This window comes from Emys orbicularis, chromosome 13 (genome assembly GCF_028017835.1).
Source record: "Emys orbicularis isolate rEmyOrb1 chromosome 13, rEmyOrb1.hap1, whole genome shotgun sequence".
In the NCBI taxonomy this organism is placed as follows: domain Eukaryota; kingdom Metazoa; phylum Chordata; order Testudines; family Emydidae; genus Emys; species Emys orbicularis.
In genome coordinates this window covers 40,574,011-40,646,099 of record NC_088695.1, presented here as the reverse complement: position 1 = coordinate 40,646,099, position 72,089 = coordinate 40,574,011, and the positions used below count along the sequence as shown (strand labels likewise).

The following is a 72,089-nucleotide window of genomic DNA, read 5'->3' as shown; positions in this document are numbered from 1 at the left end:
AGCATTCACAGGGGAATAATAGGAGTGTTGAGGGCAAGAACTGAGGAGCCTTGGCAGGGTGGTGGGGAGAACTGCACAGTGCCTCCCTACAGTATGTCTGGCCTCATGAAGCCAATGCTATTAGTTTTTCCTAGTTGCTGGAACTTGCCACACGCAAAAAAAGCCTTTCATTGATGAACTCTGCAAGATCTCTCCACTCTTTTGAGCTTGTACAGTCTCCTGGTACATTGCACATATCTGCACTGGGGGTTTTTTCCACATCAGGCCTAGATTGTAAGCTTCTTAGGGCAGGGACTGGTTCTTGTATGTTTATGGACCACTGAGTAGACCGGTCCTTACCGTCAGCAACTAACAGGTGCCAAAATTCAGAGCTGCTGTATAAAATACAGACACCAAACTCTTCTCATGCAGCCCAGCTGCTTGCTCTCATTTTGATGCTGTTGTGTTACTCAGTAGAGATTCAGGGCCAGCTCTTAGTCCCCTTGAAATCAATGGAAAAACTCCTGTGGGCTTCAGTGGGAGCAGGAGGCGGCCCCCTGTGTACACATCCATACTCGAGTCGCTCCTGCATGACAGCTCAAGGGTTTGGGTCAGTGGTTATAAAAGCAGAAGTGTTGGTAGGAAGTCTCCAGTTGCTCGACCTGCTGTAATAAATCCATATGCTGCAGGCAACAGACCAAATCACAATATCAATCACACACCCATAGGCCTTGAGCATAGCCAGGGCACACTAGCTCCATTAATGCAGTCCTCTACCACAGGAGCTAAAGGAAATCTCCCTTTAGCTTAAGGAGCAGCGGCTAGATTGCAAGTTCACGGTCACTCAGACAACACCATTGTGCTACTCCACCACTGAGAGGAAAAAAATATGCTCAAGGGCCAGGGGGCCAGCTCCGCGGGAGAGCCAGTTACATTCATGGGCAGGATCCTTAACTCCCCTCTGTGACATCGTACCAGTTACAGCGCTCGAGGAGGGACCCAACAGCGGGAGCAAGTGGGGAAATCTGCCCATGCCAAACTCCTATTCACACACACCGCCACCTGAGGGCCAGACTGCCATATGCCTCAAGGCCTAGTCCACCCCGTCACAGGGCTGAGACAATGAGACACTGGAGCCGCTTCCATAATTTGTCTTTCACAATGAGAATAGTTTGCAATAACTAAAAGGAACCAGACAGACTTGGATCAGTTCCCAAAGCTAGAGCTGTTCTGAGAAATATTTGCACCAAGTTTTAAGCCTCCTCAGACTCCGCCTTGGGTTGGCAGTTTGCTATGGCCATGAACCGCGGCACTTGTTTCTGGAAAGGTTGGAAATTCTCTGCACAGCCTGAAAGCTGGTCAACCTCCTTTTCCAGGCCCACCCTCACTTGCGTCCAACCCTAGCAGACATCTCATCTCCACCGGCAAGAGCCAGGCTGTCCTTAAAAATAACAACTAGGGTAAGAAATTTTTGCCTGGGTATTGTTTAGGTGGGGCACTAAAGGGTCAGTTCTAGGGGAGTTCCCTTTAGTGTCCTGAATTCGTCAAACATGAACCTCCAAAAGAAAGAACTTGCAGGGTTGGTTTCCTTGTAGACCCTGTGACCCTGGCTCAGGCTGTGATCAAACTCATGCAGGGTTCCTGCTGCCCCCAACAGTTACATACCCTTGTCTTTTATGGGATGCTTTTGTTTCCATGGTAGTAATTATATCTTCATAGTCCGTAGTCAGGCAAACCAGAGTAAGACCAAGCTGCTTTATCTGTCAGTCAGTCATGCTGTGTTGTCATAGCCACAAAACTAGGAGGCAAAGGTCAGAGCCAAAGGCCACTTGGCTTTGATATTAAGCTTGCGGAATCATTCACTGGGTGAACTGAAGAAAAAAATGACTACAGAAGGATTTACTTTCTAATCCTGTCTATTTGCAAGAGCCTTTTGAACAAACATCAAAGCAAGATGGGCAGGTAAACAAATAATTGGGAAATGCATGGAACATGGTGACATTATTGCAGGCTAGAGCCGTGTGAAAGGTTCAGATAAGAGATCCCCGGTGAGGGAGGGCAAGGCTATGATTCCCATTTTACAGGTGAGGAACTGAGGCTCTGTGACTAAATGACTTGCCCAAGGTCACACAGGAAGTCTGTAGTGGAGCAGGGAATTGAACCCAGGCCTCCTGACTCCCAGGCTAGTGCCCTAATTGTTGGATAGCTACAGAACTTTTTAGCTGCATAATTTTGCACCCTGTTAAACTACATGACAAGTTCCATAATAGTAGTTGGTGTTCTAGCAACAGTTCTGGATCCCTGAAATTCACCCTGTAGTATCAGGTGCTTCCTGGCTTGTGGGGGTGATATCCATTGAGTAACTAAGTTCCTTTAAAAGGGGCACCCCTCTGTCTGTGGAACAGATGGAATTCCAAGCTCCAAGACTATAGCACTAACAGATACAGCTCACAAAGTTTAAGAATCACCAGAAATGAATTAAACACTCCTATCAGCCATGCCTGTTCAATTTGCCGGAAAGAAGAACAAAGTGATGCTAAAGAAAATAAGACAGGGTGAGCAAAGAGCATCTTGCTGCTGTGTGCAGAGGGAACCCCCTGAGTGAGCGGTGAGGAGAGACAAAGAGCTCTGACGCATGGTACAAATAATAAAATCACTTTGATGCCAGGAGCCAGTATCGTGGGTGATGCATTTGCAGTAATAAAAGCCCTGACACTCACCTCAGGGGGAGAGGGTAAGCTGTAGCTGTAGCTGAAAGAGTCCTGTAATCTGATTCATACACAAAAGTCAGAAAGATCATTTCAGTGAGATGAGGAGAGATGTCACCATGTAAATCCACAATGAAACCCTGACTGAGGTTAATGAAATCACATATGGTAGAGGAGAAAGGCAGAGAGACATAAAAAACTGAGTTGCATAATGCAACAACATCTGATTCTACTGCTGTTGATGATGTTCTAAGATGGACCGAACAAAAATAAAATCTCCAGTAATGGCTGGAAAAAAGCCAGGGGAAAAAAAGGATCGTTTCAATGAGAAGTCACTAGGCTAAATTGCTCAGTTATTGTTTGGCCTTTGACACCAGCTAATTTCCATCCGATGAGGATCTTGCCCAGTAACTTAAAGAGAAATGGGATGGAGAGGGGGATGGAGTGGTATACGAAAGGGGACGAGCTTTTCATCCAGGAAACCTGGGGTTCGGTTTCAAACCCGTTGGAAGCTGGAGGTAGATGGAGTTCCATACACTTCCATTGTTTGAATTTGGAAGTCAAATTCAGACATCTGTTTATAAGTTCTTCAGGATAGGAACAACTTCTTCTTGTGTATCCTGGACAATGTTGAACACATTTTCAGCCCCCTCACAAATATACTGATAGTTCCACTCTTTGGAGGAGGGATAAAGCAGGTAGAAACAATGTATTATAAATGTCCTGTGAGTGAAAAACTCTGGATTTTGTCAAGACATACCTGCATACCTCAAATCAGAGAGCTGTCAAAACTGATATTCACTTTGTTTTGAAAAAGTATTTATATAGAAGGATCAGTACAAAGAATGGGATGAAATTGCCACGTCTGGAATAGTTTAGGATCTATGAGACAGATCCTCAGCTGCTAGATTTCTGTAGCTCCATTGAGGCAACAGAGCGAAGCTGGTTTACAGCAGTTGACGTCGGTTTCCCCAACTTCCTTCCCCTGTACACATTGTAATGTTACAAAGATTTAAATACTGCAAATCAGACAGGCAAATTGTAAGAGTACATGATGAGATGTGAAATCTCTCTTAAGGGATGTTTTGTTCTCTGCTTTCTGTAACTAAGAAACCCATAATCACTGTCATAATCTCTTTAATGCTAAACTCCGATGGAGGAAACGGCAGGCACTGCATAATTCAGAAAAAGCCTTCCCTGCAGGAAGTGATTGCCCCGCCCCCACAAACTTATCACCAGGTAAAGAATTTCTGACACTCGGCATCATATTTAGTTTGTAGTGATGCAATAATAATAACTTACAATTATATAGTAATGCCCGATCTGAATGCAAAGTACTTCACAGACCATTGACAGAGAGCACCCACCCACTATAACAATGCAGTCATATCTGGAGGAAAAAATGAGAGCAATTCTGTACCAGATGCAAAATACAATAGTATTTAGAAGGTGAAACAAAGAATAACTTCTCCAGCTGAAATGTAGGGGGAAATTCAGGCAGGAAACGTTTAATGATTAGAGATGGTCAGAAAACAAGCTTTCCATTTTATGAAAAAAATTCAGGGTTTGAAATTTGTTTTCATCCTGCATTGGAATGAAAATGAGACCTTTCGAAACATGTTATGAAAAGCTCAGAGAGGGACCTCTAACCCAGAACAGCTAATAGCCTGATTTGGGGCACACGCACAGGATGTGGGAGACCCAGGTTTGAGTCCCAACTCTGAATCAGAAAGAGCAGGGACTTGAATCTGCATGTCCCACATCCCAGTTGAGTGCCCTGACCACTGGACTATGGAGTCAGTTCCTCTCTGTCATATTCCTGGACCTGAGAAAAATTTTCATTAAAACAATATGTTTCTGCAAAAAGTTTTGGTTTTGACAAATGGACATTTCCAATAAACATGTAATTGAAAAATTGCCGACTGGCTCTAGTAGTTACCCAAGATACCACAGTTAACATACACCACTATTATTGCTTATCCAAAGGCTGCTCTCTCCAATGGTATAGAACCACTAACACACAGGTAGGCACTGATTCAGGGAAGAGTGCCCTTTATAGCACCATGACCACCAATTTCAGGAGGGGCTTTGCTTGAAGGTCTTCTAGCCAGCTACTAACCAGGTCTGGTTCTACTCTTGAAAGACAATGGGCCAAGGTAAGATGGCAAAGACATCAAGAACTCGGCTGTAAAATGAGTCATTTCTAGTTTTAGTGAAGAGTAATGTATCTACATTGTTTAAAATAGCTCCGTGTTGAACATTTTTCATTTAAACCTTTTCCCCCCCAGTTAAAAAGGTAGGAAATAGCCTTTTACATGCCCATTGTCCTGTGATATAGCAGAGGAAGGGTACAGTCCAAATGAAAGCATCCATTCTTTGAGAATGTGATTACCTCCCCCGCACTACCTCACAAAAGGCCTTATCCACAGCTGGAGGAAATCGGTGTCGCTCCATTAACTTCAGTGGAGCTATGCTGGTTTATGCCAGCTAAAGGTCTGGCCCACAAAGTTCAAGGTTCTTTCTTTTAAATCATCTTTCCTATTCAAAAACTATCAAGATGATGTTTTAGAATTTCATTGCTGAACAATCCTTCAATTTCATGGCTCTCGGCATCTGTTATAGTATAAAGCATTGGAGTCCAGATATTTTAATGGAAACAGCAAGAAATGGAAGGTCAGAAGAGTTCAGAATCCATCTATCTCAGTTCTTAGATTGTGCTACATGCCATTGAAAAGAGATAAAAATGGGCAATACCAAGGCTAACGCAATGGTAAATGGGCTTTGTACCGATAATTAATTGGTTGGGGTAAAAGGATGGAAGAAATTCTACCCTCAACCTAAGGGCAGGTCATGGAACTGCTGTATAGTTGCTCTGTGGTAACTGCACGTGCCCTCCTGCATGCCCCCTTCATAGCGTTAAAGGACGACCAGTATAGGTGCATGCCATGAAGGGGTGGGAGTTTTCTGTAATATTTTTATGAGTCCTATGTGTGCCTCAGTTTGCCTCTGAACTTGGCATTGCTACCCAGAGGGTGCAAAAGGGTTAAGTCTGCTCATGGGGGGCAGTCCAGGATATGAAGCATGTTGCTTTGCCGTCTAGGCACAACCAGTAGGGTTGTTATGGAACTGGTTGAAACTGACCCAGATCAACAAGGGGTCCAGAGGGAAAACGGAAGCCCCCCAACAACTCCACAAATTGACACTCAGCCGTGAGAAGCTCGGGCAGGTGGGTTGTGAACTCAGCATGGGCCTGCGTGGAGACAAAGGACTGGGAGGTGATCAGCAGGAAATAAAGTATGGGCTTCTGGAAGAGACTGGCTGCTTTCTTCTGGGACTGACTAAAGAGTCAGAGAGAGACAGAGCCGGAGATGGAATCCATTGCAGCTTGGCCAATGGATCATTCTGGCTTGGCTGATGGATTGTTCTGACTTGGCCAGATGGACTAGATTTTAACCTTCATTTCTCTGTGCTAAGCTAACTTCCAATGCTCTGTTCCAAATCTGACTAATAAATCCTGCTCTGTTTTGAAAACACAGCTCTGTGTCACTGCAAATACTTGTGTAATGACAGACCCTGGTCGCCAGCAGGCGGGATTGAACTGGGAACCTCTGGAGCTTAGTGCATGAGCCTCTACCGCGTGAGCTAAAAGCCAACTGGCTGTTAGCTAAGGCTGTAGAGAAGACTCATTTAACTCTCTCTCTAAGTGGTCTCGGTGCCACTAGGTAGGACAGAACACCACACCCGGGAGGTGTGTGGGTTACACTTGCTGGTGTGCATTAGTCCTGAAGAGTGTCCAAGTCCCTCACCAGGAGGGTATCTCAGCTGGATTGGCTGGGCAGAGCTCATGGCATGAAGCAGGAGTGCTGGAGCCCAGAGGCTCCATCTCAGAGGTATTGTGGCTGCATGGCCGGCTCTAACACACAAACGGGGTTCCCCCAAGGAAGTGTTTAAAAGCGGGGGCATAGTGGGTCTGTGACACGTCATTGGCCATTGTCCCACATCACCACTGAGTTAGGAGTGTGACAGGGATGCAATGTTCTCCAAGATCTCATTCCTTCTAGTAAATGGAAAACAGCATTCTGATCTTCCATGTGTGACCTGCATACTGAAAACACCTTGCCTCCTGCCTCTTCATTAACCCTTCTAGTAGCCTCCTATACATGTTGAATAGTAGTGGGGTTGGGGGGTGTATGTATGACAAAACAGAACCCTGAGGCACCCTGCACTTGAGTAAGTGGATCAATTGCCCACAATTACCTGTTGCAATCTCTCAGAAAGAAGAGACTTCTGCAAAAGGTCCACAGGAGAGTCAACAACATCTCACCAACAATGGAAGGCAGCTCATAGATCTAATAATATTAGCACCGACTCCTGAGTCTCCGACCCAAAATTCCCATGGCACCGCTCCAATATCACTACCCACAAACATTTCATTTTGTACCCAGGTTTTGGATGCAGTACAAATGGCTGTATTGCTCACGTGTCAGTCCTAAAGACGCCTAGGATTTCACATGCAGAGAGAAAGAGTCTTACATCTGTGTGGATTTAATAACTGATTTCTAGCATCCTTCTCTGTGAATGAAAGCATTAACACAATGAAGTAAACAATTACATTAAACCAAAAGAGTCGATATTCTCCATGGAATCACTTGACAAGAAGCATAATAGGTAATAAAGCCCCGCAGAATGCAAACTCCTACTTTAATCATATCTGATATGCTAAAACTATTACTATCATTCAGTGCAGCAGAACCAATCTGCTATACAAATTGGGAGCAAATCCGAGTAGGAAAACACTAATTAATATAAATCAAATGCTGTGAGAAGCCAGTTGTATGTGCAGCATACAAACAAATTGCAATCAATTTCCCATGCAAAACAGCCTTCCTAGCAGATACAACCATACAGTAAATATTTCACGTCTACAGAAGTAACTTTCTAATTTGAGAGAAATACACATTAAACCATACGGCTTGATGCCAGAAACACGAAGGACTCGCTTTAAAGCATAATATTTATTCTGGGTAGCATATAGGAGCAGAGCATTTTCATCCATTTACAATAATTTTCTGTTTGGTGAATTTACTTACAGCAATGGTGAGTTTATCTTCTCTGGTGCTGGATTTTTGTCAACAAAACACTGTTGGGCTTCACTCATCCAGAACATCTGAAACACATAACAAGAAAGAGATGGAATTTTTCAAGGGAAAAGGAAAATAATAAACGCCCATCAGAAAACCTAATTCTGCCTACAAAATTAGTCTGACATCTCAACCGGGAGAATCTTGACCCCAGGGATTCCCTGGTTGCCTTTTTAGTAGCTTTGCCCATACTTCCAGTCCCTTGTGATTAGAGCAAACTTTCCCATGCTGTTAGTAATTCCCATCTACTACTCACATATAAATGTGATGGAAGGACATGCAATCATCAGAACACAACACATTTTTGCAGGCTCAGAGAGGAACACATGTGCATCATGTTTAATCAGTAGAATTTACTAGAGACAGAAGCATTAACTATGATTCTCCTGGCTGCTGTCTCACATTTTAGACCTGCTGTTTCCCATCTTAGACCAGCAGTGTCATTTTTGTAGCTAAGATCCTTACTGAGTTGTCTTGTCAAACTTATTCCATTTATGCAGGTGTGTTGCTTGAAATCTGCAGATCTTCTTAACCTGCTTAATGTACCCTTTGGAGATTGGGAATCACACCATAAGAGAGAAACGTTGGTCTTTGTACCAAAGGAAACAAAAATCCCATGGTACAGTATCTGAGCGTTGAAGTCATCTCTCTTCCAGGCTTGAGGACCTGATCTCCACTATGCCACTGGAGCAGATAAAACTGCCTTCCCTTTCATCTTGCAACCTGACTTGCCCTCTCAAATCTTTTCCCTGGATGCTGAATTTTCAGCAAATCCGATTGGTGAGGAGGGCTGCTCCCTACATACTTGCAGCAGCTTTTCTCATTGTATCACGCCTATCATTACGCTTGCCGAACAAAAACAGTTCCAGATCTATCATTAACAGCTCCCGGTGTTGTTACTTCTGTTACTCTGCTTCCTTTTCTATTGCCTTGGTGACAACAATGGGAGATTGACAAATCAATATTCCTTTCAAGGTGAACAATGCACATCAAGCCTGTTTTGATCATAAAGTAAGGAAAGGAAATAAAGTCTCCCTTCAGTGAGCAATAACTATATTTACCATTGTTTGGGGTTCTATTCATTGCTAATGGGCAGGTTTTCTGGAGGCTTTCTTCCTTCCTTGGTAGCTTATGGGTGAATTTATTGTTCGTGAAATCAAAGGATTTACAATACAGATTTGAACTAGCAGGAACGTGGGCAAGTGCTGTGCAAGACTCCCCTCACAGCTGCTCTACCAATGCAGTGCCTCATTCCTAGCCTGCAGCATGCCCTGCATTTCAATTCTGACCCATCGTGAGCAGGGTCAGATGCTAGAAGGTGTTGATCCTATGAGGAGCTGAAGACCAGCTTTGAGGTGCTGAGAACTCTCAAGGTCAACAGCACTCGAGGGTGCTCAGTACCTTGTAAGATTGGTCCCGGTTTTGTGATGAAGACAAAAAGAGAGCTGGACTCATACAAGCAATAAATATTAGATAAGGAGGGCCTGCCCCCAAACCCTACATCTGAACACCCTCAGACTTTAGAAGACCAAAAATTATAGGCCTTTGATTCAGATGAATCACAAATAGGTATATTACAGAACTTGCTATACACATTATTGCTCTGTCATGTGCTGATGGGATGGAGGATTGATAAGCCCATGGAATGAGGAGGGTGGGCAGAGTGCATGGTAAAACCAGAACATTAGCTGCTGGACAGGAAGAGGACTACAAAACCTCATGAACTGAGGAAAATACATCCTTACCAAAAGCTACCAGTTTGAGCTGGATTCTCCACAGGCTCACATCCTGGACAGTCAGTTGCACCAGTGCAAAAGCGCACGTGTAATACTATTCTGGTTTAATAGCGGTGTACACCCACTGTGCACTGACCTGTAGGGTTATGTAAGTGCAGGACAATGGGAACAAGGCACTTCATCTAGACTTTGCTTTTTATAGTACAAAGGTGCTAATTACAGATCTCACAAGCATACCTTCTACCTTTACGGAAAAATCCAAGCAAAGCTAAAAACTTGGCTTGGACCTTGCTGCTTGCAGCGTTCCAGCCAATATAAGCTATAATTTGACTTATGTGTTTTGATAGCTGCTGTTGTAGGATTACTGTATATTGCAAGGTAGAAAGCAGCTAGAAATAGGATAGGATTGTCCCTATACCACCAAGATTGCTTGATGACAGGAGACATCCCAAATTGCTCTCCTAGAAATTACTGTGAGGAATTAATCTTACTCCATTTGTAGGCAATAGCAATGCCATTTTATTAACTAGCATGGGATGACTTTGTAATGGGCTTTCACCACACAAGCTTAGAAAAAAACATGAAGAACTTTAGAGCTGATGAGCTAAATTGTGTAAAAAAGGATTATTCTCATAGGCAGGCCTAAACCTCTAATGAAGAACATGACTAACTGCACCAGGCAACATCCAAACAATGAAAGGCCTGCATTTTAGAGCGCTTGTCAGCAGCTGGACTGGGATTTCATCCTTTGGCTCTGCAGAACAGCAATTGTAATGGCATGTTTGTTTGATGCAATTTATAATTTATTAAGTCATTTAGTCTCAGTGGAACAAACCCTGAAGTTACTGTGCAGTAGTTTCAGTAAAAGGGAGCATGTAAGGACTTCAGGATTTGGTCCAATATTAGGGTTGAAGACAGTATGGCATTCGCTGTATTTTTACCTTGACCTGTGGTAAATTAATTTGAGACAAAAGAATCTTTGGGGTCTTTGAAACTCTAGGTGTCATTTCAGCCTTATATTTTTGCCGTTAGGGCCCAATTAAATGGCTCCTGGAAGGCTTCTATTAACTTCATCAGGCATTAAGTCAAACTCATAGCTATCACTTATGTCCAGTTTATCACCATGCTGTGGAAATATATTAAATGGAGGAACAGTATCAGGAGGCACTTTTGCCTTCCCTGCCAGAATTAGTGAATCATTTCTCATGACCTCTGCAATTTCTGAAGAGTATCTAAATGCACAGGAACAGTAATAGGAGTGTTACCTGAATGAGGTGTGCAGCATAGGCCCCAACCAGACTTTCTGTAAAGACTAACTGTCTGTAGCTCTGAGCACTACATGATTCACGCCAGATACAATGCATGTTTGGAGCTCTGTTTGCATATTTAAGGCCTGACCCAAAACCTGTGGAAGTCGACTGAAGACTCGCATAGACGTCATTGGGCTTTGGATCGGGCTCTTGGGAGGTTTCTACACTAGCGTTTTTCCTTCAGATTTTGGTAATAATGGTGGAAGAGCTAGTGTAGACAGGCACAGATATTTTAAACCCTATGTCATTTAACAATGCTCAGGACAGGTCTACATGACATAGGGGTTAAAATATGGTTGGTCTTATACTAGTGCTCCCAACACTGCTCCCACCCATTGTAAATACACAGCATCCCAGTGACCTAGGAACATCCACAAAATTTTTTGTAAAATATTCTTCCCTTGTTTTGGTCAAAATTCTAAATTTTGTGCAAGAAAATTTGACAAAGTTTTGAATTTTGACAAATTCCTACCATCGCTCTCCAAAGGAGTCATGAGCCAACACACAGCTGAGTCAAATCAACATAAAGAGGGGATAAGCTTGATGAGAAATCATCTGCAGACCAACTGAAAGTTGTTTCTTACTTAATGTTGCTATAGGCCTTGGCCTATCCAACCCACAGGTTAATGGATCACTGGATTGCCTGGTCATCACTGTCCTACAAGCTAATAGTATTCATTCGGGACTCTGTCTATGCGGTCTCAGCCTTTTGCTGGCTTCCTTCTGATCTTGTCTCAGATCTTTTCCCTCATGATATCTGAGTTCAGTATACTCTGAAAACATGAACAGAGAGAGGACTGATTCACTGGAGCAGACCAAATATCAAAATGTTGCTCAGATGTATCCTCAGTTTTATAGATCAGCTGGTAGGACAGGTAACCCTTTTGTCCTAGTGCTGAGAAGTCCCACACTTTCTTTCAGTTGCATGACAAGAGTTGAAAGACTGTTGTGCAACACTAGATGGCAGTCACATTACATTTTCCAATGAACTCATCCGATTTTTGCGTGTCATTAGTCATCTGTGTTGGGAACCATAAACTAAGTGCAAAATAGAAACAGATTTTTTTTAAAGTTTGTTTTGGTCTATGGTATGAAGTTGATTTAAGCTAAACCACAAAAAGCCATTTCTCATGCTACATGCAGCATACCGCACTGCAAGGGAAAGCTGATCAGGTTCTTTGTGCCTTTGCCAAGAAAACTGGATACTGTTATCTTAGGCAATGGCAAAAATTAAACAGGGATTTATACACTTCACATCTAGCCAAACCTGTCATCATCCAGTTATAATTTACATTAATTGGTAAATGAATGTAAAACCTGTACACAACAGCAGGTCACTGAGACACATCCTCAGCTGGTGTAAATTGATGTCGCTCCATTGAGAGACAGTATTCTTGCTGTCCTAAGCAGTTGGCTGGCATTGCTGTGAGCTGTTAAACACCTACCATTGCGTGGCTGGAGAGGTGCATCGTGGAATGTGCAAATTTTCAGTTGATATTTGTATTACTCAAGGAATAGCCAGACCCCCAACATATATATAGCTTCCTCTCGCCTACACCAAAACACCCCACCTTCTACGTTAAGTCTTCTGTGATGCGCCAAGGAACCCGTCTTAACTCCTAGCCTCAGGCTAAGAGAGGAGAATTTGCTTCCTCTGATGGTTCAAGATTAGGGGAACAGCCACCTAGAGCCATTGAAGAGAAGATGAGGCGCTCACCTCGGTTTGAGACAAAGAGCTGAGAGGGAGAGGGACTTAGGGTCCCACTGGTGGCGGTGTGTAGGGTATATGTGAAAAGCAGACTGTGTCCACACTGCAGTGTGTAGCTACACATGGCAGTGAAGGGCAGTGCGGGGAGGCTGCTGGAGGCTTTCCCTGGTGATGGAGCCTTTACTTGCAATGGGGACACTATACTGTGGGACTTGCGGAGCGGGACACTACACTGTGTAGATTCGTACCTACATGCCTCCAGCTTCCATCTAGGACACACCACACGATCCATTGTCTACAGCCAAGCTCTAAGATACAACCGCATTTGCTCCAATCCCTCGGACAGAGACAAGCACCTACAAGATCTCTATCGAGCATTCTTAAAACTACAATACCCACCTGCTGAAGTGAAAAAACAGATTGACAGAGCCAGAAGAGTACCCAGAAGTCACCTACTACAAGACAGGCCCAACAAAGAAAATAACAGAACCCCACTAGCCGTCACCTTCAGCCCCCAACTAAAACCTCTCCAGTGCATCATCAAAGATCTACAACCTATCCTGAAAGATGATCCCTCACTCTCACAGATCTTGGGAGGCAGGCCAGTCCTCGCTTACAGACAGCCCCCCAATCTGAAGCAAATACTCACCAGCAACCACACACCACACAACAAAAACACTAACCCAGGAACCTATCCTTGCAACAAAGCCCTATGCCAACTCTGTCCACATATCTTTTCAAGTGACACCATCATAGGACCTAATCACATCAGCCACGCCATCTGGGGCTCGTTCACCTGCACATCTACCAATGTGATATATGCCATCGTGTGCCAGCAATGTCCCTCTGCCATGTACATTGGCCAAACCGGAAAGTCTCTACACAAAAGAATAAATGGATACAAATCTGACATCAAGAATCATAACATTCAAAAACCAGTAGGAGAACACTTCAACCTCTCTGGCCACTCAGTAACAGACCTAAAGGTGGCAATTTTGCAACAGAAAAGCTTCAAAAACAGACTCAGAGAAACTGCTGAACTTGAATTAATATGCAAATTAGACACTATCAATTTAGGCTTGAATAGAGACTGGGAATGGTTGAGCCATTACACGCATTGAATCTATTTCCCCATGTTAAGTATTCTCACACCTTTTGTCAAACTGTCTGTAATGGGCTATCTTGATTATCACTACAAAAGTTTTTTCTCTTAATTAATTAGCCTCTTAGAGTTGGTAGGACAACTCCCACCTTTTCATCTGTATGTGTATATATATCTCCTCCCTATATGTTCCATTCTATGCATCCGATGAAGTGGGCTGTAGCCCACGAAAGCTTATGCTCAAATAAATTTGTTAGTCTCTAAGGTGCCACAAGTACTCCTGTTCTTTTTGCGGATACAGACTAACACAGCTGCTACTCTGAAACCTATGTAGATGGGAGAGGCATTGCTTGGGCGTGTCAAGAGCCATGTAGGGTACATACCCTACAGATTCAGAGGTGTTTTTACTCTACTCTTCTAAAAACTGTACCTCACCCACTTCACTATTTATACTCATGCTAGGGGGGCTTATGCGGTATGTACTCTACATACATACATACACAGTAAGGACTGTGCAGTGTAGATGTATGCTTATAGGTCACAGGACAACTTCAAATGAAGATGGGGGTTTGTGATGGGACCCGCCCCCATGCCGCTGACAGCAAGTCTAATGAGCAGCCCTGCACTCGGGCAGTGCCAAGTAGACACATCTGTAGAGCATGCTGTGCTTGGAGAAGGGCAGCTTTAAAAAGATGAAGCTGGCTACAGATCTAAAGGGGATGGTTGCCCAAGAAGAGAGGATGCTGGAGACTGCTAGGGAGTCTAGCAGAAAGGGGAGTGACTAGCCTTCCCTTTCCCGCGACTTGGTTTAGGGCAGACAGACACGGCACCCCTGAGCAGGGATCTGGATGTCTGCTCTCCATCACTGCCCTGTTGCTGGACCTGAAGAGCAGTACCAGGGACTAGAGATAGTTAGACTCAGAAAGGAACCTGGGAGAGAGCTCAACTGCCACAAGGAACAATGAGCTTGCCCAGGAGTGGGGGTTCCAGAGAAGACCCATGGGCAAGAGACTTAGGGGATCTCTACACACCTGCGGCTGGCCCGTGCCATCCAACTCGGGCTCAGGCTGCAGGGCTGTTTCATTGCTGGGTAGATGTTCGGGCTCGGGCTGGACCCTGTGAGGTGGAAGGTCCCAGAGCTCAGGCTCCAGCCTGGGCCCAGAAGTCTACACAGGAATGAAACAGCCCCGTAGCCCGAGCCCAAGTCAGCTGGCACGTGCCAGCTGTGGGTGTCTAGTTGCTATGTAGACACAACCTTGAAGAGATGGCAGCCAAGCCCAGGCTAAGAGCTGGTGGGCTACAGGATTCTGAGGGCAGTATGAGGTGGGGAGAGGGGGACAGGGTGTTGGTCTCCATGGGAAGGGGAGGAGTATGGGGACAAGGATGGGAAACTGAATTTTCTGACCTAAATATTTTCATGATTATTGTGTGCAAACAATTATTTCTGAGTGGGGGGCCGATATTCACTAGAGCTACTCAATATTTTGCAAGCAATTTTTTTTTCCTTTTTCCAAACAAGAATTTTTTCAGGAAAAAAAATATTGACATTGTCAATGTTTTTCACCATAACAAAGATGACAAAAAACTATTTTTGGAGGGAAATATGTATGAAAAAAATAAAAATAAAAAAGGATACTTTTTTTATTCACCAGAAACCTGGGTTTCAGTAAACATTTTTCCATAACAATTTCTATAATATTGTTCATAAAAACTTTGGGGGGAGGAATTGAAAAAACCCACCCACCCAAATCCTTTGAAAGGAAAATTTCTTTGAAATGTAAACTTTCCCCCCACAACAATAGTTTTTTAATGTTTGACCAGCTCTTATATTGGGAGATTGTTTTATTCAGTTCACTCCTCCCCACTCCTGCCTTGGGAGGACGAATGTTTGGGTATTTTTAGCCAAAACTCTGGAGGCAGCATGGCCTAGCTGTTCTAGCACTGGACTGGAATCCAGGAGACTAGATTCTATTCCTTGCTTTGCTGGTGACCTTTGGCAGATCATTTCATTTGGGGCCTCATTTTCCCCATCTTTATAAAAGATAATGATACTGACCTACTTTGGAGAGCACTTTTAGATATACTGATAAAGAACTCTCTCTAAGAGCTAGCTTTTGTTATTTACTATTATTAAAAGACAGGTCATCTCATTCTGTGTTGACCAGACTGAGGTTTCCATCCCACCCTTTGGGCTCATGCCTCACTCTATAATCCTTTAATCAGCACCCAGTGCAAAATCAACATGTTCTTCGAAAACAGTTTTAGTGACTGCAAGGTGTTTGCCGAACACAACCGCTCAGTGACTTTGCATTCACACCATGGCTTCCTGCCCGACCCTTGTATCTGCTTTTTCTATTTAGATTGGAAGCTCTTTGGGGCAGGGTCCTTCTCCCCGCAACATGAATCCAGCAGGGTTGGAGATTAGATAGATAGATAGATAATATAGACCCGTCCATCATCATCATTCCTCCTTAGAACCACAAAGTTTGTTGTCAGACTCTTATTCTGGAGCCAACAATATACTGATTGCCATCAATCTCCAGTTTCCTAGAATTCAGTGGTATCCTATTATTTCAGCCTCACTACTCTAATAAACTGCAGGGAACTTCCTTAAAATCCTCCTTGTGTTGCATTAACAGGGACTAGATTTTTCTTTAATGTAACAGAACTCACAAGGGCAGATTCTGATGCCCTTGCTCATTGCTGACTGGCACTTTTCTCCATGAGAAGTTCCATCAACTTTGGTGCAACTCTTCATGGAGCAAGGTATCATTCATCAGCACTAAAAGGATCAGAGTCTAGCCCAAAGTGATTGAGAATAAATAATAAATAATAATGTCTAGCTCTTATGTAGTGCTTCTCATCCATCAATCTCAAAGCACTTGATAAAGAGGATCAGGATCACCATCCTCATTTTACAGATAGGGAAACTGAGGCACAAAGAGGTGAACTGACTTGCCCAAGGTCATCCAGCAGGCAGAGCCAGAAACAGAACCTAGATCTCCTGAACTGTATCCACGAGATCAGTGGTTCTCAAAGCTGGTCCGACGCTTGTTCAGGGAAAGCCCCTGGCGGGCCGGGCCGGTTTGTTTAGCTGCCGCGTCCGCAGGTTCGGCCAATCCCGGCTCCCACTGGCTGCGGTTCATTGCTCCAGGCCAATGGGGGCTGCGAGAAGGGCGGCCAGCACATCCCTCAGCCCGCGTCGCTTCCTGTAGCCCCCATTGGCCCGGAGAGGCGAACCGCAGCCACTGGGAGCCACAATCAGCTGAACCTGCGGACGCAGCAGGTAAACAAACCAGCCTGGCCCGCCAGGGGCTTTCCCTGAACAAGCGGCGGACCAGCTTTGAGAACCACTGCACTAGATCACACTGCCTCCCATTAAAGAGCCCATCTCTGCTCCCACTGAAGACTGTGTCAAGCTTTCCATTGGCTCTAATAGTGCAGTATCAGTCCCTAATACAGTAGTGCAGGGGGGCAAATGAATATTCATGAACAGATCCCCTCTGCCCCAGTGCCATATATCAGTTTGATTTAAAGGAGAAAGCAGATAAATTGTGCCATCTTCTTGGTTCAAAAGGAACTTTTGCGGAAAGGGTAGATTAGAGGATATGAGATAGTCTGATGGGGGAAGAAGGTATTATTTAAGATGGGCTGGTTAAAAAGATGATTTATAGTTGGAGAAGCAAACCTGGTTTTGCACAGAATTGACATTGTTCCACATTGCAGATTTTTAGTGATACCTCCTAGGTTCAGATAATATGTAAAAGCATTTAGGATCTGATCCAAAGCTGACTGAAGTCAATGGAAGGGCTCCCCAAATCCACTGATGTCAAGGGATCAGGGCCCTAAAGGCTTGGATAAGTGCTTTTTATTTAGCATCTAAATAAATAAATAACCTAAAAATGTGCCACTACCTGCACACTCTTTATTTTGCCTAACACAGCAGTAATTTAAACATTTTCCCTTTATCCCCTCCCCCAAATTGTCAATTGGCTTTTACAAATCTAATGGGGCTCACTAGCACCATAACAACCCAAATGTCAAACAAATCAAATTCAGTTTCTTGGAATTTCCAGCATATTGTGCTCTTTGGGAATTGCCTTCAGCAGCTGGCAAAAACCTCACTTTTCTTATGAAGGCAAAATAGCACAGTGCCTTTACTGCACTGCTTTGCTGATTGCCATCTGTGATCAGCACCAATGACAGGTTACAGGTGTTGCTGATATGTTAATCCTGGCTACAGAGCTGCTGAAATGTGGCAGTTAGCATCTATCAATCCCCAGGAGGTAGGAAACAACTTTCTAATCTCCCTTTCCCTTGCTGTGATGAACATATTATTAATGCATTTAGTGAGATACCAGGAGACAAAAGATAATACTTTGACTTTTGATAGTGCAGTATCACCTTTGCCGATTGAGGTTAGAACTGGAGATGGAATGTAATCACTGTGCAATATGACAAAAAAGAAAAGAAGAGAAAGAAAACCCACCTGAGGCCACTTGTGGTCATTTACTTTAAGGAGCAGAAATGGTTAAATGGTCTCAATCTCCTGCTAAATTTGTCTTTACTTGCCCTTTTATCACTTACCTTTTTAGTAGTACATGACTGGAGAAATAATTTCTTTCAGTGGATCACATAATATTCTCAGCCAGGAATGAAGCAAACATCACAAAGCTTAGAAATCCCTCTTCCATGATCAGTCTTTGCACATCTATAACATGTTCCATCCAAAATGCTTTGCAAACGTCAATCTCCTGTGTGATCATCAGCCTTTATTTGACAGATAAAGTGGAGGCACACAACTAAAAGTGACTTTCCTAAGGTGACATAGCAAGTCAGTGGCAGAGCTGGGAAAATAACCCCATAGTCTTGATTCCTAGCCTCATGAGCAGAGTCAGGATTACATCCACAGCTGGTGCAACTCCTTAGCTAATGGCAGGGGAGCTATGCAGATTTACATCAGCTGAGGATCTGACACTAAACACTCCCCTTCCCGGCTATAGGCATATTAGGCTGATTTTTTAAAATAGCTCCATATTTTTGAGACCACAATCAACTATGTACCCAGATGGTAACCTGCAGCTGCAATTAATTGTGGCAGCAGGCACTTGGGGGTGCAGTGTTGGAGGCTGGATTTTAAACTCAGGCTCTTGTTCTGCAGAAATGAAAGGAATTTCTTTGTCATTTAGCTCTGTATTTATGATCTGAATCTGCAGGATGGTCATTCACACAGTACAGCATGAGGTTCCCACATACAGTGTTCTTTAGGGAGAGCAAAGATTTCTGATGTTGCCCTTTGTACTGTTATGGTAACCCGGCTGACAAATGAGCTGCCAGGTAACTGAGACAGTTTGTTGTGAAAGAGAATAAACGTCTATAGACTGGAGAAAGTTAAACGGTGAGTTCTACGGACCAGGAATCATGGCCAAGGTTTTTAAAGGTGCCTAGTGATTTTGGGTGTCCAGCTTGAAATACTTGAAAAGGGAGCCTGATTTCCAGAGGGTAGATGTGCTGTTGCCAACCCCAAGTAGTCAAAAATCATGTGGCAGGTCCCAAAAAATTTTGAGCAGATTTAAAAATCATGACGATTTTTTTTTTTAAATCAATTGTTGGGTTTGTTTGTTGGTTTTGAACTATAGGGTTACATTCAGGTCATATTTTCAAGCTATTTTCCATAGCCTCAGGGGTAGAACCTTTTTATTTTTTTTAAATGAAAAACACTGAAATTCTCACATATTTGCATTACTTTAGGAGCTAGAGCTTTTAGGATGTCACCAAGTATGATCAGACTCATGCTAAAAGTCACAGGACTTCAAACACTGGGGCTGCGCTGCTGTTTCTGAAAAGCTGACCCCTTTACACTGTGCCTGTTTGGATAGTTAAAAAAAAATACCACTAGTGGTTTTTGAAAATCTTGGTCCTGGGCTTTTGTAATTCACCAAAATACTCTCACAGTGCTCTATAAATAGCCATCAATGAGTGAGATGACTATGTTCCCCAGCGCTGGATGATGAAGTACCAGGAAGTCTAAGGATATGTCTATACTTCAAGCTGAGGGTGTAATTCCCAGCTCAAGGAGACATACTGGTGCTAGTTTCCCTTGAGCTAGCGTGAGCATCATTAAGGCAGCACAAGCTGTGAGAGGGGCTAGTTGCCCTGAGTACATTCCTATTCAAGACCCCAGGGGGCAGGGAGGGCTTCAGCGCCTGAGCTTGAACGTCTACATAGCTATTTTCAGCACCACATCACGAGCCCGAGTCTGTTGACCCACTGACACAGGCTGTGTAGATGTACCCTTAAAACCTCCCCGCTGCTGGAATCATGTTATTACATAAGAATCTCAGCTGTGCTTGTTTGTTTGTAAAGTAAGTTTCTAGCCCTCATGGCTGCAGAGAAAAGCTTGAAAATGTGAATCCCAAAGTCTCCAATGCCAGAAAACAAATAAAACTAACCCTGCATTATTATTTTTTAAGTTGCGTGGGTTTGGGCATCTGACTGGTGATTTTTGAATGATTAGGGTTGGCACTAATGCAGGGGCACGTGCCCCGGAGGCATCTGCAATAGAATTTACAATCATGTTAGTTAAGAGGTGTTAAAATTCATGTGCGCCCCCCCCCCCCAAAGAAGAGATCCCTTTCTGGTACCTGACATGCTCCTCTCAGAAGTTGCCATGGGCACTTAACGAACCAGGGCTCATCCCCTGGATTTCATGGCTACCTCAAGTTTCCTCTCACCAAGAGAGGTATAATTTTGCCTCCCCACGGGATGAATTAGCAAAACCCCCATCATGTTCATTTTTTTTTTAAGCCAAATCATTTCCCACCTCCATCTTTTCTGGTTTTCTTCCCATCACTGGCGAAACATCAAGAAAATGTCAGGAAAAGGAAACCAAGTGCTGATGTGACTTCTCAGATAGAAGAACCCCACTGTGTCTGTGTTGCTTCTATTTCCAAGCCCCGGCTGACGTTAGAAGTGGCAGAGCGCCGGGTGCAGTCCGTGCCCTGTGGTGCCCTGGTTTGTTTATTCTACCTGAAGCCCTTTCCTCATGCTTTGATCCTCCTTCCTGGCCTACAGTGTTCTGGTACCCAGCTTCCTGGAGCCTTTCCTCACTGGTCAGCTCTATTTTGGTGTTCTTTTCCCTGGCTCACTGCACATACATGCCTTTCTGTGCACGGGTATGTCTGTTTTCCTTCACCCTCCACATTTCAGACTCCAAAAATTCCATCCTTGTGCCCTCTGCCAGTTTCCTCACCAGCGTGAGCACGCCGGGTCATTCTAGAATGCGGCTTCCAAATGAGACTGCTGAGTTAGAACTACCGTCCAGCCGGTTAGTAAGCATGATTTTTGTTTCTGGGCTGTCTCAGGGTAACACGCTGGCAGATGAAGCCCTCGAGTCCACTGATCAATGAAGATCTCTTCTCCCATGCAGAGACGATGGATTCTGCACAGAGCTTTACCGAAGCAAACGTCACATTTAGGACTAATGTATTCATTATCAGGCTGCAAAGCCCCTTTGTTTTCTTGAGCTTTGGGGGATGGTTTTGATCCCCATTTCTTGAAGCAGCACATGGGATTGGTTTGTTTTATTTGGAGACAGCTTTGGGAATGGGGAAGAGGAGGAAGACATTGGCTGGGATTTTTATTGGGCATTACCACGCAGAGACTAAAAAAAAATGTGTTGCACTAAAATCGATGTTGAGCATCAAAAGCTCACTTAGGACTTTTAAGTTGTGGCTATGCCACCTTGTGCTGGGATTCTCCTCAGTTCTATCAGCTAAGCAGAATCACACTGGCTCACAAGGTGAATCGGAGTCTTCAAGGAACAGCAAGACAGCGCAGTGATGTTGGTCAATAGGCAGAGGGTACCAGGATCAATACTAAATCCATATCCCAGTATGGTTTTGGGGATACTGCATTGCTGGAGAGCTGCAACAGTTTGTTTGTGGTATCAAACTGCAGTTTTAGTTAGGTACAGTGTCCTGCCTCATTTTCTACCCCAAAATACTGCACATCTTGCTATTAAGCAGCTGTGGTATTCCACTCCTGCTGGTCTAGATTTCAGTGGCGTGTGAAGTTAACCATTAAAACAAAGTTGTTGTTTTTTCCAAAATTCTGTGATTTTAATTTTTTTCCACATCTCCCAAACAATTTTTACAGTTTTTATTTCTCCCTCCCCTTACTCCCTTCCCCCCAACATGCTCTCTCTTCCCTCCCCTGTTCACCATCAAAAGAGAAAAAACACATTTACAATTTTAGCATTTATTCATTAAAAAAAAAAAATCCAGGAATATTTTTAATTTTTTCTTCAAAAAAAGTTTGAAATGAAGAATTTCAACCAGCTTTACTATATGTGTATATGCCTTACTGACCACACAGGTACATTGTGAGGCTTAATTAGGAAGTGTCTCATCTGTGCCTCAGTTTCCCCATCTATAAAATGAGGAATGAGATACTGCCCTCTCATGTAAAGTGCTTTGAGATATGCTGATGCAAAGTACTACTAGAACTGGGTATTATTAATGAAGCATTATGACTGCACATTAACCAGGCTTTATAATTCACAAAGAAGAGGACACAAATGTGTTAAAAGGCTCTCTCATTCTACGTAACACTATGGTGTGGTTATGAAGGAGGCTGATCAAAAATTGTCAAACTTTGCAATTGACATTTTAGTTGATATTTCAAACTTCAACAAAAAAGTAAAATAGATCCCTTTTTTGGACCAACTATTCAGCTAGTCAAAAACAGGCACATTTCGAAATGTGTAAAATTTTGATAAAAAAGGGGAAGAAAATACATGAAATACTATTCTTGGTTTTGTTCTGCTCTGCTATTAAGATTTGTGAAATGTGCTCTCATGGAAATAGTCTGGTAAGGCAAGTTATTTTATTAGATCCCTTGAAACACAAATGCTATACTTGCTTAGAGTGATTAACACCGACTAGATTTTGTCTGTCTTTTTTAGTATAGCATATTCTCAGCTTTCCCATTTGCTCCTAACACACATAAGCATCAGTCTCAAAATGTATAATCATTGCCTACTAGTGTAAATCAAACTATACAAAATTCATTCAGCCACTAAATAAATATTTTGAGAAGGAAAAACAAAAAACAAAAATGAGGCTTTAAAAAAAAGTTTTTACACACTACATTAGAACTCACTGAGCCAAAAATAAGTAGGTGGGTAGAGGAAGATGCTTAGAATAATTTATGCACTTTACTCACCGCAGCAGGAAGTGTGACTAGGTTGGTAGCATGCTGGGCTAGAAGGTCACAAGTTCAGGTCACATGCTGGGATTTGGGCTCATACCAAATGCTGACACTTACAGTACAATATTGAAGGGGAAAGGAAGCGGTAGTAGCATCGGAGAGTGAGGTGCTGTGATGGCCGCTAAGCATTGATTTGAATAAATTAATTTGTGCCACAAAGGAAGATTCCAATATGGAATCAACACAATTTATTAACCTCCCAGCACTAGATGTTACTGGCTAACCTGGGAGGGTGGTGCCAGGAAAGCCTGACTTCTAGTTTTAAGGAATAACTGTCCCCGTCTGACAGAGAATCCCATCATATTAGACTAAGGATTTGGACCAGTAATTTACTAACCCACCCCGTCCTGGCTCTTTGCTATACCGATCAGTGTGTTGTCTGCTTACAATACTTGCCAGGAAGACGCAGGTTAAACTTGTTACCGTTTTGTGCCATGCTTGAATTTCTGGTTTCTACATTGATCATCCCAGGTGGCCTCCAGATTTATTCAATGCATCCAAACCTGGCTTCCCCCTCAGCTTTACCCTTCTGAACAGGATCTACAGCTGCTAGATGTGACAGGAAACGAACAATAGACGCTGTTGTCAATAACGTGTTTGACTCTGCAACACACACCTGGTTTGTCTGCTGCTGCTGTTCCACTATCCTTTCCCAAAGCAGTTATCCCATTATCCTTCTAGCTAGTGTGTGTGGGGGGGTTATTATTCACATTAAGCGTGTGCAGCAGAGAGCTGAAATTTTGCTTTTATTAAATCAAGTTTTTAGACTTTTCCGCTAAAGAAAACAATGCAGTGCCTCCGACAGCATTTGTCCACAGAGTCACAGAATTTTCCTGTTCTTGGCAGGCTTTTAACGTGGATCATATTCACAAGATCCCCAGCGCTGACTCTCACTGCACAAAATGGGAATTCGGCTTATTCAAGCTGCTCGAAAGAGGATTGTGGATGGTACTGGAGCCTTCCAGCTGCACAAGTGTGGAAAGCTTCTGCTATGTTTCTTATTATTAGAAAGTCTGAAGGGTCAAAGCAACCATTCTATATGTAGGTGGTATTTTCAGAGGGGACATAAGCAGATGGCGGTTTAGTGTGCAAAACCGCCACAGTGACAAACAGGACATGGGTTAACATACAATCATTTTAAGATTTCTTCTGGTAAAGTTTTTTTTCTTAAGGATCCTCATTGTGGTATTCATTCCGCTCCATGGTGACAGCCTGGATTGTTAACCTACCAACCAGTTAAACTATAAAGCCTGTATCTTTTCCTGCAGGCACTTAAGGCCCAAACCAACATCCACTGAAGTCAACTGGAAGCTTTCCATTCAGTTTGGTGGGCTTTGGATCTGGTTGTTAGGGAGGGTTTCTTACACTACTCTCCTCACTGAGATATCTGAGCACCTGTTGAAGTCGCAGAGGCAAAGGGGATGGAATACAGGATGGATACGGGGAGGAGTAAGGTGGTATTTACCACTAAAGTAGATGATACACTAAGGAATTGTACTGCAATGGCAGAGAGAGAGACAGAGCTGTAACTGACCTAGCCTTAAGTGGTGCATGGGGCTTATGCTAACTGAAATCCTCAAAATAGAATGCAAGTGAGTCATAAATAGTGACTAGGACTTAAGTTAGCCCTGTGCATAGAGAACAATTGCAACTCATTTGTATCTGTGATTTTCACTTACTCACAAATGAGACACTCTTCCCAACTAGTCCATGTATTTTGTTCGTCGCCACCATCTTAAAATGGTAGTGTTCATACTTGAAGAGGAGGGAAAGCACTTTATACCCATAATTCTCTTCTTATTGCATCTTTATCATCTCTCTGGATATCTTCATTGAGATACAGCGGGTGTTTGTTTGGGCTATGTTGAAACGTCAAAAAATAAACATTTAAATAATTTTTAGAAAGGCTAAATGGATCCATTGTCAATCCAGCTGAAATCACAATTTCCTAAAGACCTCACACTAACAGCCACAGAAAATGGGGTGATTGCTGCCCTTGTATCCATATTAAAATCCTTCAGACAGGCCGTTTATTGTTCCCGTCACAACTTTCCAAATTAAACCAAGAATTTGATTACACAGTAGCTACTGAAAACAGATTTTTTTCCCTTCTTTCCACAAGCAACTAAACAGTGATGTGTGATGAATACAACATCAGATGTTTCTATTAAACTTAGCTCTCCATCAGCTTCCAGAGTGACAAATATGCAATGACATTGCATTTGGTTTATTTTTAAAGACCTGGAATATTAGGTCTGAAGTAAAATTACACCTATCTCACATTACTAGGGAACAAAAAGCCATTGTATCTATGTGTATGGCAACTGCTTGTTTTAATCAGAGACTACAACTAGAAAAAATACTTCAGTATCGTTCAGTTTTTGAATGCGAGAGCCTTATTCATAAAGCATCTTAGAGCTCTATTCATGACTGATAAATATTGATCTTGTGTAAATTACATGAGGGTCATGTGAATTTTTCCTGGACAACTTGAACAAAAATTCCCCCTTTGTGCAGGGCATAAGTCACCACGTATTATGGGCTGGGTAGCACAGAAGTTAGATGGGAAAAAAAGAAAACACTGGTAAGTCATGTAGAGCCTAAAACTGCCCTCCCCGAGCTTGGCCTGAGAAAGGAGTGCTTTTAGCACATTCCTCTGCTAATGTAGCTTCATTCCCTATGGCACATCTACTAATGCAGTAGTTCTCAACCAGGGTACACGTACCCTTGGGGGTACACAGAGGTCTTCCAGGGAGTACATCAACTCATCTAGATCAGTGTTTCTCAACCTGGTGGGACAGGTTTGGGGGGGGGGGGAAGGGATGAGGAGGCTCACAAGCTCAGGGCAATTGCCTGGGGCCCCACACCACAGAAGGCTGCATGAAGCTAAGTTACATGCTTCAGCCCTGGGCAGCGGGGCTTGGGTTTCAGACTCCTGATAGGGGTACAGTAGTCTGGAAAGGTTGAGACCAATATACCAGTGCATTATCTAGTCTGGTGTTAAGTATCCTGCGTCATGTGGCCAAATAATTATTTTGCATCTCTGCTAGGAGGGTTGCCAATATAGCTATACTGGCAAACCCTTTCCAGTGGAGACAAGGCCGGAGATGAAATTCTACTATAATCACCAGACTCCAAGAGCTGGGGCCTTAGGTATGGGCCGATAGTGCCTACACCTTAAGCTGGCCCTGCCACCATTCTTCCCCAGGTTAGCTTTCTACAATCCAAAGAAGGAGGAGAGTCAGATGCCAAGACTACACAGTCAATCTAACCAACATGGAAAGCGCCCAGGGTAACATGCTGGCAGATGAAGCCCTTGAGTCCACTAATCAATGAAGAGCTCTTCTCCCATGCAGAGGCGATTAATTCTGCACAGAGCTTTACCGAAGCAAACGTCACATTTAGGACTAATGTATTATTATCAGGCTGCAAAGCCCCTTTGTTTTCTTGAGCTTTGGGGGATGTTTTTGATCCCCATTTCTTGAAGCAGCACATGGGATTGGTTCATTTTATTTGGCGACAGCTCTGGGAATGGGGGAAGAGGAGGAAGACATTGGCTGGGATATTTATTGGGCATTACCATGCAGAGACTAAAAAATGTGTTGCACTAAAATCTAGGTTGAGCATCAAAAGTGCCCATGTATAGCAACAAAGACCAGCAGTACAAAAATAGATATCTATGCTCTAATGCTGTGAACTTTTGAATTCCAGTGCAAGTTTAGTTACTTTCTCCCCAAGTTGTCCTCTTTCTTTCTGGAACACACCAAAATGTCACTCTGGACTTAGACAGACATGAATAAAAGGAAAGGGGGGGGGGAAATATTTTGTTCAGAATCAGAAATGAAAAGTCCAGTCGACAATACAGATGCTCAATACCAAAATCTTACACATTTCCATTAACAGTAGGGAAACTTGGAAAGGTTGGGTTTGGATGAACACTCAGAAGCTTATCAGAACTTTATGCAAAGCTCCTAAATTGCTAAAATTGAGCTTCAAACCAAAAGGAGCACAGGCTGCCTCGGAGGGTGCCAGTGCTACTTATACTGGTTGCAGTTGGACTGGAAAGCCCGTGCAAGCCCTGAGAAAGGACATGGGCCTGATGCAAAGCTCACTAATCAGAGACTTTCCATTAACTTTACTGGGCATTGGATCAGATTCCAAGTGCATAAAACTCTATTTTGATTTAAAGTTAACCAAACTTTTCCAAACCTCTAACAAGGCTTAATATGAGTTTTGCTTTGCGGAAAAGAATTAGTGCTGATTTTCTTTTTTTGGGGTGGGTGGGTTGGGGAAAATAATTCATCTTATCCATCCATCCCTGCTTTCCATACAAAGCAAGAGAGGGAGTGCAGGATAATGGAGATCAACTTTTCCAAGCCCCTAAAACATATCTGAGAAAAAAAATAGTATTAAAAATGATTTAATGTTTGACAGATTGACAGCAACTGGCTTGGCTTGTATACACTTTGCTACAGCAAGGCCGCTTCCTCTGCACTGTATCTATTTGAGTTCTTTACGAGCCTGTTCTGTCTATATAATCTTCCTGCAAAGATACTGTATTTGAGTTGGAAGGTAGGGTAAGAGAAAGATTCCCACTAGACTAATGTTAACATACTGAATGATGTCAGACATGTGCTCATTGTAGAACTGCCTCTCTCAAGATGATGTGCAAAGGGAAACACTAGCTGTCTTTGCTCAGGAAACATCTGGTGGATACTTCAATTCTCAAGCAGGTCATTGGCTGTTTTATAACTTAGTGGAACAGAAAAGTGTGGGAAGACAGGGGTATAGCCCGCTGATATTATTCTGCCTAGTGGGCAGCTACAGATTGGAAAAAAAAAAAATAGATGTGAGGAAATGTCCTCCCTTTTACTGCTTCTCCGGGGACTTGCTCACTGCCACAGCATACAGTCACATTTTCTAGCTTGCAATGGAAAACCTATACTGTTTATAAACTAAAAGCAGCTGCAATGGGACAGTAAGGTTATCTGTGCAGTAGCGGGGGGTGGAGGGGAAATCTGGAGACTTCCAAGATAGCATTCATGCAGAAGGAGTCCACCAGTTAAAAGAAGATAGCTAGGAGACCTAAGAAACTAGCTAAGAAACACTGCAGGAGAAAAGAGAATATTTTAGAACTTTTCAACAATGGGATTTCACCATCTCCTTTCCTCTATAACCGGACGCCACAGCTTTCACACTCAAATGAAGTCAAGCAAGCAGTTGATCCAATCTTCATTAATATCTCCTGGCCACCCTCACCATTACTTTCCCCTGTGTTAGAATTACACACACACACACACACACACACACACACACACACCCCCACCCCAGGGTCAGTGATGGGCTACTCTGTTTAAGCTGAGCACAATCTTCTCTTCAGCCAGCACAAGCTTGCTTCCCGCTGTATACAAGAAAAGTTAACAGTCCTGTCTGCTACTGTACTGCAAATATCAGCTTCCTGAGTTTCTTCCTACCACAGAGCCACTAACAGATGCCAGATCATCAAACCTTCAGACACGGTCTTTGCTTTCCCCACCTCTAACAGAAAATTGGAGGAAGAGAAGCACCAGATAAATATGAAGGTGAGGCTTTATCAGCAGGCAGATCAACAGCTCTATATTAAAATGATTATTGAAGAGACAGTTTTGTGGAGACTGGTTAATGCTGGAAGTGAAACTTGGTGGCCTCACTTTGCAATCATGTGCACAGGTTTTCCGGTTTTGATCCGCCCAGAGCAAGTCAGGTCAGGTTCTCACCACTGTCCCAGTTTCATCTGGAGTCTCGACCAATACATTCAAAGTCAAACTCCGTTTGGTATATGAAACTATTGTCTCTTTTGTTCTTTACACAGCAATATGAAGGCACACACAAGCCTGCACAGCTTAGTTACAAACATGCTGCTGATCCGACTGGTTTTGGGTAGCTCCTAAATCACAGAACACAATGAGCACCACAAAAGGACTCTCAAGCTATTTAAAGGGATATTACAGGAACAAATGAGTCGGGAATTTCAGTTTTCATTGCAGAGATTTCACACCACTTTTGCTAATGGCTGTATGGCGATTTAGGAAGAGGCCTGAGCTGGGAGATGTCTGTAACATCCATTTTAGCTAAGGATTTCTAGGCTGCTCTAAATTCCACTGTATGTAGTAATGAGAAATACAAATGCAAACATCAAAGAGAGAGGAAAAACAAACAGTCTTCCCCCCCCAACCCCATAGTTTAGTACAGTACTTTGTCTTCTGCCAACTCAAGTGTAAGCTTATCTATCAAATATTTTGGGCTGGATATACAAATTAGGGAAATGGATCAAGACTCCTGCTGTGGGATAGGAACATTGGAAATGAAGATTTTTAGGGGAGAATCACTTCCATTTAAGGAGTGGCAACCAGTATTTAGAACTGAATTCTGTGAATATCCATCACAGGGGAATTGGCCATAAGCAGCAGTATTATCCTGAACTGCTTTGAATATAGGTATTAACAGGCACCTTACAAGATGGCCTCCCAGTTGCCCTGTGCTGCAGCTGTGCAACTCATTACAACGAATGGGAATCACACCCCTAACGCCCATGTACCTTTCACATTGAAAGCTCCAGTGAGCCAGTTTTCCCACCCTTTCCCTGTCCTTACTACCATCGCTTGCACGGGAGAAAGTTGCAGCATGTCTAGTGGCTATGGACCTGGAGTAGCAGCCAGGAGACCTGGGTTCTATTCCTTGCTCTGGGACCGTGGGGAAATCATTTCACCACTCTCTGTGCCTGCATTTCCCCCTCTATTTAGATGACAGACGCTTTAAGAAGGAACTGTCTACAGTATAAGGCACTGTCCAGACCAACTCCTTAAGTGCTGTGTAATTCAATTTCATGACCTTAAGGTCAATACACCAGTATGTTGGTATGATCCTGACTCATGTGATCAGTGAAATGGCCATTTCCACTACAGCAGCCTGGAACATCCTCTCCTCCCAGTCCTTATGTGGATAGCCTCCTTTTGGTGCTAGATCAAACTTTTTCGTCATTCTCCTGTTGCTTCCTCTTCATTTGCATCTTGTCACCTCAGGGAGGCAAAAAGGAATGCGGACCTAAGGGTGTGTCTACACTGCAGTCAGAGGTGTGATTAATTCTAGGGTGGGTATGCCTGCCTGAGCGGCAATCTCCTGCTCAAAATCAGAGTGAACATGCAGCAACATGGACTGTACAAGCCCACTGGGAACTCTGGTACTTATGCACATTGGTAACCTGTGCCACTCCAATCTTCACTACTATTTATTAGTGTGCTAACTAGATTAAAGCAAGCTCTGGCAGGCCTACTGGAGCAGTAGTCACGCCTTCAATTGCCGTGCAGACATACCCTATGTTACACCTACAACATTTACGGATGCACTTGTGCATGCAATACCTCTTGCCACAGCTAGAGGGCTAGCTGCACCTCTGCCTGTTTAGGTCAACCCTGCAGCCTATACCTCTCCTGGGGTGGAATTCCACAATTCTCCCACTCCTCGACCGGACCCTGGGCTGCTGCACCCTGTGGATCAATTATGTTCACCCAACAGGTCCAACTGAGTTCAGACCTCTGCAGTTCTTCCCTTTGGGAATCTGCGACAGTGACCACCCAGCCATCTTAAAACCAAAGTATTGGTTATTTTAGCAGTAGGAACAAAGCATGGAGAGGATGTTTTAAAAAAAAAACAACCCACAAACAAAAGAAACACATAGACTTATCTTACTAAAAAGCTGATCATCCCCTGATGGTTACCTAGGCAGGCCTAACTTCTTCAGATGCCCCAGCAGATGCCTCTCTCTCAGCCTGGTTCCCCAACCTCTTTTCTCCCTCCCAAGAGAGAGCTCCTTTTTAAACTGCTATAGTATCGGTTATTCTATGGTCCTGGGCAAAACCAGTCCTGGATACTCAGCAAGAGGCCAAGCCAGAGGCCTCAAAGCCAATGGCTCTGCCATTGTCCCTGAACATCCCTCATGTATTTGCTGAGAGGTGACTATCCTGAGCCATTCACTTCCTGCGTGTTTTTCCTTGCAGACCCTGTATTAAGCTAATTCAATAGATTCATGCAGTAAATGTCCCAATAACCAGCTCAACACACAGTATTCAGACACGGCAGAGCAGCTCCACAGCCATCATAGCTGCATTCATAGGAGCAATTGGGCACAACAGGCAGCCAGTTCTCTATTTATTTATTTATTTTTTTTAAAGCCAGTAGATGTGTACTCCCCTTGCTAACCAGAACAGAAAGGCCTGAGTGAACACTCCAAATCAGCCTTCTCTTTGGAGTTCCTGGCTTTCCTAAGCTTGCTTTTGAACGATTTATTAAGACCACACCACCGCTGTGCATTTAATACCTTAGTACATGGTCTCATTATGGGAATTATGTAACAAATTGCAGAGGAGGTTGGAGAACACCTACACTAGAACCCAGGTTTCTCTGTCAAACACCCACTGTTTGCTACAATAGGTACAGAAGTGTCAAATGACCCTTCTCTTTCATGAAGTATTTATTTCACTTCATTACCTTAGAACCAGAGGAAAATGGAGAAAAGCTACAAGCCTGAGGAAATAATATAAAGGATGGAGTGTGGAAATTAAATCTCTCTATAAAACAGATGAACACAATCAGCAGCATAGTACATTGTTTTAGCAGGAAACAACCTTGCAGACACTAAGGGCCGTTCTGTCTATTTGCATGCACAGCGATCACTGGAGACAAAGGTATACTGAAGTGTATCACCGCCTTTCATAGACCTTGTTACATAATGCGGGAACAAGGGGACACTTGATAAAAATTAAAGGGAATAAAAGGTTTAGTGCTTTATGAATTGAACAGTCAAGCTGTGAAATTTAGCGACACCGGAGGTAGAGACATACTGTGGATTTTAAAAGGACTCAGAAATTGTATGAGTCCTTTAAATACCATTATAAATACCTTTAAATACCATTGGGAACAGGTCAAGCCTGGATAATAAGGGTAATCAACTCTTATGCTTCAATGAAAGATGGTTTTCTGCGAGGGGAAGGACTTTATTGTGCAGAATTGCTCAGTGCTAGATGCATTATGGTTTGTTTGTTTTTAAATCTTCCTCTGAAGACAAAGCTATTGGCCCCATCCAGAAGCAAGATTGAGGCTAAATGATCCAGAGATCTGATTTTAAAGGGTAAATTGAATATTCCGAAGTTATGCACACAACAGCATAGACCCTTTAAATGTCTTAACCACTTTCCTATGTTACGTGCACATCACAAATAAGGCACACATTAATAAAACACCACTGATTACCATACATAGGGAAGGAAAAAGTAAAGTACTTAGCAACATTTGAAATGAAGCAACAGTTTTGAAGGCAGCAGCATTTTAAATTAATACCCTTCCCACCCACCCCCTCCAACACACACACACACACACACACACACCATTCTGTAAAAACCTAAAGCAAAACTCATACAATGCTGTTTTCTCCTTACAGCAGTGCTATGAGTAAATGGTTTATTTCAAAGCCTCCTGCAGTATGCATGAAGCACACTGAGATACAGTCTGAAGAACTAGAGGAGATTTCTTATATCTTATTTAGGCTCCTAAATCATCATGTTATACAATTACTGAAGTGCCACCAGAGATAAATATATAGGATCTCACCAGTTTCCTCCTTGATTCTTTGTAAGACGACCAGGGAAAGTTTCAGTTCATTATAAATTAAATTCTATGAATCTGTGACTAAGGCCAGAAGAGACCATTACCTCATCATTTAGTCTGACTTGGATAAAAACCCAGGCCATAGAATTTCACCACGGAATTCCTGCCTCAAGCCCTTATCTTGTGATTTATTTATTTATTTTTACTAGTCGTACCACTGTATGCAAAGATTTTTTGCAAAATTAATTCCTGGAGTACAAGTCATTGTATGCAGCAAATTGTATCTGTAAATGAAAATAAGGCTGATGCTCTCCTATAATCATGTGACTGATTCAGATAGTTTGAGTAATATAATGCAAAGTGAATGATGTTTTAATGAGATCAAAATGCTGCATTTTACCTATGTTATAGTTACCAAAAAGGTGGAAAAAATTAACTAGTGGCCTCCAGAGCTTCCATACGCTCCATTGAGGGCACAGAGGTGGTTTACAGCCACCTTTGTCCATGTCCCTGTGCTGTGCCTCTGAGAGGCCCAGCACAGAATTTCAGTCATGCAACATCATATTTATTATGGTGGGGCCTAAGTGCCAACCAAGAATGGGACCCCATTGTGCTAGGCACTGTACAGACACATAGCAGACAGTCCCTGCTGTGAAAAACTTACACTCTAAATAGACAAGACAAATTCAGGGTGGGAGAGAAATGGGCAAAACGAACAAGCCGAGTGAACAATAGGAGGGTGGAAAACATCACGTTAGTTTGATTTTTGGGTGGGTTCACTTGGGCAGGGATAAGCTGAATGGAAAAAAGGGAAGGAGGCTGAGGGGGCCAGGGTAGGAGAAATATGGGGTGAGAGGGGCTTGTGTGAAGTGAAGCTGAGGTGAAGAGACTGTGAGGGAGGTGGAGGGAGAGGATTAGAGCAAAGCAGCCAATCAGCACAGGGCAGAGAAAGCCCAATCAAAAGTGGATCAATATTCCTATCAGTGGGTCAAATTAGTTACTAGTGTATCTGCACTGACTTAAGTCTAGAGAGAGAAGTGAACTTCGCTATATGATGCCACGTGTGTTTGAATAACCTTCAAGCCTGTTAACTTGCAAAACAAAATGTATCAAAGGCACCAGTTAGACTGATGGAGTAACTGTTTACAAAACCAGGGACAGAGATTCTCAGCTGGAATAAATTTGCTGCTTTACAGCACCTGAGAATCGGTTCCAATATATTTTATATTATGGCATTTTCAGCTTCGTCTAGTGGAGAAGTATCTGAAGTCATAGCTGATAAGGATTACTGTTTACAACTTTAAAAAAAAAAAATCAAGCAAATTAATCAATTTACTCACGCCTTTCAAAAAAAGTCAGTGTTCATGCTGAAGTGCAATTGATGATCTGCCATGCCCATTAGACAGCATTAATATGGCTACATGTGCAAACCATTAAGGAGCAAAAACTTCATAGCAAAGATTTTTTAAAAAGCTACTCGTACAAATCTGTAATCGCAAGGTTTCGTTTTTAATTCATCAACCAACTACCATTCAGAGCACATAAGGTATAAAGGCAAATAACTTATACCATGACTTTTATATATACAGAAATGCTGATAGGTCTGGTTAGTTACGGAGAAGCTTTGCCATTCCACCGAAGGCTGTGCGTCTGGCTACCTTAACAGCATGGGCTACGTCCCTGAGATCATCACCTTTGTGAAAGTGTTTTCCCTCAATATTCTCCCCACACAGACACACCCACATGGAGGTGCTGCATGTGATTTTTTTCCTCTTTTACTGGGATTTCTTAAGTTATAGTATCAGCTGGAAAGTTTGGTTCTTGGCCTTCTCTCCTTGTATCAGACTTGGAAACATGAGCTAGCCTTAAGACAGCCATTGATCTCCATGTCAGGATCAAGAATGAGGAAGCAGAACCTTAACATTAGTCCCCAGCATGACATTTAGGAGATCCCCGATAACGTCCGATATTGGGACAGTCCTAAAAGGATTTTAAGTTATAGTTGATATCTGAGCTGTGTTTCCTCACAGAACTCTTCCAGGTAAGGGCTTGATAGGCTTTTAGTACGCTAATTGGTTTTCATTAGAGCAGAACAAGGAACTGACTCATTCGGTCTTATTTCATCATAACTTTACTTATTACATGTACGTCTCTTCCAGCCTCCCCTCAACTAAGTGGATGTGTCAAAAGCATGGTAGGTACAAACTATTAGACATGATAGATGCAAAGATGCCAGTATTGGGACTTAGCCAAATGCCTGTTTAAATGCAATTGAAAGACTTGATCATAGCAAAACTCTTAATTATACCCTGTAATAGCAGGAGTCCCAGTGCGGGCTGCAGATTATTTATCAACACATAGCAAATATCCTCCACGTGCACATCCTGCTTACTGGCCAGACATTTCTGATCAATGAATCTCAGCTCCGAATAAATACAGGATAAAATTTAGGAAAAGGAGGGATAAAGAAACATACTTAAGATCATGGAAAGTATCCACTGCATTAGACTTGAAAGCGCCTTCAAGAGGCATCCAGTTTTGGCAGAAGGACTTTATTAGCAAGGCAACACCTGCCAGAACTGGTTACCTAAATGTGTACAGAGACCCGATTCACCACAAGAATCAAAATTTACTTTAAAAAGCTGCCATTTTAGAGTATTCTCCTCCAACAAGGAGTAACAGGCTCTACTCTGTTGAAGATTTAACATAAGCCAGAGTTCCCCTAATGGACCTATGGTAGAAAGCATACAGAATATGAGCAGGGGGGAGGAGAGGAGGGAAATGGGATAAAAAGGAAGGAAACCATTTGAAAAGCAGGTAATAATTGCATTAGCAGTTGAAGCAAGGATGGCCAGCTATCTAGCTGAAGAGCACAACAGATGGCAAATGAAAAAATAAAGGCTCGACAACTTTGAAGGCATATGCCAATGGAACCTAACTATAATGGAGTAGTAGATCTCAGGAGGTAACTTCATCCAACAATTTTTTCACAATAGTAGTCCTTGGAAGCATCCAATTTTGGGAATCAAATCAAACAATTCAGAGAGACAGACTTGAAAGCAGCAACTCAGGTTTTCTTGCAATAATTAAGGCAAGCCTTCTGCAGGTCTTTGAGGAAAGCAGGTACTCCACTCTGTTTGGGGGAAAAAAAGGTGGACAGTGGTTATTTTCTGATGATGCTGGTCAAAGACACTGCAGACAAAAGCTGTATATAGACGCCATTTTACACTACAAATATTTCAAGAGATAACAGAAGACAGTGCTTCCAACAAAAAGATTAAATTTACTACAAAGCAGTAAATTCTGTATTTGTTCTTAGAACATCACACTGTATTTCAGGAGTTTGCAAACGTTACTAAATCTGTCTGCTCGTACTTTGAAACATGAGGGTGTCTGTCCACAGTGGTGCAGAAACAACTCTGATGAGTTTAGCATCAAGAGTGAGCTTTCTTGAGGTGTGGGGGAAGGAACAGTTAAAGAGACAGTAAAAGAAGAGACGGCTATCAGAATGGAGGCCTGAAAGACAAGATAGTAGAGTGGCCAAGAGGGAAGAAGACTTCAGATGAAGATTGGCTGATCGTGTCTGATTTATGGAGGCCAGATTTGGATCCAGTGGGTGGATTCTCAGGAACAAGTTAGACAGCACAAAGGAAGATATTGCCCCCAGCTTCCTGCTTACCTTGGCTGCCCAGTTAATGAGCCATGACGGAATCATGCCACCAGGATTATCAAAGTAATACATGTAAACTTAAAGGGAGACAGAAATTGAAGGGAATAGAGTTTATTATAACATAATAATTAGCAGTTTACTTGCCTGGCTCCAGCTACATTGATTACAACCACAGTTTTTGCCTGACTATGGAATGCAGGATTTAGCCTTATGTTACATACACACATCGTTAGCTAATAAAACTTTTTTTCTTAACGATCAACTTTGTCCCAAAACATCCTTCAGTCTATTTATAACAACTTCAAAATCAGGTCCACAGAGATTCAAAGGTGACTTTTCAACGAATGAAGTGTTCACTGGGTTACCCACTTTCCATTTACTATCAATGATCAAAATATAATAACCAATATCCAAAGTTCAAATGAATGACATCTGTTCTCCATTTAGTGAAGGGAAATGACTGATTGGACCATTCTTAATTGTGCAAGTCCAATTAGAGTGACAGTGGTGTTACCTAACACATGAAGTCCAGTGTAACATTCCCAGACATGCTTCTTTCACAATGGATATTCACAGATTATAGAACTCTTGATATACATCTTTACCATATCCTTTGCATGTATCTTCAAGTCCTTAGCCTCTCCTGCTTTGATGGTATCTGAGATTTTACATTTCATTTTCTTAATAAATGCAGAATAAAATTTGAAAGCTTGCTCTACTTTACTTAGCTGCAATAAGTGATATTTCTTACCTTTGGATCCAGTCTTGCCATCACTCTCAAGCACCAGACTTTGCACGTAACTATTTACTCTGATAATCCCAGGTTTTTCTAGACACTGAGGAAGAGACACACTTTTAGCCAGCATAACCCAGACCTTCTGCCCATCAACCTCCATATCACGACGTTCACGAATATACACATACTGTATTGCAAGTTAAGAAAGATGCCTAAAGATGGGAAAAAAAAAAAAAAAAAAAGTATAATTGGGTTCAAAAAAATACATAAGTCCATGGAGGATAGGTCCATCAGTGGCTATTAGCCAAGATAGTCATATATGCAACTCCATGCTCTGGGTGTCCCTAAACCCCTGACTGCTAGAAGCTGGGATTGGATGACATGGGGTTGATCACTCAATAAATTGCTCTGTTCTGTTCACTCCCTCTGAAACATCTGGCACTAGCTGTTGAAAGACAGGATACTGGGCTAATGGACCATTGGTCTGACCCAGTGTGGCCATTATGTTCCTATACAACTATGATCGGTTTCATAATATTATTATTAACTTGTATTACAGTAGCACCCAGCAGCCCCATTGTGACAGACACTGAACACAACAACAACAACAAACCAGTCCCTGACCTGTTTCAATCCACGTTTCACCTCGGTCTATTAAATGAATATTAGTGTTTGCATTATTGTAGGGTCTGATCCTGCAGACTCTCGCCCTCAAACATGCATTTCATTGAAGTCAACATGATACCCAGGTGAGTGATTCACGTTGCACAAGCACGAATAAGGATGTCAGGATCAAGCTTTTAAACCCTTCGTTCTCTTCTCGGGTTTGGCTCTTCTACACTTCAACTCCCACAGTAACAGACAAGCAAAAACTCTTACAGCTGCCTGCATCTGGACTCTTGAATAAATTGCTTTGCCACCAAGACAAAGATTTGAAAGGATACATCTCTGTTTGACAAAGGGAAAGGGTACTTCACTTCCCAGTAGATTATTCTCTTCCCATCATAAATCTTCTCACTCAGCTCTACAATTGGCAAAGGGGGAAAAAAAGTGTTGGCCATCACGGAGTTAATTCCAGCTGCAACATTTCTACATATGTAATACCAAAACACTGCTTAGACTAGCAGTGGCAAGAATTTAAAAATCTGGTTGCATCTCAGTGCAGTTATACCAGGATATGCTAGGTCTAGTTAAGCCAGGTCAAGAGAAAAGTTTGTTTCTACTGTAGACAGTTCCATTCAGGAATGAATCAAACTCCCTCCCAGAGAGTTAATTCATTCAAAGCTTGTCCCACCTTTTGGGTAAACCTGTGCATAAGCATATGTTCCTTTTAATGCACATTCTGTAGCTAGAAATTCAGAACAGCTCTGTTGCTGAACATGCATTTGAAACAAAACAGGTAATCACCTTATATCCTTGAGAGCCAGTCCAATCTAGCATGGAATTAGGACATGTGGCAAGTATGAAAAAGACTCCCAATTAAAGCGAGCGATGAGCAAAACTGGCGGGGGGGGGGGGGGAGGGAAAAAGAGAAGTTACTCTTTTAAAAATACCATTTTTGTCATTCATTGGCAAGTGATAAGTTAACTCTGTTCCAGAGTTACCAACAGGCACCAACGTTTGCTCTGCATACTGGAAGCTGAAATAGGAGGCAGTCCGAGTGGGAGAGCCTGGGAACAGAATCAGAGTTCAAGGGACAAGATGACTCACTAAGGAGATCAGATGGGAAGATAGTAGCGGGAAGGAGAGAGTGAGGGAGCTTAAGCCAAACTCTAATCATTGGAGGTTAGAAGGAAGCTTTCCATGGAGTAAGTTATCCTCCCCCCTCCCCCCCCCCCCCCCCCCCCAACTGTCCACGGTAGGGTTTTCTTCTGATGCAGCCAATACTGGCCATTGTCAAAGGCAGGAGACTGGACTACAAGGATCCTGGATCTGAGCCAGGATGGCATTTCCTATCTGACCAGGAAGGCAACCATGTCCGCTGATGCCGCTGAAAAAGACAAGATGAAGGACACACAAAGAGCTGTCAGTGTAAGTTGCATGTGGCCGGATTGTGCCCATGGACGTTAACAGTGCCAGTGAGTTAGCACCAACAGGGTTAAGACACTTGTGTGTTCTCATATCAAAAGAAGCATCCACTATAATGTTTCATGCTGGAACCATTCAGCTGTCTCCTAGGAACTCCCACTCCCAAGCCAAGGTAGTGTTTGAATGATAGATACAGATATTGCAAGACTGAAGTGTCATGCTCATGCACAGCTTCTTGGACCTGTTTACAAAATGGCTTTGAAAGTAGCACAGGAGGAAAAACCATGCATTTACCCTTCCAAATGAACAAAGAACAGTGCCACAGGGGACAGGGAGGGTGGATTTCATATGGGAAAGAAAATGAAAGAGGAAGGGGGGTAATGGTGCATCTAAAAAGAGTAGAATTACCACTATACCCAGTGCATATGTATGGACCAGGTATCCCACACACAAAAATCCCATTTCCATTCCTCAGCCCACTTGCAATTTCACTAACATTTAAGAGGGGCACACAGTATGCTGCAGTCCCTGCAATGCAACGACAAACCACACAGTCTCGTGTTTTCCACCAGAGGTCACTGGAGTATTAATTTGTTGCCTTTTAACTATTGCTTTAGTTGAATTTTTCTTAGCTAAAATGCTAACAAGGGAGTCCCCCTCTTTTTCAAAAGAGGTGTCAATTTGAGATCTGCGTTCAAATACCTGGAGAGATTATTTTAAAGCTTGCGGTGTTTCTTTCCTAAGAGTTAAGCTTCGCACAATGGTACTTACTAAAGCCATATACACCCGTGCTCCCTTTCAGTCTATCTATTCCAGAGGACAGGCTGGTCAAAGCTGGCCAAGCACAGCTGGCATTGGACAGAATGGCCAAACAGAACTTCAATAATCCATTCTGAAGAGCCCAAGAGATACATTATTATGCTGAAAATTGCACACTTGCTAAAATGCCGCATTCCATTTTTTTTTTCCCCAAACAAAAAATAAAAATAAAAACCAACCAAGGCTATATTACAAAATGTACTTTGCTTAGTCCACAGTACTGTTCAGTTTTGTTTATAATACAGAACGTAAACATCGGGTAGTTCAGCTTGCTAAAGCGGGGACATGTTGGTAATGGACCTCGTTTCACTGCAAAATTTTAATAAAGTGCCGTAGTGAAGAATGGCTGATTTTTGTATATGAGCCATGAACATGTGAATTATTACACTGCGCCATCGGAGTGTGTGGTCCTTTATAGACAAAGACAAATCTACAGCTTATAGTCCAAAGTCTTGATGTTGAGATGGAGATCACTGTAGGATTAGGCCTCAAATCAGACCCAACGTAGCAATGCATGCTCTGTGTATCCCAGTCTTTTGAAAGCTCAGCCCACTTTTCAGGAAAGCAAAACCACCTTCAAACCTCCCATGTGTTGTTAAAGACCTAGCCAAAAAATGAGCTATTACTCAGAATAGATTGTGTAAGTCTTCATAATATGGTGCTTGCTTTCTTACATGCTTCGATGAGCAGTAAAATTGTTAAGAGTGTCGACATTTAAGGCATCACTGATATCAGCATTAGCACCCCTTGAAACAAAGGGCATATTTAATGGCTCCAGTTTTCTGCTATCTATCCAGAGTATTTTTAAAAGAAGTACTAGAGTAAGCCTTCTGCCAACAGGGAGTTAACTCATCCAACCTTGGAGTATGAAATACCATTAAGGTAGCAATTCTCAGACTTGTATCAAATCGTTGTTTCAAACATACACAAGTTCTGGATACAGTTCAGGGAGCCAGACTTTTTCCCTAGTCAATGAGGGTGTAGAGGCCAACCCTGCAACATTATCTACATTTTAGAATTTAAAGGGTGTAACTTCCCAACTGCTTCCTTTCTATTCTCTTAGAATAAAAAAGGCATTATAAAAAGATATCAGCATGTTGACTTCAGACACTGTAGGTTGTAGTTGCCTTAGCTAAGTGTTTTACAAACCAGAATCTGATAAAGTCATTTAAATGGAAAAATTAGAATGATAGCTTGCTGTGTCTTCGTGTACAATACTGTGCACGAATTAAGGTTCCACTTTAAGCTTCTTTTGGGTATGTCTTTGCTAGTAGAAAAGGTGAGTGCCTTTTACAGCGAAATAGCTATCATGTGTTAGCTCATACCTATTCTACTAGTGAAGCTACAGGCTGACTTAGATCAACACCTCGTTTTCCATAGGTTAAGCAGCTCTCCACAATACTGCCCAAGGTGCAATCAACAGAGCCATTCAGGCTAGAGCCCCCCCAGTTTAAAAACAAGGGAGGGCATCTGGCAGGATTTTCCTTGGCTTTCGAACTTGCTCCTCTGGGCCCCTATTCAGGAAAATACTTCATGCATGTGCTTAAGTTCTATTGACTTCAGTGTAAGCATGTGCTTGAGTCCTCGCCCCTCTAGAGTCCAGGTCGGTTAGTCTTCCAGACACTGCAAATTCCACTCACCCTCCCTCCACCTCCTCCAGGTGTTTGCAGAACTAGATGTGTTGAGGGCATGGGAGTTTGTTGTGTGGATAACGATGGTTGAAGTGTTATTTTTTTGGAGGTGGTCAGGTGTACTGTTATTTCTGGGGAGGCCATTGTAGGTGTTCAAGGTTTTTCAGTTGGATGGTCACTATTTTTGTAAGCACCCAAGAAGGTAGGATGGTTGCCAATGCCTCCTCCCCCAAAACAAAGACATAAATAAAAGTGGGGCATATGACAGCCAACCCTGACCTCACCACTGCCAAACAGGCCCCCAAAACTACTACCGAGTTGACCGCTTTTCTGAGCATCTGATGTCAATTAGGCCATCTAACGTTTCTAAAGATTGTAAATTAAAAATTATAGTTCAAAGCTTGTGCTGACCCAGCTTCCAAGCGACAACGCAGATGGATGAGAATGTGAGCACCAGCACTGTCACTCAGGCTTTCTGGGGACAGTATCACCAGGGAAAGAGCACTTCAAAAGGAAGATGTTCCCCCATTGCTAGTGCAGAGTAATGGTTTAGGTGCCAACCAACCCCTTAGGAGCCCTGGGTTCAACTCTTCTCAGACTTCTTCTGCCACCTTAGGCAAGTCACTTAGCCTCTTTGTGCCTGAGTTTTGCCCATCTGTAAAATGGGAATAATACCACTTCCACCTCCCTGGGTGCTGTGAGGATAAAGACACTTGCAATGGTTAGGCACTTGGATCCTGTGGTAATGAGGGCCACGTAAGTACTTCAGAGTGGCAAGGACTGATGCTGCGGGGTGCTCTCTCTTGATATTTGAAGTTTGGCTGTGACTAGGCAAGAATTTATCTGTCATATGCCACATTTTTACTTATTGGTATAACACTGGGTGCATGTTGGGGGATGAGTGCTTTTGATAATCTGTCCTCAATTGTAAATGCTGAGCACCTGAAAATGCCTCAAGTCCTTTGGGGAAAGTGGCCCTAGGAGAAGAGAGAAATTTTAGAACGCCTTCCTCGGGGGGTGGGCGGGGGGGGGGGGGGAGAAAGAGAGTTAAAGATAAAGCTTATTTTTAAACTTTTAAAAATTAATTTGATTATTTACTAACCTTTAACATATTGATCCCATTGTTTTCTGTAGTCTAAATCCATATAGACATCTGCAAGCAAGTCTGGGGGACAATCGGCAAGGCCACCAAAGATTTTATACTCATAAAGTCCTGATTGCTGTGGAAACGGAACAGACGAAAAAAGGCATCACACAGGAAAGGGAAACATTCTATTGCATTGAAAGCAGCTGAAGGAAGCAAGGTGGGGCACTTATTGCAAACCTACGTAAGCTGGGAAAGCAAATCCTTTTAAAAACAATCCCCAATGCAATCTTTTTGCAATATGGCCTTGTTTTTAATGTTTGTATATGGAAGAGTAACAGTCAGACGCCCTCACACAGAGGCGCTTCATAATCCCCTTACTCACATCAAGTAGTGCCTTACTCCACAAATAGTTCCCAGGAACTCAGTGGGACTACTTGGGGTAAATGGCACTATAAAGGATAGGAATGATCCTGTTCCCATTGACTTCAGGATCAAGGTATCACAATCGGACCTATAAATAGGAGGTTTTGTTGTGAAACATGACTAGGTAATGCATGACCCACAGTAATCACTACTGCTGTAAAATGTTAAGCACAGTGGAAATCTTATTCCAAATTTTGATGTTTGGTTGTAACACAGGCTATACCTATAAGTGAGAGAGTGAGTCATATTTTGAGAGTCTTGGATATTAGCTGTTTTCCTTCTGCAAGCATCCTGAATCCCAGCCCTCAATTCCCCTAGCACACAATTTCGTGTGTTAATGCTTTTAAAGTTTCACACAACATATGGAAATTCCATCTGCGCGTATGGAGCAGTGTTTACACTATTGTTACGACTACGTCAGTACTAATTAAAACAATGAGAATAATATTTTTAAGTGTCAATTATAAGATCAAGTAATCCCAAGGGGGTGGGGAATATTATGGCTATACAATGGTCTGTGTGAAAAGAATTGTTGGTCTTTGTTCGGGGTCTACCTGTCCACACCACAAATCCACCACTGGAATTAGAACGTTCAATACACCAAGAGACAAATAATGGATGGGTATGTAGTTTCAGCACCCTCATCCTAAGAGTTGCCTGTTCCCTGAAGAGTGTAACTGAGATCACAACCTGGCCCACTAGTTCCAATCCTGAACTGCCTTACAGCCTGTGTAATCCCATTGACTTTAATGGAGTTGGACAAAGTGAATCAGAGCCCATTTGGGATAGTCTTACTTCTGTTAACCATAGAATAGGGTACATTCAGGGTAACACTTCATTCCTGGGTGCCAGTGTCGCCAACTCAGAGATGCATCCTGAAAAGTAAGTTACATCTTTCACCCTATAGTATGTACAGTAGCTAGCTTTACAAGAGAAGCACTGAAAGAGGTTTTAATGATTGAGTCTAATTATATACATCTATATCTCCTAGTTTGGATATTAAAAGGATATTTTAATAAATAAAGGGATTAGTATCAGGTAAGAGGATATTTTTCCTTATTCCTACAAGGATTCCAAACACTCTCCCTAATTTTAAATTTTACCAGTAACTTCCTCTCCACCCACCCCCACCCCACCCTACCCTTTGGGAGAGTTTTATGTAACTTTTGGACGTTAGAATGACTTATGAACACAATGGAACCTGTCACGTAAGAAAAGGTCATGAAAAAAGCCACAGGATTCAGGAGTTGTCCGTATTGTTAAATATTAAAAACAAAAACAAAAAAAACCCCACATGTAACAAAGACATTCCTGAGCCTTGCCCTGTCTTTCCATTGACAAGAGACAACAAAATAACCAGTCTACACCCTTAGTCTGACGGGTGTTTTTCCAATCCAGTGAAGATGGCAGCACAAGCCTCCCTTATTTAGTCACCAACAATTTGCCAACTCCTTTTTATATACAAGAGGAAGCCAACATTTGACATTCCGACAGCACAGTATATTTTTCCGCTATTTCCCCCTCTCATAAATTTGGTTCCTCTATTACTCATAAGAACAAATAAAAATGTAGGGACACTTTAACAGGATTAGGATTCCCTGCAAACACACTACCAAAGTTGATCAATGCTACTGAACTCGTAATGGAATCTTCTGTATCTGATCCTGATCAGATGAAATAATATTACATTACATTATGGAGAACAGTGGTAGGGCATGCCTGTGAATCATCTTTTGTTAAAGAGAGGGAAAGTATATAATCACCACCATTATTTTAAAACACACACACACACACACACACACACACACACACACCACTAAGGCTCTGTCTACACTGGGTTGTTCTGTCCCAGCCCCCCCTCCCCACCTGTTTAATTTACAATGAGGGAGTGCAAACTCCCAATGTGAGCAGCATTGGTCCCAGATGAGGCTTGTACCATTCTAATTTACCCCAGTAAGCTACTGGAGCACATTGCACCAGCAGAGTGTGTCTGTGTTAAGCATTTACACTGGAGTAGCTATATCAGTGCAAATTACTTTAGACTAGACACATCCCAAAAGTTAAGTAAATGCCCCTCCAATTAACGACTATATTTCCACAAGTAGTACAGTTAAACTCCACTATCACGCTAAGTTTATGACCAACTTACAAAAGCAAGGAGATGCCCTATAACTGCTCTTTCCCTCATTGTGCCCAAGATATGCAATGAAAGATCTCAACTTGCCAATGTGCCTTTAGCAATGATGAAATGCTGAAAGCTTGCTGACAACTCCTCATCCAGGGTGTGACGCAAAGGCAACTGACAACAGTCGAAAGAATCACATTGACTTCAACAGGCTGTGGATCAGAGTTATAGGCATGTCTATCCAGGTGCAGTGCAGAACTGACCCTAACTTTCACCGTAACAAGCATATACACTACTGGATAGGTAACTATCCACTGTCAATGCAATGTGAGGTTGAAGATTTTCTTCCATTTAATCTGTTTATCTGCATTTACATTATAAAAAAAATAATACAAGGCAGGATAGTCAATCACATTTCCCTAATCCCACTAATGGACCAGGAAACATTAATTGTATTCCCTTTGTCTCTCGTATAATAGCTCGTTGCTATTCTGTTGCAGGAAGAGAGTCATCTTTATTATTCTTCTGCTGGATCCCTTCCAGTTTCTTAGTCTCTCTTGACAAGCAACAAACTGAGCCTGCTGAAAACTATAATCCTGCCGTCAACATCCATAACTTAAGCTACTCCGTAGTAGAGCAAGTTAAAAAGGACAGAAGCAAAGTTTCTCTCACTGAACCCTTTATCCCCCTACTGTTTATCTGCTTGGGAAAACAAAAGCCACACAGCACTTCCTTCTCATTTAAGCTTACAATGGCAGCATCCACACATTCTAAATCCAGTGCTTTGTTTACACTTCTTCCCTCTCTCGGAGCTTGTCTTCACTATAGTGTTATCTTGAGGTATAACTCAAGTGTTGCCCCAACCTGACTCCCATTCACACAACCCTCTCTAGCTTGAATTTGGTGGTGCTTTGAACAGGAGCCAGCTGGCCCATTATGGAGGTGGGTCGAGCCTCAAGTGCTGCCAATGCTTGAGCTAACAATAGGGACAGAGCTACTTCGTGCTGCTAATAAAGTCACTCTGTGCTGACTGAGTGTTATTTCACTATGGAGCCACTCTCTCACTTGAGCCATCCTAAACTACCAGATGTGCCCCTTGGGTGACAGATGAGAGAATCCGATACATAGCATGGCCTGATCTGCATAGAACTAATAAGGAGCTGTGGGTCTATGGTTGAGAGTCAAACTAACTACCTGTCCACGTAAAAAATGTCATCGTTACAAAAACCCCCAGACAAGAATCTGTGTCAATTAGCAAGCGTGAAGGAGTTTGAGTGTGACTACACTGCAAAATAACATTCAAGCAGCACAGAGTAGCTGTATCCCCATTGCATTACTAGCTTAATTGAGAAAGGGCTTGCTTACCAGAGAAGCTCAGTCTTAAACATCAGAGATTTCATCAAAGCCTTCAACTGCATTCATTATGCAAGAGGACAATCTGGGCTTCCCAAAATTACAGAATCACTGGTTAAGGTGCTGTATGAAGGTTCAAAATGCTATGTAAGGGCAGAAAGTGGAGAGACCAGTTGGTTTGATAGTGTCCCTCCCAAAGTTGCAGGTCAACCAAAACGTTTTGTGAATTAATGTTAATTTCGACTGACCGCTTCAGTCAAAATGGAAAAAAAACTGCCAATGTGCTGAAATGAATCGTTCTGATATTACCAACATAAAACGTTTTGATATTTCAGGCTAGATGCACAAGGGGATTTAGGCACCATTCACAAAACAGGTGGTAGTGGCAGCACCACTTCCTCCCCCTTATATCTAGTAGTCCAGCAGTTAGGCCACTCACCTGGAACATGGGAGGCCCAGGTTTAGTGCCCTACCTCAGAGCTAGAAAGTATGTTCACTCTCTCCCCTGCTCTCCCCTCATGGAACAGCTTCCGCAGGACAGACAGAGAGACCCACCACAGAATATCCCATGGCCTCTGGACTAGGGAGATGTGTTGATTTCAAGGTGTTTATAAACTCTTTCACTGTCCAACATTAAAAACAGTGATATTTAGGTACAGGGGTTTTCTTCTACAGAGGCCTGGGTTTTATTTCACTCCTCGGCAACCCCCCCAAAGCATTCATTCTCAAGTTGAAAGTTTATTGATCAAAACACAAGAAATTAAAATGAGCATTTATACTAAAACTGGAATTGAGTGATTATGCAAAACAAACTTAAAGCCTTTAAAAAGTCTCTCTTCTTTTGAAGATCAGTCTTATTTTCAAAACAAACTTTTTGATGTGAAGGGTTAATTTTATCCTCAGTCCAGATGTGTAAATGGTACTCATTTTGCCTGTTTCTAATGGACAGGCAGATTGATGATGGAGGAGAGATGGAATGGAAAAGGTGAGGGAAATATGGCTTTTGTTGATGTTTTTGGAACACTGGACAGCTGGTCAGTCACAAATGGATGCTTTGGCTGTTAAGCTAACAACAGCACCTGTTGCTCAGATCCTGGTTCACATTCCTGTCAGGGATGTCACGTGGTTGAGTCTTTTCTCCTTAGACAGGGCAGGCCTGTGGTCATCTCATCTCGCTGTGCAGATACAGGGCAGGTGATTTGATGAAAAGCCAAGAGAAAGAGGTAGGGGGGATGAAACAGGATCTTATATGCCTCTGCTATGCTGGCTGTTAGGTATCACACACACACACACACACACTAAGGACTCAAGTGAGAAACAAAGCTCCTTGAACGAAAACAAGGCTTAATGGCCTCCCTGTCAGGAAGAAAGTATTTTGATCTGGTCTGCTCCTGCTGTCTCAGGGAAGATGAGGCGAGTGGAAGACACCCTGGGAAGACAGTGATGATTTTTCCCCCCAGTCTCTTTTTAAACTCCAAAAAGGGAAACGCGTGCAGCACAGTTAATCCCCTCGTTATTTTGTCCACCTAATATCCACCACACCAATTTTGTTTCATTCATTTCTGGCTCCATGTCTTCCATTTTTTACTAAGCAGGATTTCAACAGTTCTTGAACCTTATCAGCAGGCCCTTTTGGTTTGGACTAACCCAGTTCGTGCGTCTGGTTCTCCTGCACTTGTTCATAACATTCATTATTGACAAACAACTTGACCTATTTTCCATGATTAATTTTCAAGCAGGAAAAAAGGTTATAGGTTCTTGTGAGCTGTTGCACATCTTGTTTTACATATGAGCTACAACTGGGGCCATTTTTTAGGCCTGATAGTCACAGCAGCACTCGTCTGGGAGGGAGGGGCACCTGGGTTCAAACCTAGATCTCCCACATCCCAGGTGAGTGTTTTAACCCCCTAGCTACTGGGTGTAAGTGGGGATGACCCCACCACCACCTCCTCCTCCATTCTGTGATTCAAGCCCTTTATTTTGTTTGCTTTTATTTCTCTCTTTTTAAAGTTAGAAGTGTCCAAACAAAACATTTCATTCAGCACAAAACAAAATTCTGAATTTTCAGTGAATCAGTCAGAAAACTTACTTTCTATTCAACTCAATCCTAATTTTTTTTTTTACTCTTTGCAACTGCCAGCAAGCAAACATTTGCACAGCTCTACGCTACAGTAATCAAGAGTACTTGCCAAATTATTGGATTTTCTCAAATTGCTTACTAAGGTTTAAACTATTAGATCAGGCTTCGCAAGGGAAATGGAGGATCACTCTATGCTACAGTAGATGTGTATGCAAGAGACATACTGAGAGACAGGAATTTATAATGAGTTCAAGGCTAAAAGTTCCTGAAGATAGAAACTCTCAAGATTTCAGAGTCACGCGCCAGCTAAATATTTAGAGATGGTACACTGTACCACCAGACTAAACTTAGCATCTTTATTACCCTTTTTCAAAACATGACCTTTGTATACAATCCAACCTCAACTATCCAAACGCTTGTCATGTCTCCCCAGAGATTCAGAGAAGCTACATTTAGATAATTGTGGCTGCACTTGTCCCTTCTCCCAGGATTCACTGCCAACTACTTGAACCATACTGCCCCTGAACAGATAGAGCCAGCCAGCTTCCCATCTGGCCAGAAAGACAGCAGAGATTTAAATGTACTAGAGCAGAATACCAAGCCATCTACATTCAACTCAGCAGGCTTTGAAGCCTGCTCTCTCGGGTACGCCAATTCAGTTTCAGCTTTAGTCCATTGGAATCACTGGAGCTAATCAGCTGAAATCTAGAGTAACAGCCTAATTTGGCCCAGTTTTAGCCCAGCATAGACCTAAAGCCCGCTGAGCCGGTTTCCCCCAGTTATGCCATCCTCAGTTGTTTGGATAGTTTACATTGTACTCCCAGTTCTGCTTCTTCTGATGTAACCTATAAGACATTCTATTCATACTGCAACATTATACCCGGGTACAAGTTCTATTATGATCTTGCTAACTCTGTGCAAAATATCAGGCATCTTCATAGAACTGCAGCCATTAGCAAGAGCTAGTTAGAGAACTAAACTGATGCCACATTAGCCAGAAAATGTTACATACTTTCATCTGCAGAGTGGAAATGGATTTTGACCAATCATCCTTTTCCTAAGTTTTAGGCACTCAGCACAATCCTACAATAAAATCCAAAAGGAGACAATTCACAGGTGCAAAAGATCATCTGCGTGACGATCATCGTTGTTTTGTTGATGTGCACCCACAATTCCTTTAAGCACATCCTACATTTCCCCCCCCCCCCCCCGAGTTTATCCATTTCTGGGTGAACATGGAGAATCCTAGTCATCCCTCCCCAATAACCCCCCTATTCACACCTCAATTTCAGTTTGATATTTGAGGGTCATTCTTGCATCTGCAACAAATGTCAGTATGAAATGCAAGATTATGAAAGAATTCCCAAGTACTTCCCCCCCCCCTGCCCTTCATACATTTTAAGGTCAGATGAGACCATTAGAATGTAGTCTGATCTTCTGCATGACACAGTCTAGAACAGGGGTCGGCAACCTTTCAGAAGTGGTGTGCCGAGTTTTCATTTATTCATTCTAATTTAAGGTTTTGCGTGCCAGTAATACATTTTAATGTTTTTTAGAAAGTCTCTTTCTATAGGTCTATAATATTTAACTAAACTATTGTTGTATGTAAAGTAAATAAGGTTTTAAAAATGTTTAAGAAGCTTCATTTAAATTTAATTTAAAATGCAGAGCCCCCCGGCAGGGCTGGTGCAAGGAAGTTTCGCGCCCTAGGCGAAACTTCCACCTTGAGCTCCCCCCCCCCCCCAGCCCTGTGGCAGCTCCCCGCCCCCTGCAGCAGCTCCCCCCCACGGGGAGCCATGCAGCAGCTCCCCACCCCAGCTCACCTCTGCTCCGCCTCCTCCCCGAGCACGCCACCACCGCTCTAATTCTCCTCCCCTCCCAGGCTTGCGGCACCAAACTGCTGATTGGCGCCGCAAGCCTGGGAGGCGGGAGAAGTGGAGCAGCGACGGCGTGCTCGGGGAGGGGGCGTAGCAGAGGTGAGCCGGGGTGGGGAGGCCTGCGGCAGCTCTCCCGCCCACCCTGAGGCACCCCCGTGGCAGCTCCCCACCCCCCTGGCCCAGGGAGCCGTGTGGCAACTCCCCACCCCAGCTCACCTCTGCTCCGCCTCCTCCCTGAGCACGCCGCCCCCGCTCTAATTCTCCTCCTCTCCCAGGCTTGTGGCTCCAAACAGCTGATTGGCGCTGCAAGCCTGGGAGGCGGGAGAAGTGGAGCGGCGACCGCGCGCTCGGGGAGGGGGCGTAGGAACGCTGTTAAAAAAAATAATAATTGGGGGCACCGCTTTTTGGTGCCCCCAAATCTTGGCATCCTAGGCAACCGCTTAGTTTGCCTTAATGGTAGCACCGGCCCTGCCCCCCAGACTGGTGGCCAGGACCTGGGCAGCGTGAGTGCCACTGAAAATCAGCTCGCATGTCGCCTTCGGCACATGTGCCATAGGTTGCCTACCCCTGGTCTAGAATTTCACTGAACGACACACACACACACACCCTGAGAAACAGCCCTACAAGATGTGGATAATAAAAGTTCCCTATTTTGCAGATGGGGAACTGAGGTACAAGAGAAATCAAACTACTTTAGATCAGACCCTTAAAGTCAAGGTGGGGGTTCCTGCTGGTCAAAGATATACCAGAGGCCCCATTTTCAATATTTAAGAATTTCCATCTTCAAAATATTTTTTCAAAGGGAAAACATTTTTTTTAATTCTCTCATGATTTCTCCAGCGGTAAGTCAATAAAGGCCCAGTGCTCTTGATGCTTCTGCAGTAGCGCATGCCTAGCAAGATAGTAGATTGAATGCAGGCCTAGTTCCAACCAGGGTCGATGGGGGGGCGGGGGGGAAGTTTAGCAAGCTTCATAGCATAGCACAGGGTACAGCCTGTTGAGTCAGAACTTTAAAATAGCGTACTGGTGAGGGTCAAGTTAGACAATAGTCAGCCGGAGTTCTATTGAATTTGTTTGAAAGCGTCCATTTTTAGTGCCTTCTACCACCCGGTTAAGAGTTATCCACCCACAGTTACCAGACTATGCTGAGCTACTGCACCATTGCACTAGAATTGATTTTAATGGCAATTCGAAGTGGTATATCTTTTCCTATTAAAAAGATATAGAAAATCATATAAAATGGGAAATGGCATTTTTTCTAGCATTTAAGAATTTTCACTTTTTTTCCCCCAACAACAAAAAACAAGCTTTTGGAGGTTCCCCCCCCTCTCTCCTTTCCCTTTTTCAATTGACAATTATCAGGGAGGAGGAAGGGAAAGTGTGAGGAGAGAGAGAAAGAGAGAAGTTTTCAGGGGGAGGAGGATGTTGAAAAACCAAAATTTCAAGAGAAAATTTAAAGTTTCTCCTCAAAAACAACTAATATTTTATGACCAACTTTACTGGCATCTACTATGCGGTATCCAGTTACTCAGACAACGTGTTTCCCCACACTTCTACCCTCCCCATAGATTCCACCAAAAACATTGCTTATTTTATACCTCTTTCAAGTATCTGACAAACCTCATTAGCTACCTATTTACTGTGTGTCAGGTTTCAGAGTAGCAGCCTTGTTAGTCTGTATCGGCAAAAAGAACAGGAGTACTTGTGGCACCTTTGGGCTGGTCTACACTGGGCGGGGAGGGGGGAAATCGATCTAAGGGTAGGTCTACACTTACCCGGTAGTTCGGCGGCGAGCGAACGAACTTCTGGGTTTGACTTATCGCGTCTTGTCTGGACGGGATAAGTCGAACCCGGAAGTGCTCGCCGTCGACTGCGGTACTCCTGCTTGGTGAGAGGAGTACCGCGGAGTCGACGGGGGAGCCTGCCTGCCGCGTGTGAACTGAGGTAAGTTCGAACTAAGGTACTTCGAACTTCAGCTACGTTATTCACGTAGCTGAAGTTGCATACCTTAGTTTGACTTGGGGGGTTAGTGTAGACCTGCCCTAAGATACGCAACTTCAGCTACGCTATTCGCGTAGCTGAAGTCGAAGTATCTTAGTTCGACTTACCTGGCCGTCCTCATGGCGGCAAGTCGACCGCCGCAGCTCCCCCAATGACTCCGCTTATTCCTCCTGCCGAGGTGGAGTACGGACGTCGATTCGGGGATCGATTACTACCCACTGATCCGGTGGGTAGTGTAGATGTGGCCTTAGAGACTAACAAATTTATTTGAGCATAAACTTTCATGGGCTACAGCCCACTTCATCAGATGCATCATGAAGTGGGCTGTAGCCCACGAAAGCTTATGCTCAAATAAATGTGTTAGTCTCTAAGGTGCCACAAGTACTCCTGTTCTTTTTGCTATTTACTGTGTGTACTCCACACACTGACATGCTTTCATTTCAGTACTACAGGTCACCACTCCCATACTATAAATAGGGGGATACATTACCACACAGTGACAGAAGAAAAACAGATTACAAGAAATAGAATTGTCACTTCAGGGTAATGGGAATGAATCAGACTTTCCCCAGCCACCCTTCCCCTTTCACAGGGACCTGAACGACCTATTTGTTTGCTTTCTCCTTTATGTTTTCCTTTTCGGAAAGAACATCCCAAGAAACAGGGCACCTAAACCACCAGAGTCAAGAGGTGGTGTTTCCTGAACCCACGTTTAATCCCTTAATTTGTATTTTTTGCTTCTTAAAAAGCAATTACAAGACTTCCACGTTTTGATCTCACTATTCCTTAGAGAAACCTTTCAGAATTTAGGGGAAAAACATGTATATTTATGTGTAGCTGAGCAGGATGTTCCAATGCTGAGGACACTATGTTTGAACCTATAACCGGAATATTTTGTTCGTCTAACCCTAAACCATCTTTCATCTGCCATGCCTCCAAAACAAATTAATTTGGGGGCACCAGTGTCTCTGTGAAACAAATATGATCCCCATTTCGTAGACTGGTGAACTAAGGAACTGTCCAATTTCTTAGGCCCTAATCATGCAATGAGATCCAACAGGCAGATTCTGGGAGTTCTACCATGCTGCATGGATATCAATGAGATTCTACAATGAGATCTGAGCAACTATCCACCTCTCTCTCTCTGGGCTGTCAAGAGGTTGATCAATCACAACCTCTGGCGGGAGGCAGAACGCGAGCAGCTCCCCCTGCTGAAAACCTGCCAGAACCAAGAGGCACGTGAACTATTTCAGAAGTCCTCGGCTCACTGTCCCAGCTGATCAGGCTAGGTTTCCTCCCAGCCCAACTGCCAGCTTTGCTACCATAGCACATTCATCACTTCTTCCTGCACCTCAAGTGAAGTTTTTGCAGCACTCACATGGGGGGGGGGGGGGCGAGGAGGGGGAGAAAAAGAAAAAAAAAAAAAAAAAGAATCAAAAGTGCCATCACATCCCAAGAAGCGTCCCTGAATGGTGGCTTTTGGTACTCAGCACCCTGCATGGGACTCAAGGTCGACTTGCATTCCAGGCTGTTAGCAGGAGGTCTCCATAAGCTGTTCCCCAGGGTCTTTCCCACTGTGCTTTGCTTGGCAGCCTCCACTCAAGTGCAGAGGCAGGAAGGGTGAGCTGAATTTTGCACATCAGGGAGGTCTGTTCTTGGAAAAAGACAGACCAGCAGAAGATATTCAATGTTGATGAGGAACGGCAGCCATCCCCAAGTGAGAGAAAGCCCAGGGGGAGTTGGAAAGGGAGAAGGACCAAGGGACTCATGAATAAATGGGGGAGGCTTCCATTAACTCCAGCTGTTGTTGACTAATACTATACCTAACCTTCAAGCCTGGCTAAGGATATTGTGTATGCCAAATACAGAGAGATTTCCTCCAATAAAGGGTTTCGGGCAATGAGGTCTAGTATAGCTGTGGCCAGGGAGTTGCTCTCTAGTGCCATCTGTTGTGGAACATCTTTATTTCCAAATAAATAAATGCCTGCCACAAGTGTAGGAGAGAAAGGGCATGTCTACACTTACCTCCGGAACGATCGATCCAGCGGGAGTCGATTTATCGTGTCTTCACTAGACGCAAGAAATCGACCACCGAGCGCTCTCCCGTCGACTCCAGTACTCCACCGGAGTGAGAAACGTAGGCGGAGTTGACGGGGGAGCGGCAGCAGTAAACCTACCGTAGTGAAGATACCGAGGTAAGTAGCTCTAAGTACGTCGACTTCAGCTACACTGTTTTCGTAGCTGAAGTTGCGTAACTTAGACCGACTTAGCTTGCCTCCCCCCCCCAGTGTAGACCAGGCCAAAGACAGCCTGAAACACTGGGCCTGGTGCAAGATTTGAGGCCTGAACCAGAGGCTATGAACCAAAGTCAGGCTGTGTATTAAACAGATCCTTACAAATTCACTTTGTGGTACGTTAACTTGGCAAAGTTGTTGCTAGCATACTAGGCACTAGATATTTATGTAAATTCATTCCAGAAGGCTAGTACAGATATCCCCAATCTAGTACAAGAGAAGACGGTTTGACAGAATAATGAATAGGGATGTTTTGTCCGAAATATCAGGAACAAGGGAAGGTTAAAAAAAAAAACACAGATGTTCTGAAACATGTAAGGTAGTACGTAAACTGTTTATCCCAGTTGTTTGTCTCAGTCTATAAATGTTGGGAGTACCTCACCTTAACCCTTTGTGTGGCCAAGGAGACAGCAGAAATTCCCGCTGCTCCTCGCCACTGGGCACTCATGTGTACCTGTAGCTCCTATGGGATGCTAGCACTGTGCCTTGGGGGCAATAAAGCTGGCCAAGTGCCTTTGTCATCGAACTGTGCCAGTGGTCTCTCTTTATGAGTAAGATCAAGGTCTACTGGATTAGCAGGCTATGCTCTCTGCTAGTGCTGATAACACCAGAACTCCAAGGACAGAAGCACTGAGCAGTTGGAACAGCTTTATCAGCAACAACATTCTTCAGCACCCTTCTACAACAAGCAGTGAGAAATACGAGAAGACAACTAGAGTGGCTGTGAGCAGAGACCAAAGTGATCTTCTAAAAGGCTTTCAATCCAATCCTGAAGTGGAGATTGCAAGAGTGCCGATGAGGACTAGCATTAATTTTCTCTATAAAGAGCCATCAGCAGGTCAGCCCAGGCAATTTAGGAAAAAGGCCTGCTAGAACTTCAAACTGACCCAGCCTGATATGACCACCAGGCTGCCACTCCTTAGACTAGAGGGTTTTTTAAAGCCCAATTTAATAACCAAATATACCAAGTTTCATAGCCATAGGAGCCAGGAAAGGGGAGAAATGGGGAAGAGGCCTTCACTGCCAGCAGTGTTCAGGGAATCAAGCTACAAAGTAGCTCACTGAGAAAGTATAAACATTATATATTGGTAGGTAGTCATTAATCATTCTGTTACTGTTGTGACAGCCTCGGACCATATTTCTAGTCCTTCCATTTCAATTCAGCTTACCTACTCCTAGCAAGCTATTTGGATCTAACCAAACCTGGACTGTTTTAAATCTGATTATGAGTAAGTGTAACTGCTAACGTAAATATATTTCCTAAATCAGTTTAGCTAAATCTACCTTTCATAGTTCAAGATAATTTGTTTTGAGAATTAGTCCACATTTGATCTAGCTGGAAATACAATTTGATTAATTCTGCATTTTCAATAGCTCTTAGAGTATGCTGAATGATATAAATTGCAATTAACAGGCCACTGAAGCTAGAAAATCATATTTAAAAGCTATCTTTACATGAATTACTGATAACAGATTATTAAAATGGATTTAACTTTTAAAGTGTCATTTATTTTTGATTATTTACGCCATTTGCTTTTTATTTTATTTTATTGAGCTTTGAAAAAGAAAACAGGCTAGTCGGCTTCATTTTGGTCAGTTTCAAGCCAATTTCTCTTTCCCATTCTTGTGCACTACCAAAACATTGCAATATTCAGATTGCAGAGACAGCAGGAAACAAAACTGCTTCCACAGACTTTTTAAAAATAAGTTGATGAACAATTTTATACCAATACTAGATTCTGTAATGCTTCGCCCCACACGATATCATAGCATTTAATTCCAATGCAACAATAGCACTGACCTGTTAAGTATGCGATAAGAAGAGTAACTAAAACTACAAAAATAAAGACATTTTGGAACCATATTTATACGTAAATGTTTTAATAAGTCAGGAAAATGGTTTAGTTACCAAGTAACAATAAAGAATCACCTGCCACTAATAGAAAATATCTATATTCAACTTCAAGCTAATTTTAAAGATAGATTCTAGCCTTGAACATTTAAAATGGGATTTTGATGCCCAGTTCCATTACAATTAATGGGATTCTATATGAAAACCAATTCAGGCAGTTTTGGACATCTGAGCCATAATCTTCCCTAAAACCAAGAAGTGAAGATTTTAATGCTGATAGGGGATTTATTACAGTATTTTCTGAAGCTCTCCTTAATTTGGGGCCAGGATCTTGATGATGCAGCCAGCAGTAAACATCATCATCAGCTAAAAAGAGAAGGAGATGGAGACGGGACATGTACTTGGAAAGTTATTGAAGATTTTAAGATCAGGAACAGATGGAGGTGTTTGAAGATGGAGTAATAAGTTCCCTACCCTTCCTCCTTAAGGGAGCTACTGTCATTCTCCCCTGAGATGGATTTGTATTGAAGGGAAGAGGAAGGGGGAGATGGGTATTTCCCACTGAAATCAGTAAACTGCTTCCTTCAGACTAAAAGGCTTCCTCTCACCAAGCAGAGCCCTCCATCAGGAGTTTCCAAATTACCAAGTGTGACTAAACCTTAAACTCTCAGTAATCTGCAGGCTCCTGCAGCAGCTTTTAGAGAAACAGGGGCAGTGTTTGCAGCTGCAAGTTTTCCCCATCAGCAGTTAATGGCATTAGCCTGAAAGCTGCTTTGTGTGATCCAGGAGACACTGAGCTAGTGGTGTTAGAGCTCAAACAGATGACAGAGAGGTGTGTGGCACAGGGGAGCAGTTCACCTTTTCTAGCTGATCAGCAGAATATCTAGATAAATACACAAGCCTCCTCCACCAAGAACATGGATACTCCTCTACAGAGAGCAACCCCACATAAAAGTTTCTAGGTGATAAACTGTCTCCAGCTAGCAGTCAATCCTACTTCTATTCAGTTATACTGATGACAATCATTCCTGCCTCCCATTGATATATAGGGGGGCTGTTTCTCCCTAGATATAGGGTATACCCAGTATTCACCTGCTGTAGCTATAGATATGCACCCATAGACAAGGGATGAGCACTTCCCCTGAATATAGGGGAGCCATCACCGGATATATAGATGCCTTCCCCGTTTATATAGGGAATGCCCCTATCCAGCATAGATACGGGAACTGGGTATACCTTATGTATTGTGAATGTTCCCCATATATAAAGGAAATGGCCATGTTTTTTTTATTATATATATATATATATATAAAGTGCTCCCCTCTGCCAAATAATGGGGTCCTTTCCCTTATGTAATGAGAATGCCCACTACATAGGACAGGCCACCTTGCCCCATGCATATAGGTGACTAACCCCCTGTACAGCTCTCCTTTATGGACTTTCGCCCTTTGCTCCGCATACACAAGGAGCACTTCCTCATTGATACCAAGTTTCTCCCTTCCCCCATGAATATAGGGGGTGCCCCCCCTTCCCCATGTCTCCAGTGAATGCCCCCAAAATAGGGGCCCTGCATCTGCCCCTCCCCTAGAGGACACCACACCGAACCCCAGAGATAGTGAATGGATGAATGCCTCTCATAGACAGGGCATGCCCCTCCCCCACGTACATAAGGGACACCTCATGCCTATAGGGGCCGCCCCTTTGCCCCGTGTGCATAGGGGCCGCCCTACCCCCGGCCCTGGGGGCTGCCCTCCACGCCGACAAGGCGAGCCCTCTCCAGGGTACCTCGTCGTAGAGCCGGTAGATACTGATGCCCATAGTCTCCACCAGGAGCTGCCAGGCTCCCCCTGCCGCCGGCGCCGGCTGGCTCAGCTCCCGGCAGGCGGCCTGGAACTGCTCCTCGGAGAAGCCCCGCTGCGCCTCCATCGCCCGCCTGTGCGGGGCCGGGCCCGGCGCGCCATGTGATATCCCCGGCCGGGCCGGCCCCGGGCCGGAGGCGGCCAATCGCGGGCACCCGCCGCTCGGCTCTTTCCGGGTTCCGGGAGGAGGAAGCTCCGAGCCCCGGGCTTGCAGCGGTGTGGAGCGGCATCCCCTCCCCTCTCCGCCTGTCCTATGCCCATAGGGGGCGTATATAGGGGGCAGCCCTAGACAGGCATAGAGGGGGCATTCCCTGCCCATGTAAGGTATATAGGGCTTCCCCCGATGTATATAGGGGAACACCCCCCTCCTCCAGGCACTGCCTCCAACATACATATGGGACACATCCCCCAAGGTATATAGGGGAACACACCCTCCTCCTCCTCCCAGGCACTTCCTCCAACGTACATATGGGACATTCCCTGTCCATGTGTAGAGGGACTACTTCCCTCAGCATATATAGGGGGGCACTCATGTATATAGGGGATATTATCTGTTCCTCCATCCAATGTATTGCGGAGCATTCTCTTCCTCCCTGCCATATAGGGTCCTGCCCCCTCCCCTCCCAACCCCATGTATAACACTTGTGGCACCTTAGAGACTAACAAATTTATTTGAGCCTCTGAAACATGTATAACACTGCCACCCCACATATATAGGAGCAATCTCCCTCATGGGCCATTTGTATGGGCAGGGCCGGCTCCAGGCACCAGTCGAGCAAGCTGGTGCTTGGGGCGGCAGATTCTCCGGGGCGGCATTCCGCCCAATCCTAGGGCGGCACGGCGGCTTTTTTTTGTTTGCTTGGTTTTTTTTGTTTGTTCGCCGATCCGGCCGCCCTGTAGGGGGCGGTGGGGCGGAGGAGAGGAGCACCCTGCTGGGAGCGGGAGCAGCCAGGTCTGTAGCAAGCCCAGCAGGGCAGCCCACATCCTTCCCTCCCCGCCAACCGGAGCTGCGCGGAGCTGTCCCGGCAGGCGGTGCAGCGGTCGGGGCCGTGGGGCGAGTGCCCCGCTGAAGCCCTGGCCGTCCCCCTTCTCTCTCTCCCCCTCCCCCCCGCTAGCCGGGGCACGTCTGCAGCGCAGGGAGTCCCCCTGCACCCTGATTCCGGCCGCGCCGCAGGTTTTTTTTTCCCCCCCTCCTTTGCCGCTCCGGCCGCGCTGCAATGTTTTTTTGTTTTTTTTTGGTTTTTTTGCTTTGCCATTCTGGCCGCCCCAATTTTTTTTTTTTTTTTTTTTTGCTTGGGGTGGCAAAAAAGCCAGAGCCGGCCCTGTGTATGGGAACTGTCTCTCTCCACATGTATAGAGGGGACACTGTAGCGTTGCTTTGTCTGTTAAACAATCACTACATTCTGTCTGTGGTGCAATTTCTAGGAATAAGTGCAAATGGGGTCAATGCAGTGCTATGATTTAGAAATCAAAGGGGTATATGTAGAGCCCTACCAAATTCACAGTCCATTTTGGTCAATTTCACAGTGTTGTAATTACAAGGATTCTGACCCAAAAAGGAGTTTTGGGGGGGTTGCAAAGTTATTGTAGGGGTGGGGGGTTGCAGTACTGTTCTCCTTACTTCTGCACTGGTGCTGGTGGTGGCTCTGCCTTCAGAGCTGGGCAACTGGAGAGCAGCGGCTGCTGGCTGGGAGGCCAGCTCTGAAGGCAGAGCCGCCACCAGCAGCAGCACAAAAGTAAAGGTGGCATGGTATGGTATTTCCACACTACTTCCGTGCTGCTGCTGGTGGGGCACTGCCTTCTCCTCTGAAAATGGCCCCCAGTTTGTAAAGTGCTTTGGGGTCTCTCGGGATGAAAAGCAATATAAATACAATTGACGTGTTGCTATGGCAGCCTCACACAGACAGCCACAGCAGCCAATGGAGCACAATGGGGCAGTGCATGTGGAATAGTCTCCATAGGCTGCACTGCTATATTAAATATTGTTCTGCTCACACAGCTCCTCCTAGATTCCCCTGCTTGGACACAGTATCCCTTGGTGAAGAAAGAGTCAAGCAACCCTGAGCTACTAACAGTGGACAAAGAATCAGTCTCACAACACCATTATCATCACCGTCACTAAATGCAAGCTTAGCAAATGTTAGTTCTCTCTAGTTTCCCTGCCTGATTGCTTGCTTCTTTGACAAAGAGTCCAGTGATGTCAGATATGCCTCCCAGTTCTAGCTAATTGGTCCATAATCAGGCTGTGAGTGGAGGATGAAGGTTAACATGCAGCAAGAACAAATGCCTCTAATGACCTTGACAGATTACATGATCTCTTATCTTAAAAAGCCTTGGCAGTGTAAGTGGTTAATATGGGGACTGCCTAATATTGCCTGCTACTTTACAGTAAAGCTGAGATCCATGAAGATAGTTAGACTCCTAACATTCATTGAAATCAATGGACGTTTGGAGGCTAAATACTTTTGTAGATCTGGGCCTGAGCGTTCTTCATTATATTGTCTGGATAACGCTGAAGTGGCTGTTGTACGACTCTACAGCTGCCACGGCTCCAGCACCCTCACGAAAAAAGAGATCTTTGTCTCACAAGGTTATTCCAGCAAGCAAAACTTTGAAATAAACTTGCAGTTTACATCTGTGGCCATGTGGGGTGGTGATTATAAGTAAACATGGGTGCAAGCACTTCTGAAAGGAGCTGATATACTCTACTGGGTTAAGTTCCATTCACTTTTATAAAATTATTTATTATTTGTATTACACTACTGCCTAGGAGCCCCTGTCATGGGTCAGGCCCTACTGTGGTAGGCGCTGTTCACAGAGGAGTTTATTTTCTTAATGTTACAACAAGCAAGAAATCCATCTGCAAAGAACTAACTAATTAAAAACAGTGGGTCACTATTACGTGGGTTGTGGATGGGGTTTCAATAGTGCCTAACTGATTTAGGAGCACAGATCCCATTGACTTGGGGGTTATGCTCCTAAGTCACTAAAATGTGCTTGAAAATCCCACCTGATATTCACAATGTAAATTACCTGATTAAAAATCACACTGTGATGGATTCATGGGACCCAATCCTGCTCCCAGTGAAGTCAATGGAAATCTGCCGTTGACCTCAGTGGCGCGGAACGGAACCAATAACTTGGAGATGAGAAGAGCCTCCTCCATCAGGAACTCATATGAGGACAAAACCCGACAAGATTGAAAACATGAGCAAACACAATTCTTGATCTTTTCCAGATAAATTTCGGTGTTGTTTGTCTTGTACACCATTTCCATAGCTGGGAGAAAACTATCAGCTACTTTGTGTTTTCCTGTGTCAGTGTGGCACTGATGCATCTTGAGAAATTCATGACAATAAATAAAGATTTGGGATTTTACTGGATTCAATTAGTAAGCATTCATTTACATACCATCTTCAATTCCGTTGTATTCAATTCATACAAAAAGTCTGGAAAAGTGTTGTATGGCCCTAAACACTCATCATACCTACAGTATGTATGTTGGTATCTACATATACAAAGTAGAGTCTTTAGGAATTAAAATCTATTGTTGCTATTGTATTGTTGATTGCATGAACTATAAGGCTTTCTTACATAACCCCATGGCCTTTCTAGCTGATCATGCTCCATACTGAGGGCTACATCGTCATAGGTTTGATATGGACAATTTTGTGAGGTGCTGCACGCTCTCAATTCCTATTGAAGTCAAGGGGAATTCTGAGTGCTCACCATCTCTCAGGAACATTCCCCTTGTTTGCAGACTGGGACCCCCGGAAGTCATCATCCGATTTTTTTTATGTCCACCCAGTAAGACGCTGGGGAGTCCTGATAATGATTAGCTTTGGGTTGTCCTGTGTGAGGGAATGGATCAGTCTTATACATTCACCATCCCTTCTGTGACCATGTCAATCCCTTTTAGGTTTAGGAGACTTTAATAGATAGCTGCTCCCTCCATTTGCCTCTTTAGGGTGGCCTTCTTATATACATAGGAATGCAGAAGTGCAGATGAGCTATGGAAACTTTCATCTCTAAGTCACCAGTTTGAATCTAACCCATACTGGTATTTCCTGACAGATGTTACCACCTGATTGTTCTTTGGTGGCTTCTGTAAAATGAACTGCTGGCCTCAGTCCCATTGGTAGAAAACATGACCAAAAAAAAAAAAAAAATCAGTAATAAATGGTACCCTTGCTTGCAGTCCCCGCAAAGAGGTAAAGATTTTAATGGATCTGAGACTGAATTATCCTCTCAACCCTAGAGACAGTTGGTCTACACGGGGTTGAGGCATGTCGATGGGACAGTTTGGGAAGGGACCATACTTCACGGCTGTCTGTGCTGTACCTACAATATTCTATGACTAAATTGAGGGTGTTGGGGGGGGGTGTCAATTTTTGGATGCCCAAATTGAGACACCTTAAAAGGGCCTGATTTTCAGAAAGTGCCGAGCACCCAGCCACTGTAAATCAGCTCCAGTAGGGAATCCAAATCCTGCGGCACCCCAAGTGACTAGTCACTACTGAAAATCTTGGCAAAGTTCTTATTCCCCCGTTCTGGCACCTTTCATGAGCAACACATTCACTAAATCAATTGAATAGGAAAGGGAGTGGGTTTAAAATTTGTGTATATTGCAAATCTACATCATACTCAGAAACAGTAAATATACTGTTCCCATACGTAGCCATTTAATCATTTATAATAATAAGCAAATGTTTGGAAAGATAAAAGAAAATGGGGTTTATTGTGCTGTGAAAAGCGGAGCCGTTTCTGGATCCATAAGGAGGTTGATTGATAGACAGTATCATCCACTGAAACGTGTGAGATTCCCATGTACAAGAGTTTTGGGCATGGTTGGAACTTTGGGGGTGTTTTTTCAGGACTTTTATAGAAAATAGTTCTGTGGACTCTTTTATGACTTCTTGCAAATTACCATAAAGACCAAAGTCCTGCAGAAAAGTCAGTAGTGCAGCCTTCCCCACACTGGCTACACCCTGCTCCCAAGGTACCTCTTCTAAGGCCTGGTCTACACTAGGAGCTTATATCGAATTTAGCGCCGTTACATCGAATTAACCCTGCACCCGTCCACACCACGAAGCTACTTAGTTCGAAATAGAGCTCTTTTAAATTCGACTTCTGTAATCCTCGAAAACGAGAGGAGTAGCGCTAAATTCGAAATGGCAATATCGAATTAGGCTAGGTGTGGATGGAAATCGACGGTAATAGCTCCGGGAGCTATCCCACAGTGCACCACTCTGTTGACGCTCTGGACAGCACTTCGAGCTCGGATGCTCTGACCAGCCACACAGGAAAAGCCCCGGGAAAATTTGAATTCCTTTTCCTGTCTGGCCAGTTTGAATCTCATTTTCTGTTTGGACAGCGTGGAGAGCTCAGCAGCACTGGCAACGATGCAGAGCTCTCCAGCAGAGTTGGCCGTGCAATCTAATAGAAAGAGGGCCCCAGCATGGACTGATCGGGAGGTGTTGGATCTCATCGCTGTCTGGGGCGATGAGTCCGTGCTTTCAGAGCTGCGCTCCAAAAGAAGGAATGCAAAGATCTATGAGAAGATCTCTAAAGCCATGGCAGAGAGAGGATACAGCCGGGATGCAACGCAGTGCCGCGTGAAAATCAAGGAGCTGAGACAAGGCTACCAAAGAGGCAAACCGACGCTCCGGATCCCAGCCCCACACATCACGTTTCTACGAGGCACTGCATTCCATCCTAGGTGCGGCCGCCACCACTACCCCACCAGTGACCGTGGACTCCGAGGATGGGATATTGTCCACGACCGGTTCCTCCTCGGAAATGTTAGGTGACGGGGAAGATGAGGAAGGAGATGAGGAGGACGAGGCAGTCGACAGCGCTTGCACCGCTGATTTCAACGACAGCCAGGAGCTCTTCATCACCCTTACCGAGATCCCCTACCAACCGTCCACAGCCCTTACCCCGGACACCGAATCAGGGGAAGGATCAAGCAGTGAGTGCTTTAAACATCTAAACATTTCATTTTAACATAAGTGGAATATTTATATTGTTAAGAATGGGCTTTTCAGTCACTCAGTTAAACATAGAAACTTTTATTTATAACAAAACAGGAATAATAACTATTTCAGTAATTTGTTGTTCATGATTTATTTGGCTTAGTAAACTTTTTACTACTAACTATGTATAGAAAATCAAGTACTGTCCGGATATTCATGATTAGTCCACAACACGGCCCCTCCACTCTGTAGTCCGTTATGCTCAACTTAAAGGAAAAGGCGGTCAATATGCCCGGGAATGGACAGACAGTCCTCCTGTGATAGCTCCGCATAGCTCTCCTGGAGGTACCGCTCCAGCATGCGCACGAGGTTCAACGGCAGGGCAATCTTGTTTGGTCCCCCGTGGTAGCACACGTTCCCACGCCATGAGTCCATGAGGTAGTCGGGGATCAGTGCGCGGCACAGCATGGCGGCATATGGCCCAGGCCTCTGCATGCATTCACGCAGCATCCTTCCCCTCTCGGTCTCCGAGATCCTCATGAGGGTTATGTCACACATGACGCCCTGCTTTAAATTAGGGAGGGGAATGTTAGTATTTGGACTGCTTTACAGCCACGCGGTGGAGGCGGCAGAGGGGCAGCATACAGGGATCTTTCCCGGGGACAGCCGCGAGGTGGTGGGACAGGGGCAGAGCTCATGCTTCCCTGATTGCTGCCAGCAGAGAGTGGCCTTGCATTCAGTGCGAAAGGAGCCCAGTGCTACTATTACATGTTTAAGCTGCCACAAGTCTACGGCTTACCATGTTTGCCCGCAGCAGAAGTAGAGGTGTCCTGCAACGCTTCTCTGATCGCAACTGCAGGACCCCAGACACATAAGGCGAGGGCCGAAAATTCGACCTTGTCCTGAGTGCGCATGTGAAAGGTGCAGTGCATGGTGTTGTTCACAGAGAAAGACTATGCTCTTTGTTAGCAACTTCATTTATCTGTCTCAGGAATTTACTCCCTTTTTCCCATTCCCACAGACACATCTGCGACTGTCTCCCAACCCAGCCTGGCATCACACTCCCAGAGGCTAGCGCAGATTAGAAGAAGGAAGAGAAAAACTCGTGAAGACATGTTTTATGAACTTATGGAGTGCTCACGAGAGCAGGCAGCCCAGACGACACAGTGGAGGGAGAACTTGTCACAAATGCACAGAGCAGTCATGGAACGGGAGGAGAGGTGGCGCCAGGAGGACCAGCAGGCTACTCAAACCCTGCTTGGACTAATGAGGGAGCAAACGGAGACGCTCCGGCGCCTAGTGGATGTTCTGCAAGACCGGAGGCAGGAGGACAGAGCACTGCTGCTGTCTATCTCTAACCGCCCTCCCCCGCCACCAAGTCCCACACCCCCCTCACCAAAAGTACAAAGAAGGAGGGGCGGCAAGGGCCGTTAAAACTGTCAGTCGGCCACTGCACACTGCTGCAGCAATGGAAGGCTCTCGTTCCAAACTTTGAAAAGTCCTTTCCTACCCATCTCACACTAGCCCATGTCCAAGTTTCCTTCCCCCCCCCCCTTTTCATGTGCGGTTCGTAATAAAACATCTGTTTCTGTTAAGTACTGTTTCCGAGAGTGTCTTTTGGAGGGGATTCTGTCTGAAGGGGGGGAAGGGGTTTGTAACTTGGACAGGACAGTCACCTGTAGCAGGCTACAGAGGCGGGGGCAGGTCCAGCATCAGGACACATACACAGCACAGTCACCAGTTACCCTGGTCAGTCTGGGAGGCGGTTTTCTTGTTCTGGGGTGCGAGGGGGTTGATCTGTGACTTTGTGTCGGGGGAGGGCAGTTAGAGATCCTATGCCGCGGTCCTTATCCTGGATCACAGAGCCACGCAGCAGGGGATCTGTTACCCTCCGCCCCCTGCCAGAAAGTCACTTGGCCGACACATACATCCAGTCCCGCCCAGGACTGCTGGCAGGCTGCGTTGAAACAACCAATGCAGCACTGCGGAGCCTGTCATTCCCGGACTTTAGAAGCATCATTTGCATCAAAACAGTAAGCCCGCCCCCCGCCACAGTCTGCGTCCCCGGTTTAAAACATTCCCGCGAAAACAGTAAAAAAGAGAACCTTGTTCATTAACAGAACAGAACAGATTTTATTTGTTGGGAAGGTGGGGAAGGGGGTATGTAACTTGGAAGGATAGTCAACAGTAACTGGGTAAAGAAACGGGGGCAGGTTCAGCATCTGTGTCCACAAAGTAAAAAGTCACTGGAGACCCTGTTCAGTCAGGAACCTGGCTTTCAAAGCCTCCCTGATGCACAGTGCGTCCCGCTGTGATCTTCTAATCGCCCTGCTGTCTGGCTGGACGTAATCAGAAGCCAGGCTATTTGCCTCAACCTCCCACCCCGACATATAGGTCTCCCCCTTGCTCTCACACAAATTGTGGAGCACACAGCAAGCAGCTATCACAATGGGGATATTGGTCTCGCTGAGATCACAGCGAGTGAGTAGGCTTCTCCATCTGCCCTTGAGACGGCCAAAAGCACACTCCACCACCATTCTGCACTTGCTGAGCCGGTAGTTGAATAGTTCTTTCCCTGAGTCCAGTGCGCCAGTGTAGGGCTTCATGAGCCAGGGCATTAGCGGGTATGCAGGGTCCCCGAGGATGACTGTAGGCATCTCCACATCCCCAACAGTTACTTTGTGGTCCGGGAAGTAAATACCTTCCTGCAGCCGTCTACACAGACCAGAGTTCCTGAACACCCTAGCGTCATGAACCTTGCCAGGCCATCCAACGTAGATATTGGTAAAACGTCCCCGATGGTCCACCAGTGCTTGCAGCACCATGGAAAAGTAGCCCTTCCGGTTGATGTACTGGCTGGCCTGGTGGTCCGGTCCCAGGATAGGGATGTGAGTCCCATCTATAGCCCCACCGCAGTTTGGGAATCCCATCTCGGCAAAGCCATCTCTGATGAGCTCCACGTTTCCCAGGGTCACTACCTTAGATAGCAGTAGCTTGACGATTGCCCTGGCTACTTGCATAACAGCAACCCCCACGGTAGACTTGCCCACGCCAAACTGGTTAGCGACGGACCGGTAGCTGTCTGGCGTTGCGAGCTTCCAGAGGGCTATGGCCACTCGCTTCTGGACAGTCAGGGCTGCCCGCATCCGGGTGTCCTTTCGCTTCAGGGCAGGGGACAGCAACTCACACAGTTCGAGGAAAGTCCCCTTCCGCATGCGAAAGTTGCGCAGCCACTGGGATTCATCCCAGACCTGCAGCACTATGCGGTCCCACCATTCCGTGCTGGTTTCACGGGCCCAGAATCGCCGTTCAACAGTATCAACAAGACCCAGTGACAGCGAGATGTCCTGGGCGCTGGGTCTCATGTTCTCAGAGAGGTCGGAGCTAGTGTCCGACTTCATGCCGTCACGGTAGTGCCGTAGCCTCCTCTCATGATTGATCTGCAGCTGCCTCTGGTACAGGTGGAGGAGAAGCTGCGAGGCGTTGAGAACTGCCACAACTGCAGCGATGGTCGCAGCGGGATCCATGCTCGCACTGCTGTGGCGTCCGCGCTGTCAGTAATCAGAAAAGCGCGCGAAATTATTTCCCGCCGGCGCTTTCAGGGAGGGAGGGAGGGAGGGAGGGCTTGAGTGACGGACGGATGACGACAGGCGCCCAAAAGCACCCTCGACACATTTTTTTACCCAGAAGGCATTTGGGGCTCGACCCAGAATTCCAAAGGGCAGGGGGGACTGCGGGAACTGTGGGATAGCTGCCCACAGTGCACCGCTTCCAATGTCGACGCTTGCCCCGTTAGTGTGGACTCACAAAGTCTCACAAAGTCGAATTACTGTCCTTAGTGTGGACACACACGTTCGACTTAGTAATATCGATTCCACATAGTCGAATTAACTAAAATCGAAGTACTCTCGTAGTGTAGACAAGGCCTAAGAGTGAATGGGTCATTTAGTCACCACGGCCCATTCAGTCACTGCCTTCTCTGCTGGGATTGTCATCAAGAGAAGCGAGTAGTGGCAGATGTGATGCAGATGCCTATCCACTAAGTATTGGATTGAGACCATGTCCATTTCACATAGACAGAGAGGTCACCTAAATTTAAACACCTGAGCGTGAATTTCACTTCTTTGCAGAAAGCCAGCAGAAAGCTTTTGTACCAGTTAAGCCCTCAAAATAGGTTTTAAGTGGAATTTAAGTGATGCATAATACTACACAGGAGTGAATATCATCCTAAATCCATATTTAAGTATCTAACTTTAGTGGGGTTCCACATAGATATAGCGATCCTCCTGCACAGAGCTCAGTGCAGAATCAGGACCTGACCTGCACTCTAGCTCTAACTGACTAGCTGCTGCCTCTTAGTACTAATATTTCTGTCTCTACTGGAGGCTTTAATTTTCTGAACTGCATGTGTAGGGGTTTCTCTCTTTCACCGTGGGCACTAATTTGTGACAGGTGCTTTTTCAAAGACTCTAAAGAAAATAATGTCCTCTTCCTGTGTGCTTCCCTTATTGGGTAAATAAACAGGAGCCTATGAGGAGCAAGCCGCTTGATGGAGAGGAGGGTCACTTAAAAAGTTAGGGCAAGGAAAGAAAGGATTACAAGTATTCTCTCTTTTCCAAAGCCATATAGCCAAAAGATAAACAAGTCGATTTAGATCTTGATTTGGTTTGGCAGATGCTTCTCTTTCCCGCTGCAAATCCTATAACCATCAAAGACTTTGAAATGGATGGAGAAAGATTTCTAAACATTTCCTTTAGCATGTGATAGGGTTCTGAACAAACATATGTGAAGCCCTGTGTTCTGCTAAAACAATTCTTTCTGCTCTAAAAGGCTTTCCTTGTGTTGAGCATTTGACTGTTTATATAGTCAACACATATTAAGTACAGGAAAAGTCTCCTTTTGAACTATAGAAAGTGTGCCTGTTTGTTCTGACAGATCCTGTCTGGGGTTGTGTTCACCAGAGGAACTACAGGAGAAAACCATAATGGGAACCAATGGGTGGAAGTTAAAGCCAGACATATTCAAATTAGAAATAAGGTGTGACGGGTTGGATCACAGAAACCCCCTTGGGAGCTGCCACCCACTGTACCAAGACTACCCCTGTTCCTGTTTTCCCTGCCAGCTCAGGACTCCAGCACCCTGTCTTGCTGAGCCAGACACTCCCGTCTGCTTCAACACAGACCCAGGGTCTGAATCACTTGCCCCAAAGCTGCAAGTTTACCTGAAAACAGCTCACAGAAGTGTGCTTGTCTTTAGCACTCAGATGCCCAACTCCCAATGGGGTCTAAACCCAGATAAATCTGTTTTACCCTGTATAAAGCTTATGCAGAGTAAACTCATAAATTGTCCGCCCTCTATAACACTGATAGAGAGATATGCACAGTTGTTTGCTCCCCCAGGTATTAATACATACTCTGAGTTAATTAATAAGGGAAAAAGTGATTTTATTAAATACAGAAAATAGGATTTAAGTGGTTCCAAGTAGTAACAGACAGAACAAAGTAAGTCACCAAGCAAAATAAAATAAAATGCGCAAATCTATGTCTAATCAAACTGAATACAGATAATCTCACCCTCAGAGATGCTTCAGTAAGTTTTTTCTCAGACTGGACACCTTCCAGGCCTGGGCACAATTCTTTCCCCTGGTACAGCTCTTGTTCCAGCTCAGGTGATAGCTAGGGGATTCTTCATGATGGCTCCTCTCTCCCCTTTGTTCTCTTCCACCCCTTTATATATCTTTTGCATAAGGCGGGAACCCTTTGTCCCTCTGGGTTTCCACCCCCCCCCTCACTGGAAAAGCACCAGGTTAAAGATGGATTCCAGTTCAGGTGACATGATCACGTCACTGCAAGACTTCATTGCCCACTTGCCAGCACACACATATACAGGGAGACTAACAGGTAAACACAGCCATCTGCAGACAATGGTCCTTGTTAATGGGAGTCATCAAGATTCCAAACCATCATTAATGGCCCACACTTTACATAATCAGAGTTATATTTTATATTTCTATTTTTAGATACAAGAGTGGTACATTTATACAAATCAGATGATCACACTCAGTAGATTATAAGCTTTGTAATGATACCTTACAAGAGACCTTTTGCATGAAGCGTATCCCAGTTATGTTATAGTCACTTATTACCATATTTTTCTAAAACTATCCCAGTTACATTATGTTCACTTATTATCATGTTTTTATAAAACCATATAGACTGCACAACGTCACATAAGGCACATATTTTTAACAGTGTGGATTGACTAACCATTAGGACGAACTACCAGGGAAGTGCTGGATTCTACAAATCAAGACTAGATACCTTTAGCCAAACACAAGTTATTGAGATCAACACAGGAGTAATCGGATGAAATTCTGTAGCCTGTGTTATACAAGAGGTCAGACTAAAAGATATAATCGTCCCTTCTGGCCTTAAATCTATGAATCTATGGGCAGGTCTTCACTACCCGCCGGATCGGCGGGTAGTGATCGATCTATCGGGGGTCGATTTATCGCGTCTAGTGTAGACGCGATAAAATCAATCGTGCTCCCCGTCGACTCCGGAACTCCAGCTCGTGAGAGGCGGAAACGGAGTCGACGGGGGAGCGGCAGCGGTCGACTCGCCGCCGTCCTCACGGCCAGGTAAGTCGACCTAAGATATGCCAACTTCAGCTACGCTATTCGCGTAGCTGAAGTTGCGTATCTTAGGTCGACCCCCCGCTAGTGTAGACCTGGGCTATGTATCAATAGCCCTTTCTGCTGCTCTCACACACCACCAAAATGCTGTTACTTAGCACACAGGATTTCTACAGCAGAGCTTCTGTTAGCCTCTAGGAACATAGGAACAGCCAGAGTTTATTCATTTAGTCTTTGACAGTGGCCAGATGCTTCAGAGAAAAATGTAAAGCCTCTATTATAGACAATTTTGTAATATAATGTCTGTCGGGGAAGTTTCTTCCTTAATCCAGGTAATTAGTGATTGGATTATGTCCTGAAGAAGCGTGAGTATAACATCCCTCGCACATTTTTATCATTTAGTGTTAACTATAGGGACCAATCTTATTATTCATATTGGATAGGGCAGCAGCCTGGAAGCTAAAATACGTGGGTTCTATTCCCAGATCTGTCACTGACCTGCTGTGAGACCTTGGGCAACTCACTTCACCTCCTTGTGCCTCTGTTCCCTTCCCACTTTTTGTCTGTCTTGTAAACTTTTCAGGCCGGGCACTGTCTCTTACTATGTGGCTTTGTTTGTTTGTTTGTTTGTTTGTTTTTTTACAGCAATGGCACGGTGAGGCCCTAATCTCACCTGAAACCTCTAGGCTGTACTGTAGTACAATAAAATAATTTACACCAGCATAGAAAATGCACTGAAATCATGTAATCTGCATGTTTGTCATAATACTTGTGCTCAATTAACGCCACCAACTGGAGAGCTGCAATGGAAGTGAAAGAATCAGAATGTTCTGCAACCTATTTCTACAAGGTTTTGGATTTAGCTTCTGGTAGCACACATGCAGCCCTTGCTAACTAAAGGCAAATGTACACACAAGGAATGCAACTCTTCCAATGTGAATTTATGTAATTATAAAAGTAGTTGGACATAAGAATAATCACGTGCAGTTCCAGATGAAGGGCCCTGTGCTTCCCAGCACATCAAGAGGCGCAAGTGAAAGTCAAAAAAG

The 72,089-nt window shown here is 44.1% G+C and overlaps 1 protein-coding gene across 1 annotated transcript; it reads right to left on the bottom strand.

The window, feature by feature from the left end:
* Positions 1-35,663: 35,663 nt before the first annotated feature.
* Positions 35,664-58,498, bottom strand: PCTP (phosphatidylcholine transfer protein). Its single transcript, XM_065416164.1, has 6 exons — positions 58,358-58,498; positions 42,583-42,700; positions 37,947-38,026; positions 37,018-37,189; positions 36,276-36,343; positions 35,664-35,729 (listed from the first exon to the last, which is right to left on the bottom strand). Exons 1-6 carry the CDS (start codon positions 58,496-58,498, stop codon positions 35,664-35,666), a joined length of 645 nt encoding a protein of 214 aa, XP_065272236.1.
* Positions 58,499-72,089: the final 13,591 nt, after the last annotated feature.

What these genes read in the sequence shown, in the direction of transcription:
- PCTP (XM_065416164.1), bottom strand. Translation starts at nt 58,498, where the DNA reads ATGGAGGCGCAGCGGGGCTTCTCCGAGGAGCAGTTCCAGGCCGCCTGC. An exon ending in TCTACCGGCTCTACGACGAG is followed by an intron (nt 42,701 to 58,357) that starts GTACCCTGGAGA and finishes CCGTTTCCACAG; the next exon opens with CAATCAGGACTTTATGAGTA. An exon ending in TGGCAAGACTGGATCCAAAG is followed by an intron (nt 36,344 to 37,017) that starts GTAAGAAATATC and finishes TCTCCCTTTAAG; the next exon opens with TTTACATGTATTACTTTGAT.